This window comes from Malania oleifera, chromosome 7 (genome assembly GCF_029873635.1).
Source record: "Malania oleifera isolate guangnan ecotype guangnan chromosome 7, ASM2987363v1, whole genome shotgun sequence".
Classification (NCBI taxonomy): domain Eukaryota; kingdom Viridiplantae; phylum Streptophyta; class Magnoliopsida; order Santalales; family Ximeniaceae; genus Malania; species Malania oleifera.
Genome location: NC_080423.1, coordinates 104,962,924 through 105,023,871, shown reverse-complemented (window position 1 = coordinate 105,023,871; position 60,948 = coordinate 104,962,924). Strand labels below are relative to the sequence as shown.

General features: G+C 34.8%; 3 protein-coding genes across 14 annotated transcripts; all 3 read right to left on the bottom strand.

Annotated features, from left to right (window-relative positions):
- Positions 1-9,900: 9,900 nt before the first annotated feature.
- On the bottom strand, positions 9,901-17,113 carry LOC131160517 (pentatricopeptide repeat-containing protein At5g50280, chloroplastic). 6 transcript variants are annotated; one of them, XR_009138077.1, is made up of 7 exons: positions 16,209-17,113; positions 11,935-13,551; positions 11,463-11,559; positions 11,240-11,283; positions 10,914-11,024; positions 10,708-10,765; positions 9,901-10,595 (listed from the first exon to the last, which is right to left on the bottom strand). XR_009138077.1 is itself a non-coding variant. In XM_058116290.1 (2 exons), the coding sequence occupies exons 1-2, from the start codon at positions 17,027-17,029 to the stop codon at positions 12,237-12,239; spliced, it is 2,136 nt and encodes a 711-aa protein (XP_057972273.1). In that variant the 5' UTR covers positions 17,030-17,084; the 3' UTR covers positions 10,292-12,236. The 6 variants fall into 6 exon arrangements, 1 of the variants encoding a protein (XP_057972273.1); XR_009138076.1 differs by having other exon boundaries at positions 10,914-10,983; positions 11,240-11,559; XR_009138074.1 differs by having other exon boundaries at positions 10,351-10,595; positions 10,914-11,283; positions 16,209-17,084.
- Positions 17,114-19,265: 2,152 nt separating this feature from the next.
- On the bottom strand, positions 19,266-31,778 carry LOC131160290 (probable Ufm1-specific protease). Of its 2 annotated transcripts, XM_058115774.1 has the most exons (13): positions 31,497-31,778; positions 31,036-31,392; positions 30,316-30,584; positions 30,060-30,144; positions 29,728-29,903; positions 25,346-25,436; positions 21,732-21,857; positions 21,572-21,619; positions 21,390-21,466; positions 20,469-20,557; positions 20,090-20,201; positions 19,853-19,955; positions 19,266-19,688 (listed from the first exon to the last, which is right to left on the bottom strand). In XM_058115774.1, exons 1-13 carry the CDS (start codon positions 31,738-31,740, stop codon positions 19,459-19,461), a joined length of 2,007 nt encoding a protein of 668 aa, XP_057971757.1. In that variant the 5' UTR covers positions 31,741-31,778; the 3' UTR covers positions 19,266-19,458. The 2 variants fall into 2 exon arrangements, with proteins under 2 accessions (XP_057971757.1, XP_057971758.1); XM_058115775.1 differs by lacking the exons at positions 20,090-20,201; positions 20,469-20,557 and having other exon boundaries at positions 31,497-31,770.
- A 17,032-nt stretch (positions 31,779-48,810) lies between these two features.
- On the bottom strand, positions 48,811-58,876 carry LOC131160475 (protein STICHEL-like 2). Of its 6 annotated transcripts, none has more exons than XM_058116189.1 (9): positions 58,437-58,816; positions 58,169-58,260; positions 55,986-57,703; positions 55,680-55,899; positions 55,240-55,425; positions 54,892-55,107; positions 52,041-52,794; positions 50,649-50,706; positions 48,811-49,076 (listed from the first exon to the last, which is right to left on the bottom strand). In XM_058116189.1, the coding sequence occupies exons 3-9, from the start codon at positions 57,609-57,611 to the stop codon at positions 49,002-49,004; spliced, it is 3,135 nt and encodes a 1,044-aa protein (XP_057972172.1). In that variant the 5' UTR covers positions 57,612-57,703; positions 58,169-58,260; positions 58,437-58,816; the 3' UTR covers positions 48,811-49,001. The 6 variants fall into 6 exon arrangements, with proteins under 6 accessions (XP_057972172.1, XP_057972175.1, XP_057972174.1 ...); XM_058116192.1 differs by having other exon boundaries at positions 55,240-55,416; XM_058116191.1 differs by having other exon boundaries at positions 58,169-58,205.
- Positions 58,877-60,948: the final 2,072 nt, after the last annotated feature.

Sequence of the window (60,948 nt, the reverse complement as noted above, 5' to 3'; positions counted from 1 at the left end):
GTTTAAAATCTCAGTTATGCATCTATCAAATTTCCTAAACACCTTTCGGTATTTGGGGCATAACTTTTGCTAAAAAGTCCAAAAAGGACTATCTTGGTGTCCCTGAAAAGTTAGGAAAAAATCTCACAACTTTCATGTTGATTACTTTTTCTAGTTTAGGGCACTCATCGAGACAATAGGGCATTCGTCGACTAGTGACTAGTTGAAACTAGTCGACGAGCCTAACAGGAAGAATGACGCTATGCGATACCCCATGGAATAAAGGTTTAAAAAGATTATATGTTACTACCCATATCAATAAGGTGCAACTTTCTTTTCGGGAGCCTTCCCGTAAGAACTCCACGGTTAAGCGTGCTTGGCTTGGAGTAATCTTGGGATGAGTAACTTTCTGGGAAGTTTTCTCACGAAGTGTGTGAGTGAGGACGAAACATTCTGAAGGATATGTGTTGGTCTATGGGGCCAATCATTAGTCTAATAAGGCGCCCACCTCTTGTTGTCTAGTCCAGGTGGAGGAGGAAAGACGCAGTGCTCCCTAACAGACCTAGGTTGGGGCGTTACACACTAACAAGCAAAAATGGCTAGTTTTGTTTGGGAATTGCTCCCAACAGTCCAATAGCGACTATTTGGGTATTTTGGCTATAAATACAAGCTATTAGGCTTGTTTAGACATGATTTTGATGATTTATACAAGCTTATAGTGAAAAATATCCTTGATTCCAAAACCTAGCACATTGCATCTTAATTCATATTCACAAGTGCTCATCTCTCTTGTTCTCCAATCTTGTTTGATACAATTCTTGAGAGAGAAGTGTGAGGTTTGTTTCGTATTTAATATTTGCTCATTCAAGGAGCATTCTCATTGTAATCATCTACTTTGTGTAAAGTTCTTTGTGAACCATTGCGAGGGTTCTTGGTGAGCCGCTTGGTAAAGGCTCTTTGTGAGCAAGTAGGGATTTGTTCCCAAGTGTAGGGTTATATACCCGAGTTGTAAGGCTTGCTCCGCCGGGGAAGGAGCGTTGATAGTGGATTGTGGAATCCTTGACTTGGTGCTAAGGCGTGGATGTAGGCTTGGAGCTGAGCCACGTAAAAATCCCAGTGTTGATTTTCTCTCCTTACTCATTATTTTATTGTCTTTTGCATGATTTATATTTTGAATATTGTGATATAATTGCTTGTCATTTTGCTAAGATATTTTATTTTGTAGAGAAATTTAATATACGCAAAAAGAGTCAATCACCCCCCTCTGACTCTACATTGTATATCCGCTGTGGGGCACACATAGGGTTGTGTACCCGAGTTGCAAGGCTTGTTCTTCCGAGGAAGGAGCATTGATAGTGGATAGTGGAATCCTTTGCTTGGTGCTAAGGCATGGACGTAGGCTTGGAGTCGAACTACGTAAAAATACCGGTGTTGATTTTCTCTCCCTACTCTTTATTTTATTATCTTGTGCATGATTTATATTTTGTATATTGTGATATAACTGCTTGCCATCTTGCTAATATATTTTATTTTGTAGAAAAAATTTAATATACGTAAAAAGAGTCAATCACCCCCCTCTGACTCTACATTGTATATCCATTGCGGGACACACATATATACTCCCAGGCTACAATAATTAACAGAAGCAAAAGTATATCCAACAACGTGGTACGTTTTATATTATAAGGAGAATGAGCAAGTTGATATGAGTTTGTGAGTTTAGCAATCATCTTGTGCGATATTGAAAATTTGAATCCTTAAATAGGAGAAAATGGGGGTTGGACTTTGGACAAATACACATCTATCTCTATGAGAATCATCGTATAAAATGTGTTCGAATATGTATTTGAGAGAGAGAAAAAGAGTTTAAAAAAAAAAGTAAACTACAACTGTAATGACCCCAATTTCTACTATATTATTATTATTATTATTATTATTATTATTATTCCAACATACAGTTAATACTCTGATATCATAAAATGTAGTCAAAGTCAATCCGGACCCATAGGTACTAGGAATTTACCAGTTTATACATACATGTCATTTAAATAGCAGAACTATAACATACCTAACTTATATATAATACCAGAGTTTCACTGTTTCTACATATACACATATACACCCCAAAAATCCATCTTGTTTCCGACTCGACTACTTACCCTGTAACTGAGGTAATACCAACGAACTCCTCTATCACGAAGCTCACTCCACTCGTCTGTCGGGGTTTCCTGAAATATTTGTAATGCTAGGGTGAGACACCTTTCAGTAAGAGAAATAGACTAATATCATTATGTGACAACATGACTTCAATCGTGTTATAAACATATATTGCAAATTGTATATATATTTATTTATCTTAAGTTGTAATTGATAACATATGAAAATTTGTACTTATATACATAATCTTCCTATATCATAATGAATTTTCGTATCACTTAAATTGTCTGTTAAATCTGTATATTACTGAAATGATACCCTAGATGTATAACTGCATATCATGAATTAACCTCGCATGATTTGAGTTGTGCGGCTCGTAGGTTGGACTTAACGCTGGCTGGCTTACCAGGTTAGGTCAAACATGGCATATCTACGCACGATTGCCCACCCATCTTGGCATGCCCATCCTACTCTCCGTCAAACCTCTAACGGGTCAGTACATAGAGGGTATCCTACTCATCGCCTACACTGCGGGGCTAATTGGTCTCCAACCCACACTTCCTGAATAGTGTGGTTGCATTGTCAGCTATACACCAATCTGGTCCGCCCATCTTACTCTTCGTCAACCTTTAACGGGTCGACACACATTGGGTATCCTACTCTCCGATCTGACTAGCTAGCAACGGTATCGTGCTCATAACATACGTAACCATCCGGGTTCTGTTACTATATAATACATTTCACATAATATATTTCTGTTCGTAAATAACATTTTCATATTTCTAAAATAAAATATGACTTTTACATATTTCTAAATAGAAGCCGTCATTTCATAATTTCTAAATAAATTTTCATATTAAAACTGATCACGGCATCTAAGCTAACTGTCATATCACAACATCTGCGCCGGCTATCATTACACTGCATCTACGCTGGCTGTCATTACACAATATACTGCATATATCTTAGTTTCTGTACTGTTTATGATCTTTCTGAAAATTACTGTAAAATCATACTTATTTTATGAAATAATAACATATTTTGACATGTTGTTATAACATTAAACTTATACTCATGCCACATGAGTGAGTTCTACTCTGTATTATACTATTACATGTTATAAAATCTATTTTCTCTGTTCAACACCGGTATTCCTAAAAACTAAATTAATTCATAAATAAATTTTTGAAACATATGCTGCAAATAATAAACATTATTTTTTTTTTAAAATCCTGACTTAATTTATTCCCTTACCTGTTTTTTGAGAAGCTTGTAGAAAACCCTAAGTCAAGCTTGCGGCGTTCAGAACTCCAAACCCTGAAATCCCATTAACCCTAGTTCAAACAACTCAAACCCCAGTATATTACCATCTAACACCTTTCCTGGGTTCACATATACTAAATAATCACATAAACCATAAAATAACTTACTTACCCTGATTTTGGGATAGTACCCAAGCACCCCAAAGCAGCAATCCGATATGGCCAAGTTGTAGAAAATCTCCTCGAGATCATCGTGGTAACTTCCGATCGTCAAAACGGGGAAAAACGGAACTGGATCTAAAGAGAAAAGGAGGGAGAGCCAAAGTAGAGAAAGAGAGAAAGAGAGAGAGAGAGAGAGGGAAGAAAGAAATGAAATGTTTGCTGAAAATCTTATTCTTAACATATATATAGACTGTTGCCACATGACTTCGTCGACGAGACACGTGTACTCGTCAACGAGTCAAAGAAGGGTGTTCGTCAATGAAAATGATGAGTTCATCGACGAAACCTTAATGGCCTGAATTTCCTGCTCTCAGTATCTTCTCGTCAACGAGACACGTGTACTTTGTCTACGGGATCTAGAAGGATGTTCGTCGACGAGAACCTTGGGTTTGTCGACAAATTCTTGCTGATACTCCTTAATATAATTCCTTTTCCTTCTTTTCTTTTTCTTATTTCTTTTATTTTATTATTATTATTATTTTTTCCAGGTCTATACAACAATGCTCTAGGGTCCATTTGGATCAAGGATTTTGGTTAAGGAAAGAAATCGAAAGAAAAATAAGGAAAAAACTTATTTTCTATTATATTTTCTCACTATACCAAATTTTATTCATTGATTTGATGTAATTTTTATTTTCTTTCTTACTTTCTTTCATAACTAAATAATGGGAAAAAAAAATTCTTACTTTCCTTATCCCGTCCCAAGTCAGATAAAGGAGCAAAATTGTGTTAGCTAACTTATAACCAACGTAAAATTTTGTCAAATTTTATAAATCTAATAAAAGAAAACACTTTTGATAGGGTGAAGTGACACAAAAGGATTCATATAACCGACCTCACCTACTGAAACTTAAGATTTGTTGTTGTTATTGTAAATTTCTTCATATTTTTTCTTTCTCAACAAAATGTAATAAATATTCTCTTTTCTAAGGGGCATTGATGATATGGATGAGTGCAAGCATGGCAAGGCACATCAAATGGGCAACATCCTTGTTATTGCTTTTGCTAATTAAATATCAAAATAAATTGTTCATTGTATGAGACAAAAAAAAAATTACATTCAAAAGGAAACACTCTATTTTCTTGTTGCCTTTTTCTTGTAGGTGAATTAATAGGGTTGAATTTATTATTACTCTGTTAATGCTAGGTCAAATCTACCTTGAAAAAACACATCAAATGACCTCCTTTCAACAATTTCTATCATCAATGATTTTTAATTCGTCGGTTACCGTATTTAATCTATTTTAAAAAATAAAGGTAGAAAAAGAAGACGAGAGTTTATTACAGATATAAAACTAATATTTCCTTTTTTATGTTTTGAACATCAATATAAAAATTTTGAAAAAAATTATCAAAAATATTTTTAATTTTTATGTAAATTTCAAAATATTAAAAATACGTGACAATTTTCATAATTTTTTAAGAAATTGTTCACAACTAATTTTCTCTTTAACATAATATGCACATGACACTCTAAATGCATTTTTTTTTTTTGTTGACTACTTAATTTTCCAAATTATGCAATAATTTCTAATATTCAAAATTTGACGCATCATGTGTCAATGTCACCCCTAATAAATGCAATCACAATAATAAAATTACTCTCTACAATAATTTTAAGGAAATAAAGAGGCCCAAATCATGTTACCTCTATTTCATCATCTATGTAACAAAATGAAATAAAAACAAAATTAAATAAAATCAATTTGAAAACTAAAATGTCAAATTTTATTTTATTTTATTTTTAGATGATAAATACTAGACAACATATTTGACTTGCAGAATGAAATAAAATGAAAACAAAAATATATTAAAAAATCAAATGATAAATTCAATTTCATTTTGCCGAATCACATTTCCTTATATACCAAAACATAAAGTAAGCATCGACAATCCTAGCCACTCGTGTTGAAGGGGTAGGATTGTTTGAAGGCAACATTGAATGGAAATAGAAATAGAAGTAGAAATGGAAATGGAAGGGAGATGGAAGTGGGAGGGATGGGGTTTCAATAAATAATAATGATAAATCAGTAAGACTAATAATTTATGTGGAGGCAGTGGCACCGACCAACATTATCTCATCTCACTTCAATTTGTCAATACATCTATATGAAATCATGAAGAAGAAATGGAATGACTAATTGAAGATGAAGACCTTTAATTAGTCCATAGAAACTTGCACCCAATTCAATCATAGCATAAAGAATTTTTTTATATTTATATTTATATCGGACTAACCGATCCAAGCGAATTCAATCAAAACTAGTCACTTGACAGGTGCACTTTATAAAGTGCACCTGTCAAGTGATGTGTGTGTGTATGTATGCATAAATGACTTTTGTATTGAAACAAGTTTTACGTTCTCTATTTTTTGTCTTATTATTATATTTGAAGAGTATTTTATTGTAATCATGTTACTGGTCTAACCATTGATTTTATAAAGCAAACTGCAGTTTTCCAGCCAACCATCGATGGTTTCTATATACCCTTCAACAGTTACTTTAACTGTTTCAGACAGAAAGATATTCAGGAGAAAATCGTCAACGGTTTCATCGGTTTTACCAAACCATTGACGATTCTATCGGTTGCTAAATTGTCGAAAACCTGTGCAACTGAAAATTGATTGATATCTGATAACCGTGATAACCTGAGATTTTTCAGTTGTATTACTTGAATATTTGTTTGCATATGATAGTTTAGGATCTTTTGATTTGGTATTTAAAATACTTTTGAATTTGTAACAATTATACTTTATGAAGCATTTTGCATTTTCTATAAGACATCTTCACTCATCAATGGGTCATCACTTTACGAAACTAGTCACACATCCAAATTTCAAAATCATGACCACATCACATTTTCATTTGTAAACAAATGTTATTTACTTAACCTTAAATAATTGATTCTAAAATATTATGTTCGTTAACGATAAATACAACACATATTTTGCATATTTTTAACATTTATTTAGCAAAACTAGTTGTAAATCAATTCGAGAAGCCTGAATTTTCATCGACTTTGAATGATTCTTTAGCAAGTCGATTTTTTTGAGTTTGGATTCAACCAAACAAGAGGCTGGTTTAGTTTTTCATTCGACCGATCTGACTAATCCAATGCCATTTCAAAATAAATAAATAAAAAGCGACCGACTAAACACAAAGAAGAGGCCAGAGGGAAAAGGTACCAAAGAGGATAATGAAAAATATGGAAGCTGTCAACATCCCTGCATAATCCAAGAGAAGAAACAGAGGAATAAAACAACATTAAGGATAAGAATAACAACATAACCACTCAAAATCATGACAAAATTACAAAGCCAAAGTGAGTTTTAGATAATAGAACTGACCCAAGTTGTTTTGTTCCTCATTGCATTGATGCCCAAAGAAATTTTCTTCACCGATTTGATGTGATTAATTATTGGTTTTGTCTCACACCCAAGAAGAAAAACAGAGTGGAATCTTCCGATGCATGTACATGTAAACTACGATTGAGAGAGTAAACGTCACGTATTAAATTTGAACTTTGTGTAAATATAAATAAAACTTTATACCATTTTGTTTTACACTTACCCAAATTTGAACTCCAAATGTTGAAACACAAATCACGAAAGCTTGTGTTGAGATGCATGAGGTATATTCTATAACATGGTTGCCAACTTTATAGAACTAAAAAATATTTGAAAACCAATCCGGTCCAAAATTTTGATAAGAATTGACCGGCAACTTGGGTTAATTGATTTGCCCTGCTCTATTTCCATGTCCTTTTTTACCTGTCTTATGTTCATGAACCAATGAACCGATATTTATATTTATTTACAACAACAAACAACAACAAAACCAAGTCTTAGTCCCACTAGATAGAATCAGCTATATAAATCATTTTCCGCCAATTTATGCAACCATGGACCATTTCTTTTGATAGATTTAAAAATATTAAATCCTTACTCACTATCTCCTTTCAAGTTATTTTAAATCTACCCTTACCCCTTCTATTGCCCCTCACAGTAACTAAGTCACTCTTTCTCACAGGTACACTATGTGACTTACGTTGCAAGCGTCTATACCATCTAAGTCGTCCCTACCTTATCTTATCTTCTATAGCATCTGTATTTATTTATAATATGTATTATTATATTATATATTATTATATAATAATATATAATATATCTTAAAGTTACAAAATAGTATCTACAAATATTTTTTTAATAAATTAATTTATATAAATAAAGTGTAAATGCACACACTAAATTAAAATCTAAATAAAATATTTTATTTTATTTTTAAAAAAAAATTATAATGGTTTGAAAATCAGTTCGAATCAAATAACCAAATTGTACCGCTTGTTAACTGGTCCATCGGTTAACTGAAAAATTCATATCAATTTTGGTTCACAAACACACTAAAGTGAAACCTTTAGTTCGTTCGGTTTCAAGAGGCTCGAATCCACCTAATTAAAAGAGATTAAAAGAGAATAAACAATGAAATCTCATTTGCTCAATAAAAATTAACAAAATACTTTCAAGAAAAGCTAGCAAACAAACAATTTGGTAAGCCAAAAATATATTTTGAAGCTATCAACATCTGAAATATTTCTACAAAATAAAAGCACAAATCAAGTTTTTTTTTTTTTTAAACACACGAAAATAAAAATATAAGTTCTTTTCCTAAAATGGCAGCACATTAAAAGCAATTCTTTGGAAAAATATAGAATATGCATATTATGGATAGAACAGATTTTTACTATAAAAATAAGAGAATGTACAGAATTGTGTTCACCAATACACACTAGCAGCTAAAAGATAATTGTGTTGAGCAACAATATAGGGGGGCCCGTTTGGTTGTGGAAAACATCTTCCATTATTATAATAATTTAAGCTTAGTTTTTAGTTTTTCAAAATTTACATTAAAAAGTAAAAAATAAAGAGTATTTAAATGTGCAAAATAATTTCGTATTTTTTATTTCTGGATTTCAAAGCAATTAAAAAAAACAACTTTTCTAACTTTTTTTATATAAATTTAAAAAATTAGAAAACAAAGTGACATTTTTTGTAATTATTTGAAAAATCAGAATAAAAGAGAACTATTTTCACAAGCAAAGAGTGCCAAAACATTTTACTGTTCAATTATTTCATACAAATATTATATAAACGAAAAATTAACTATTTTCTTTTATAAATAATTTTCTGAATACTAAAATGAGAAATAAAAACTATTTTTCACATCAAAAAGGGCCACAATTGCTACCTGCATATTCTCTAATAAAGGAAAGATACATACTAGAGAAACATTCAAAACCAACAACTAATTTAAGATGCACAATGCATGAAGTTTTAAGGGGAGTTCACTGATTTTCCTTCCAACACAAACCAGTTGAGGTGCTAAATAATGAACAAAATAGTATCCCTAAGTCGCACAAACCGTATTAAAGCTTCATTCAATGAAAAAACAAGCAAGCAAGCAACAAATAATACCAGTGACAAACAGTTAAAAATGCATCCTGTCATGAAGAGATCATCTGCACAGCATGTCAGGCACACAAAAGAATATATCATAAGTTCTGTTGAATTAAAAGTCTCACATCATTACAGGATTGAATGGCAGCATAGATATAGGTTTTATTGGCTTTTTTGATCAGTGAATAACAGTTATATTTTGTTCCACAGATTCGTAAATGTATAATAACAACTACATAGATCACAGCGAGTGCTGCTCAATAGTGTTTCTCTCGAATTTATCTGCCAATTAATCTGGCAAGACCAAATAAAAAGTCAAAAGTGGGATAGTCATAAGCAGCTGCAAGTATCGGATCTATATGAATATTCCAGTAGTCCTTGCCACAGAGGCTAGAAGCTAATTAGCTAATACAAAAGCATATAAACAACTGCAGGTTATCAATAGCATCACTAATATTATGAAATTAATTATATGCCATGCTTGCAAAACCAATTAGACAAGAATTCTCAAGAGTAATAACAGGCAGAAGAAAGCCATTTAGTAGTAGCCAAAAGGCGCTATACTGCAGTGCCTCTTAACCTACTTATTAGATATAGGCAGTGAAGATGGAATGAGATATGGTCAATTATTAGCAGCAAAAAAGAAAGGTGCTAAAATGCTACTTACAAATTTGCAACCAAGAGAAGAAATGGCAACCAAATTGAAGATTGTGCAACTTGCATCAGTGTTTTCAGTTATGTCTTTGCATTGAAAACAACATTATGAATGAATACACAGACCAAGCATGCTTAATATGAAGTAAACCTTCCAAATTTTCACTGTTGAGCTGCCAAATTTTCACTATTAATATTTCTAACATTGCTGTTATTTCCCGTATAATCCAAAACAAAAATTTGCAAGCAACCCAAAACAACCACGAGACATATCACAGTAGTATATTCAACCAGTAGGCAGGACATTTACAACTCCACCCCCCACCCCCTTAAAAAAAAAATACATGTCTCGTTCTCTACAAAAAATTCACAGGTGCATATTCAAGAACCATACACACATGTTTGTTTAAGGATAACATGATATCACATGAATTCTTTGCTTCTGAAATCAGAGAAACGTGTATGAAAATACTTAAAACTTGAAGCTCCATGTAGGTAAATGGCTCTGTAATGATGCCATCAGCCACTTAATGCCCAGCCATGAATAAAAATGCATGCCAGATTGAAGTGTTTCAGATTTTGGATTTCAAACGGGCGTCCTTAGATGAGTTGTCTTTCAACAGATGGATGAAATTAACTAAATTAATAATGGCAAAATGAGTCTGCTCATGAATAAAGACACATACAAGTAAATCCCTGATGTGCTGGGCTAGTAAACCTCTGAAATGCTGGATCAGTATATCCCTAGAAAAGCCCTAAAATAAACATTAAAAACTGCCGTAGAAAGTCCAGAGAGAGAGAGAGAGAGACTACTGGCAGTTGCTTTCCAGCCGCTAGCTCAGTCAGTTGCTTGATCTGGTACACCTAGACTGATATTTTTTGTCCATAATAGGAAGGGAAACGAGGACGGGGAGACAACGATGAGAATCCAGCAAAAAATTTAAAATTCGAAAAAATAAAAACAGATAATGAAGGAAAAACCTCAGAACCACCGCTTGGATGACAAGGGTCAACCACTATCAGCTCTGTCGGCAAGCACCTGTGAACCCAACAGAACAGTTCAGTGGAAGATGAGAGAGAGAGAGAGATGTGGAAAGAATGAGACAGAGAATCAACTGATAACAAGCAGGAGTGATAAAATAGAATGCATGAAGCCAGAACGGGGCATGAACATGCCCCCCTCTCACCACTTCAATCAATGTGTCGCAACACTGACATCAGGAACATTGATGGAGAACATCAACTGCATGAGGGCTTCTTTTGAGAGGGAAAGCATCACATTTGAGTGAGGGAAAGAGCTGTACGGTGTCTCAGAGATGTTTGAGGGAGGGAAAATACACAAACACATTGCTCAATGAAAACAGGGTATGTACGAACATTTTCTCTTTTACGTAAACATACTTCTCCACAATCAACATATGATTTTCCTTTTACAAATATACAATTTGATAATATTAGAGCAATAAAAAAAAATTGAAGAAACATATCAAACCACTCTGAATGGCAAGGATACAGACAATAATATTTATTGTCCCACAATCAGCCAAGCCATGAAGCCTGAACAGAAAACAATCAACGTGTTGCCATCAGTCCATTCATTGTACCTCCAAAGGATGCATCCAAGTTAACCCTCCAAAAACAGGCAACTGTCTTCCAAATTGTAATGGAAAGCAGTTCACAAAGGCCATCTATGCAATAGGGGGGACTACTTTTTAACCATCAAGTTCCTGACTGACCTTTTTCAAATTGAAAAGAAGCTCAAGCACAGTTTTCTATGAGTGAACCAGCTTCCCAAACTTAGCTATATGCTTGGCTTACTCTTGCAAAGAAATCCTGCCAAACAGAATGAATGCATTTAATTAAAAAAAGAAGGAAAAGGAGAGGGAGATAGGGATTTCAAAACATTTATACTAATGCTATTTATGAAATGACAGATCAAAAAAGGCCAAAAAATGAAAAATTAAATTAAATATCTCATGGCTATATCTTTTCCAGCTAGACTAGTGAGAATGCAGTTTTGCATTAACCACTGGCAAGGATTGGCTTTTCATATTTATGAGGTGGCAGGTAAATTTAGAATTACAATTTTAAGGAAAAAAAAAGGCTAAATCAGAATTAAATATAAAAGACAGCAGTGCGTTCTATGCAAGGAAGCGAAGGAGCAAAAGAATTTTCCACATAAATCTTAGTATGAAGTGGGATCATCACCTGGCAGTATCATGAGGTCACTGCAACCATTACATTGCTAATCAAAGCATGACAAATGTTTTCTGAAGGTTTTTCAAGATACAACTTCTGTATGGCTCCATTCCTCCTCCTTTCAAAGCTAATATGGGGCCTTAATATGGCAGCCATCCCGTACAAAATCCACAACATTTCAAGGATAAACCATTATATCTCAAACTGAAGATAGACTATTTGTGCAGGTGAGCCAACTGAACCCACCCATCAATCTTACATAACTTTCCTTGATGTAACATTAGGATTCAAAATTTCTAATAGTACCATCATCAATGATTGACATGAGTGAAGTTATTAGTTCTCAATCGCCGCTTCTTGTTCTTCCAAAATTCATCTTTTGTCCCTTTCTTCTTCTGTTTCGAGAAACCCCTGCTGCTCTTTATTATGCCAAGCATGGCACGCTTATCTTTCCGGTTCTTTATTGCAGCTTTTACATCCAAAATTGCCCTAAGTTTCTCATAAGATTGGGCATCTGGTACTTGACCACTTTTCAACATCTTTTTATGATAAATAAATGCCATCTTAAAATCACGAACACGAAGAAAGGCATAAATTATGGTGGAAAAAGTAACAGAATCAGGTTTTAGATTGAGAGTAGCCATCTCCCTCAACAGTTGTGGTACCCTTGAATGTTGCCCACCTCGTGCATATGCATTTATCAGCATATTATATGTCATCAAGGTTGGCTGCAAGCCAAGCTTCCCGAATTCAGATATTACATCTCTTGCTTCAATATAGCGACCTTGTTTAGCAAATCCATCAAGAAGAATGTTGAAGGTCACTTTTGTCCCCTCAATCTTTTCACTGATCATTAATTTCCAAATTTTCATCAGCATTTCGGTATCACCAGCACGCCTAGATGCATCAAGTAGAGCGGTATAGGTTTCTATAGAAGGCTTTATTCCTTCTCTTTGCATGTTTTCAAATGCTGAATAAGCTTTCTCATGCCAGCCACTGACCGAATATGCATGGATAAGAGCTGTATATGAATGTGAAGTTGGTTTTATACCAACTTTCTTCATCCTTAAGAACGCATCTGCAGCCTTTTCACTCATCTTCCTCTGCCTCCCATAAGCACTAATCAGGCATGTATATGATTTTACATTAGGCTCCAAACCCATACCCTCCATTTCTAGTAGCAGTTTCTCAATGATCTCTGGCTGCATTCTTCTGCTGTATGCATCCATCAGGATGTTAAAGGATGCTGTGGTGGGCGTGATCCCTTTTGCCTTCATCTCAACAAAGAGGCCCTCGGCTTCTTCAACTCGATTGGACTTACCATACGCGTCCATCAAAGTGTTATATACAATTGCATTCGGTAATATACCTTTCTTCTCCATTTCTGTCTGGATAATAAGAGCCTCCTTTTTCAGCCCCTCATTACAGAATGATTTCAATAGAGAACCCAGAACTTCCAAACTCCATCCGACTCCTTTCCTATTCATTCTTTCAAAGAATTCCCACACATCTTTGGCACTCTGGCCATTTTTCCTCATGACCGTTATCACAATAGAACATGTGACATGATCTGCTTGGATATTTTTAGTTTCCATTTCCTCATATACTTTCAGAGCATCTTCATACCTAAATTCAGTATAACAACTCATTAAAAATGAATGATTAGGAGTTGTTCAGAATCAGAAGAAGACTAGTTTGGTACTATTATTATTACAAACATGTAAAGAATGAACATGATAATGTCTTAGTTAAAGAAGAAGACATAAAAGAGAGATGGAGAAGCTACTCTAAAAAGTTGTTTAATGAAAGCCAAATTGAAACCTTAAACTTAAAAGTGACAGAAGAGGAAAGACTAAAAATCTGACATTTATTCACAAAATTAGAGTCACTGAAATTAAGTTGCCTACAAAAAAGATGAAAAATGAAAAAACTATAGGATTAGATAATATCCCAATTGAAGTTTGGAAATGTCTAGGAGATAATGGAAGTATATGGTTAACTAATCTATTCAACACTATTATAAAGCCCAAGAAAGTGCTAGATGAATGGAGGAAAAACATGTTAATACCTATACACAAAAACAAAATTGATATTCAAAATTTTAATAACCATCATAGAATTAAACTTATGAATCATATTATGAAATTGTTGGAACACTTAGTTGAATGAAAAATAAGATTGGCAACGAGGTTTCAAAGAATCAATATGGTTTTATGCCTAGGAGATCAACAATAGAAGTTATTTATCTTTTGAGAAGATAAAAGGAAAAGTTTAGGAAAAAGAAGGGAGACTTGCATATGACTTTTATTGACCAAGAGAAAGCTTATAATAAAATACCAAGAGAAGTTCTACAGTGGATTTTAGAAAAGAAAGGAGTATGCAATAGGTATACTGATGTCATTATGCATGATAAAGTAATGACTAGCGTTAGGACCACTGGGGGAGAGTCTAGACAATTTCCAATTATAATAGGTTTACGTCAAGGTTCTATTCTAAGCCTTTATCTTTTTAACTCTAGTGCTTGGTGAACTCACAAAGAGTATCAAAAATGAGATCCCCTGGTGTATGTAAATTGCAAATGATATTGTTTTGATTGATAAAAAAAGAGTAGGTTTGAATCTAAATTAGGACTATGGAGAGCAACTTTAGAGTTCAAAAGTTTTAGGATAAGTAGAAATAAGACAAAATATATATAACATGTAATTTCAGACATGCAAGGAGGAATATTTTCGAATAGTTTAAACTTGATGGTCAAGAAATTAATAACACAAGTAGATTTTGATACCTTGGATTTATCATGGAAGCAAAAGGAAAAATCGAAGAGGATATATTTACAGAGTTAAAATAGGTTAGGTAAAATGAAGGAGTGTTTCAAGCATTCTATTGATCATAGAGTACCCTTAAAATTAAAAGGAAACTTCTATACAATAGTTATCAGACCAGCCATGCTTTATGGATTAGAATATTAGGCAACTAAGAAGCAACAAATCCAAAAAGTAAAAGTTACTAAAATGCCAGTACTAAAGTGGATGAATGGTATAACATTAAAGATAAAGTTAGGAATGAATATATTCTCAATAAGCTAGGCATAGCACCGGTAGAAGATAAGAGAGGGGCAGCTTAGATGGTTTGGATATTTAAAATGCAAGCAAAATAGTGCATTAGTTAGTAGGAGTGAGCTAGTTACTACTACTAGAAAGGGTACAGGTACACCTAAAATAACATGAAATGAGATAGTGAGGTAATATTTAATAGCTCTTAAGTTGTCCAAGGAAATGCCCTCGATTGTGAGAATTAGTGAAAAAGGATTCATGTACTCGACTCTACTTAGTGGGACTTGAGGCTCATTGTTGTTGTTTTTGTTGGTTGTTGTTATTATTGTAATAATAACAACAACAACAATAGTAACCACATAACAACTAATAATAATAATAATAATAAAACATCTCAATTGGAGCTAAAATGTTGAGGCACCAATCAAAAGTAAATACACAATGATACACACAAGGAAATGAAATGTGAAAACAAATCTCAGCAAAGGTTGCAAAGTAAGCATCATGTACGTCATTTGCATGCAACCAATAAAAAAAATCAGAATAAAATCTGGCCACTGAAAATATTAGCATCAAAACTTTTTATTTATTCTGACTAATAAACAAAAAACCCACAAGCCAAAATTGCAAAATAATACCACAAAATCACAGAGCAAAAGCAACAGACTTTAATTACAGTACCATACAAAAGCATCAGGTACTTGAGACCACCCACAGCACAAGAGGCCTGAAATTGAAGCATTGTAAATATCAAAACTTCTTAACCCTTCTTATCAATAAACAAGCAAACTCACAACCCAAAATTGCAAAATAGCACCACGATTCACAAAGCAAAAGTGATCGGAGAGGCCTTTTTGCTTGAATCGGGAATGGCGGGATTGATTGACCTATGTCATTTCTTTGCATCAACAGGAAAGTGTTAACAACCCAAAAGGCTAATTGATGCAACCTGCCCCGACACCCTAGTTTCGACTCGAGCAACAATCATTCCCTCAACTGTCCCATAAAAGGAATCCTTTTCTGGAGCTACACAAGCATTAAGAATGCAATACTTTGGCAGCAGAAAACTCTGAAGTTGCAGCAGTGCAAATATCAAAACTTTTCAATTTTTTCCACCAATAATAATAATAATAATAAAAAGAACCCACGAGCCAAAAGTGCAAAGCACCACAGAATCACAAAGCAAAAGCAACAAACTCGAATTACACACAAGCATCAGGAATTCGATACCTTCCACTGCAGAAAAGGCCCGAAATTGCAGCATTGTAAAAATGAACATTCCTGAACTGCTCCCCCAAATTCCTGAACAAAACCATCAACTCCTCCCCCATTCGCGCTCTCCCCAACACCGGAAACAAAACCGAGCACGCCCGAGGCGTAACAAGCGGCGGCTCCTGCAATCTCATCCACTCAAAAAATTGCAAACAACCCATCACCAGACCCTCCCGACCCATCAACTCCAACGTGTTCGCACACTCTCCTTCCCCAATTCTCCCTTCGTAAGACCTCAAAACCTCCCCCAACGTCGAATTCTCCGGTAAGTTCCTCGCAATTTGCAGAATTTCCCCCGGAATGCCCTCAATTGATATGTTTGAACTCGAACAAAAAGAAGCCATTTCTTCTTCTTCTTCTTCTTTGAACCCGTTTTCGGTTTCTTCTGCGGGATTAAAGGATAGGTGCCAGGAAGAGCGGCGGTTCTTTTGGAGGGAGACTTTGCCTTCGGGTTGGGGGTCTGGGGTTGAATCGGTTGATGACTGAGTTTTGAAGAATCTGAGAATTGGGTCGTCTGAGTCTTCTTCTTGCTTTTGCTGCGTCTGTTTAGCTTTGCGATATTCTTCTTGTTCTCGTTCTTCTTGTTTTTGGAGAAGAGGGAGGAAAATGGGGGTAGAAGAAGAAGCGGAAGGAGGTGTGGCGGAGAGAGAGAAGCGTTTTGGGGTTTTGGGGCAGCAGGCAAAGCGGGGAGGCTTATTGGGAGAAGAGTGGGGATTTGAGTTGGGAGTGCAGAAGAGGGGGGAGGAAGAAGGAAAGCAGCACTGGTGCCGGAGTGCCATCTTCTTCTTCTTCTTCTTGGGATGATGCTATCCCTACTCACTGTACTGAAGTTAGTCCAACACCTCTGGAAGACTACAACGGACAAACGCCTACGGCCACTGGGACTCGGTAGTGAAATAGTTAAAGTGACGTCGTTTTCTGATCCATGGGCAAAAATTTGGATTACAAATTTTGTTTTGTGCAGGACACGCTGCCTTTCCTATAATTTAGTGGAAATGATAAAATTTTTTTTTTTTTTTGTTATAAAAAATAGATTATGGAAAATGTGAATGTCACCCCATTTTCCACCACTTTAATTTTTCATTTTAATAAATGTCATGTTTTCTATATTGTCCTATAAAAGGGCACCCTACCCCTCACATTTGAAAGACACATCCTTACATGCTTGTATATACATTGCATGTTTGTATACTCACTTGCATGCTTGAAAAAAGTAGGGTATATAGAAAGAAGATAAGAGATAAAGAGAAGAGAGACATCTTGTACAATGTCAGTTCCAATATTTTGTACAAAATCGGTTCCAAATTATTTTATAATTCCGCCTATGATATTAAAGTTTTGATCCCATCTGCTCGAGAATAGGCATAGTCGAACCACATAAAATTTCGATCTCGTTTTTATTTATTTTTCTGCTCATCTCTATTTACTTTATTATTAATTTTTACATCATTTTATAATATTTATAATATTTTAAAAAAATTGGAAATATTATCTAAATTTTTTTAAAAATTTGAAACTCCTAAAATTTTCCAAAAAGATACAAATCTCTTTTTAACAAACTTAAGATTCGGAGAAGTCAATCAAAATTTTAAAATTTCAGGGAAATTTTCTAAATTTTAAAATTTCTACCTTTTTATTAGATCTGAAGAAAGGTGAGTATTTTTTTTAATTTCATTTGGTGGGCAATAGTAAAATGGTAGTAGCTTTGGATCTATAATTTTGTTTAAGTAAAGGTGAAGAAAATAAAAAGAAATTTTAGTTTTTATTGTATTTTTTATATCTATAATATTAAAAATAAAATTTTTTCTAATATATTTAAATATTTTAAAAATAAATGTTAATGATGTATAAAATTATAATTTTTTGCCTATTGATGACATGTTTTTATTTTTCACTTTTCAATAACAAGATATCATAAAATGAATTATTTTACATTTTTATTTTATTTATTATTTTCCTAGATAGACCGAAACATTTAAAAATGAAAAATTCTTTCATCTTTAGCAGTGACAATTGCAATGGTAATGCGTCAATGAGATTTTTTCTCTTTTTTTTGTTTTTTTTTGAAGAAAACCAAAACTTTATTTTTAATAATGAATCACAATTACAAGTCACAATAATAATCCTCAGTCTCTCATTAGATGCCCAACAAAATAAAATAAAAAAAAATATTTTTTAAAAAATATTGTTAAATCATGTTTGGTTTATAGAAGAAAATAAAAATTAAATGATAAACTTAAAAAAATGTTGATGTCCAATTACCAAATGTAGTTTTTAGTAGATTCTTGGTTTGCTACACGGAAAAAAATAAAAACACTATATAAATTTGCCCTCAAAAAGCCAGCAAAATCGTTCAATAGGAGTATGAATGAGTTAACCCTACTTGATTCGCTTTTTAACTTGATTCAAAATGATTTTACTCAAATTCAAACTATTCGAGTATCTTACAAATCATCGCAAACCTAATCAAACTTTTTAACTTTATTATTTTTATATTATATAAGTCATGCTGTATATATTTTATTGATATATTTAATACTATATATACATTATTCACGTATTTAGAAAAATTCATTGATTTGGATTTGTGTAAGTTTGGCCAAATATAATTTAAAATTGTGTTGAATGTTATCAAATCCAATAAATTTAAATCTAAATCTTAAAATTCATACTCCCAAGTTTAATATTTTTGAATTGAGCCGAGTATTCCATTATGTCGACTCGACTCATATTGAAGACAAGGTGGCATGCTTCCGTTTCCATTACCATTTTTCTGTAGCTGCACTGCGAAAAAACACGGTTTGAAACATGCTTGAAAACTGTTCTACTTCCCAAACATGTTCTTTGGTAGTGTTTTTAAGAAAATATTTATTAATAGCAGTGCTTTTCAAAGCATATATGATGGTGGAAACACCCAAACAAAATGAAACCCAAAACATTAAAGAAACAGAAACCATACAATTATAATAATGACCAGTGAATAAAATGACCAACCCATTTACCTTGTGTGTAAAAGTAAAAGTAAAAACCAACTAAAAGAGGTCCTTCCATTTAAAAGAGCGGTTAACAGTTGTTGCGTCAACTCTTTCCAATATCCACAAAAACCAATCTCTCCTTGGACATAAATCACTGCGAAAGTCATCCACTATATCCGTATAGGCATGTAACTTTCTCACAATTGAATCCTGGAAAAAAAACAAACCCTAAACTAAACCATGTTGGGCCTCTGGGGTAGTAAAAGATTATAGAATTTGTCCTGCAGGAAGAAATTCCTTCCTTTACTATCAACTGCCTTTTTCCAACCGCACCAGCAGCCATTTATGATCTTCTTGTGCTCATCAGCACCGGTGTAGTGTGGATCCAATATGAGAAATGCACAATCTCCACTTACATCGTTGTAGTCAACTCCCAAGAGGGTATACGCAAGAACACCACCACCTGCACGTATGAACCAAATAAGAAACTAGGACACAGCGGCACCTAACAAAGTTCTTTCATTTTATATTTTGAATGGCAAAACGCGATCCTTGTGGTATGTTTGTCTTGAGCAAGTAATTGTGAAGACAGCAGAAGATGACATGGTTCATCCTATTCCTACTTACCAATCATTATGGGTGTTCCCTGGTTCTCAAAATGCAGGGCCAGCTCTCGACATTTCTCGGGAAGCTCCGCTCCAGATCTGACATTTATCACTTTGCAACTGACCTGCTCGGGATGCCAGACTATAATGTCAAATTGGCATGCATATTGCACAAACATGATAATGTAATAACCCTACGCAATTTTGGGGAAGTCAAGGTTCACACAAGACACAACCATCAGATAACTAGCACGCTTACCCCAAGGAGTTTGTCTAATACAAAGCTTAGTTCAATGGCACCAATCCATTCACGTGATCCAATAAAAGAAGGTTCTTTATCACCAATCTCTACAAGCGTATGTTGTATTTCCCTGAGAGAAGCATTTTGGCTTCAAATCAAATTTCATGACGCTACAATTTTAAGGAATATGAAGTATTTGTTCCAGTGGTATCAAAGAAGTAATGGAACAAATGTTAAACTACATATAACTAAATGAATAAACAGCCAACAACTTTGGTACAGAAAATTAGTTTTTTAGAAGAAAAAAAACAAAAAAAACAAAAAAACAAAAAGTCCAATATTGGTGTCATCTAAACAACAAAGCTCCATCACATTCTAAGTAGTTACGATTTTATACCTATGTGAAGGAACATCAATGGACGTGTAATGCTGGAGTTTGAACCATGAAACAATAGTTTGTAGAGAGCGATAAGCACAACCCCAGCCCTAGCAAACAAAATATGAATGATTGATTCAGCATAGAATTTCAAGGAAACAATGTGACAACAATATAAAATGGCAATAACAACTTTCTCTAAGGTGTTCTATGCTACATATCATACAGTAAATGAAGTACTTTCTATCTATAGCATGACTCACAAACAACTGAAATTTGCACTCTAGTTTTCTTAAATCATATCCCCATCTCAAATGAGAGCAAACTAGCACGGTTAAAAATACAAAATAAATAAATAAAAATAAAATTAATCCCTAACTTTATTAAAGAGGCACATAGCAATTTCCCACTTCAACCAATTAAATTCATATAAATAAATAAACAAATAACAATTCCATGATTTAGGCAATCAATTAGAAATCCTGCACTGGTTCAAAAAACAATTCAAAAGTAAAGGTAGCAAGTGAGGATTATAATGATGGGTAAAGAAAGAGCAGATAAAACACCCCCACCTCACAAAGAAAACACATTTCAAGAAGAATAATAAGGCATTAAAGAACAGTGACAATCAGCTTCAGAGCAGTTAAAAACTTAACAAGATATTTCCAGATATAAGCGCATTCATTCTTCAGATACTACATTTCTTTAGCACTTTTGTGATATAATAATATTTGGGGTGGGGGTTGTTTTACAACAACCAAGGCAACTGTATAAATCATGAATTGAAAACACCAAAGAAATGAACTTGCAGACAGTCAAAAAATTCTGAGACCATCAAGATTTTCATTCACTGAATATAAATTATATAATTGTCACAATTAAACATACATTTTTTTACAAGAAATCATTAAATTTAAGTGCTGCAAGTAAGAACTCCCTTACTGAGTCATCAAATCCATCTTGAAGGTAATGATAATATTCATAGGAACCTTGAATCAATGATGTAAGTCCTCCAGAAACTACATCCACAAAAATTGACTTAATTAAAGTTTGCAAAAAGATAACATGCACACCCCAAAAAAATAATAATAATAATAAGAACAAAATATACAGAAACTGCTGACCTCCACTGCTTGGAATTCCAGTATGTACATCTCGAAGCAAAATAGAACCTGAAATTACCACAGAAATGTGTCAACAAAGTTCATACAAACAAAACACCAATGCCCAAAACCCCAAAATGATAGAGAAAGAGAGAAAAGGTAATGGCTGACGAGAACTTACCCTTTCTTGTTGAGTTGTTCCCCATACTCTCGTTGTTTACAGAAAAATTTAAGGCATTAACAATTCGTAGAAGAGGGCGATCTAGAGGTAATCCCAACCTCAAATGTAGGGATCGTCTAACTTCAACTGCAGAAAACATGGTTGAATAAAGTTTTGAGAAGATTTAGAATCTTGAGGGTACACTGAGCAATGAAGAATAGATAGAACAATTTGATAAATTACAGTCTCTGACAACTGCAACAACTCTTCCAATATCCTTCCTCATAAAAGTAACTATAAAAAGTAAATCTACAACTGCAACAACTCTTTTCTCTTTATTGAAACCTAGAAACTCAATTTTAAGTTGGTTAATTATAGTTAGTAATTTTTTTTAAAAAAATTTCACTTTTGGGTTTATTTTCTTTGACATTTAGTATGTATTTGTTTTAATAACTAGCATACAAAACTTTTTCAATCATTAAAATGACAATTCTCATATTCCAAGTTCTTTCTTTTTCATTCTCCTTACACCTAATCTGGAGACAAAAATACATTCTATTGCTACACATTCCTTGTTTAATTAATGAAAATTCTGTTTTTTATTTTTTTAGATAACAAAAATTCTTTAAAATGACATCTTCTCGTATTCCAAGTTCTTTCTTTTTCATTCTCCTTACACCCAATCTGGAGAGAAAAATTCGTTCCATTGCTACACATTCCTTGTTTAATAAATGAAAATTCTATATTTTATCTATATTTTATTTTTTCAGTGAACGAAAATTCCATAGAAGACCAAAAAAGTCCAAAAGATGGCATTCTACATTTTATATTTCTTTATATTTATGATTTCTTGATTTAAACTTCACTAATAAATAAAGTAGAGAAAATCAGCAAATGCATGATGCTTCTTGCCAATAGCAACTAAAGCGACCAAGATGACATCCAATACGTGCAGTATATGTTATATTTAAATTGATTAAAATTTACTAAAATCATTTAAGGCTTAGTATGTAGGATTCATCAAAACATGTGAATCTATATGCTCTTAACAAGTTTGCTAATGCAAAAAATGAATTCATGGATGCAATGTCGTTACCCATTACGTAACATCCTTGATGGCTGATATTGAAACACCACAGCAGTTAGCATTACATGGACCATTGTCATTTTTTCAAAACCATAGTCCAGAATCTCCATTTACCAAGCATATAAATATAATCATACTTAAAATTGCACTTATTTTTTCTTTTCTCGTTATTCATGTGCATTTTCTTGGGATTTTAACTTTCATAGGAGATCGATAAGCTTTCCTCTCTTAGGCTTGCTGGATTCTTTTAGTAATCTCATGCAGGGGATAATAGAGTTTGGTGCTTGGATAGTTCTAGTGTTTTATCTTGTAAATCATATTTCTATCATCTGATTCAATTTTCCCATCTTTCTCCTATTGCCAATTGTCTATTCACTCATGGAGAACTAAAATTCCAACAAAGGTAAAGATTTTTGTGTGGACTGCCATTCTTAATGGAGTTCAACACCAACATTATGCTGCACCTTTGATGACCATAAATGGCCGTCTCCCCTTAAATGTGCATTATTCTTTCTACTAATAGAGAGGATCATGCTATCTATTCGCTGCTCTGGGGCTCCATGCTTGTTGGAAGAGTTTTGGGTTTGTCCAAAATCTCAAGAGGATTTCTTGTTCATTGATTTTGTTGGCTTTGAGAGGCAAAAGAACGGGAAAATTTTTGGTTGTGCACACTCTTTGCAGTTAATTTGGTTGGAGAGGAATGCTCAGATCTTTCAGTATCATGCTTCGCTGCTACATCATTTGATAAGATTTGAAAGAGGATTGTTTTTTGGCCTCTTTGTGGGTGTTCCCTGCTCCATGAATTGGTAGTATGACCTTCTCTGATATTCAGCACGACTGGTTGGTCCTTTTAGTTTAGTTTCTTGTTTTGGTTTTTGGTAATTGCAAGCCTTTGTTTTCATTTCCTTTTGTTTTTTAAAGATGTCTCATCCTCTTTGTAATTCCTTCTTAATGAATTTCTTCTTTTTCTATAATAATAATACTTAAAACTGCAGTTAAGCCTAATATATTTATGTTTAATTGCTTATAACTCCATTCCTTTTTTTAAAAAAAACATTTTTTTGTCGTTTAGGTTTTTATTTAAAACCAGTTTGCTATGTCTTAACAAAACCAACCATTGACTTACCTAGTCTACAGCAATTTCAACAATAAACAGAACCTAACGACACATAATAAATAGGGAGTAAGCCTCTTAAAGTTCAACCACTCAGCCCTAGCAAGCCCAAGAACAACACATTCAGTAATGAATGATAATTATCATAAAAATATAGCAAGCTTGAAAATGTTGTGGGATTATTTGATTTCAATTGTTATTACAAGCATACACACTTTGTTTGGGGATGGGGGGAGGGCAAGGATATATGGAAGTATTCATTGAAGGAGATTCCAAATTTGAAGGCCACCCATGTACACAAGGCGTATACAAGTTCAAAGTCTCCCGAATAAAGAAAAAAAAATACAGAACCACAACCAGACAGACCAGTCAACCAAAAATGTAATGTAAAAAGCCACTCCAAGCCATTTTATTTTCACATAAATGTTCTAAAATTTCTCTCCCCAGACAATGCATAAAAGTGCTAAGCAAATGCTTAGCACACTGCCTTGTTCTTGCCTTTACGACAAAAGCTCTTTCAAGCCCAAAGCTCCCTTTCCAGGATATCTGAGATAATCCAACAAATGTCAAAAGTAGCATAAAAGCAAAATCCAAAGCGTTCTCACTCAACTGCAAAGAAGTGATTAACCAACTCCTCATCACTCCTACACAAAAACCATCTACAAACTAAATGCTAGTTAAAGTATCCATCTATTAGATTGTCAATGATAAAAAGTTTCTTTCCAATGTGCAGTCCTAGGGAAAAACAGGCAAATTAGAGAGACTTCTAATCTTCCAAATAGCATTCAGTGCGAAATAATTCCTCCCAAACCATTCAGCCAATTCGATCCTATCAATATAGCGTTAAAAAAATTCACACTATACCTTCATTCCTTGTTAACTCCAAATCTAATGTTGTTCCTATTCCAACACAAGCAAAAAGCTTACATAAATGCTGCATCACTCCAATGTCCCACATATAAGGGAGATAATTTCCTTGAAAGAGCATTTAACACAAAAGCATACTAAAATCATGCAAAGCTTGTGATCAACAATTTAGTTTCTATCTGAAATCTTCAACTTCACCAAAGACATTGCATCATTACATAGTTAGCCATTGATGAACTTCCCTTTCTTTTTTTTTTGTGGCAGGGGGGGGGGGGGGTGGATTCTAGCAGCAGAAGGTTCTAATAGTTAAATAAATAATCCCGGCCAAGAACTATTTTGGTTTGTTCATCCAAAATGCAAAAACATATCAACCTCAGTTCATACATTGCAGTTACTAGGATTCTAGAATGCTCGACCTGAAAAAAAAAAAAAGAGGGAAAAAAAGCTATTGAACTACATTCATGGAGATCTGCAGTGCTCAAAATAAGACCAATCCCATTTAATGATCCCAGCCATAAGAAGTACATCATTTAAACAAAAGTTTACATCAATTTCGCCTGTATGTACCTTGCTTCATTTCAGTCTCCCCATAACTGAGTTCATAGATAACTGTTATTGGATGCAAAATCCCAGGTGGGCTAAAGTGATACGGGCGTAACTGCAGGCAACATACACGTATTAGCTGGTCCTAAAAATGAAAAAGCATACATTCAAAATAATAACAGTCAATGACATTTTTTCAGTAAATGCAACACAAATATTTTTAAAAATATTTTAGTCACTCACACACAAAAATAAAAAGTGTAAATATCCAAAATACCAAATTTTTTTTCTTCATGAGAATATTTATAGCATTAATAGATGAAGATACAGTATGACTTTGGAGGACAGAAGAATTATATCTCTATCGTGGCACCATATTTATCCATGAAAATGAAGGACAAAGTAGCACTAAACTTTCAAGCAAGAAGTAGAAGCATAGGAAACAGATGTAGAAAAGGCAGTAAGAAACATTGGTCCATGGTCCCCCTTAATTCCTCCAAACTCTGGGCAACATGTGGGCATTATAACCAGGCCAACAACAGGGGTTGTCTATCCCTCAGTTACAAGAACCTCATTTTCTTTTTTAATCAGCAAAGAGAAAATTCAAAAAAGGACTCCAGTGAGGTGCTGTGCTATTACAAACAAAAAGAGACCGACAGAACAAGGAAAATAAAAAGAAAATACAAATTATTGTATGTGACAGAGTATCCAAAACATAAAGAATTGTATGGATATCCAAATTATAAAATCAAATAAATCAGCTAGCAAGTGAGAGAAGTCATTGATGTACGACAGGAACAGAGAGAGAGAGGTTCAAGGGAGAGGAGAAGAAGACGAAGAAGAAGAAGAAGAAGAAAGAATAAGCGCAAAGAAAAGGGAGGCTGCAGCAGAGTAGGGCAAAAATTAGAGAAAGAAGTTACAGAACTGAAGATAGATCTGCCAAAACAGGAAATAGGATCAGAAACTGGGCAAAGAGTGAACAGAAGGAGAGGAAAGAAAGAGAGGAAAGGAAGGGCTGCATGAGAGAGGGAAATTGAACTACAATTACAACAATAACAACAACAACAACCACAAGAAGCTTTAAGTCTCATTAGGTGGGATAGGCTACATGAATATTTTTCCGTCAATTCACCCGATCAAGTGCATTTTCCTCTACTAGATTAAGAGCTATTAAATCTTTCCTCACTATTTCATTACAAGTTATTTTAAGCCTACCTCTATCCATTTCATGCTAGAAACAATAACTAACTCACTCCTCACATGTGTGCTACTAGACCTCCGTTTCAAATGCCCAAACCATCTAAGCTGCCCCTCCCTTATCTTGTTTTCAACTGGTGTTAGGCCTAGTTTATTGCATATATGCTCGTTCATTAATTTATCTTTTAATGTTATATCACTCATCCACCTTAACATTCGCATTTCGGTAACTTTTGACTTTTTCTAAATATTGTTTCTTAGTTGCCCAACATTCTGAACCATAAAGCACAGCTGGCCTTATAGTTGTCTTATAGAACTTTCCTTTAAATTTTAAGGGTATTTTATTATCACACAACACACCTAACACACTCCTTCATTTTACCCAACTTGCTTTAATTTTAAGTATTACATCCTCTTAGATTCCACTCCACTCCTACTTTTATCAATCAAGACAATATCATCTACAAATAACATACACCAAGGGATTTGGATATTCCTAGAGAGTACATCAATTGCTAAAGTAAAAAAGATTGAATCAAGAGAAGGATATGATTTTTGGAGGCAAATGGTGCAGGATAAGTTTGGAGAGGGTTGTAACTGGTGGTGCCCTAAAGGGGAGTAGGATGCCTTGTGAAGCATGGTAGCGGAAACATATACATATTTAAAGTGGATGGGAGGTACTTAAACACCCAAAGGGGAGTAGGAAATTGAACTGTACTTGTAGAAGTCAATCTGATGCTAATACATTACAGAGAAGGAACTTATACACCCAACATTACAAGCAAAATAAATATTTAACAAATAACCCCAAGTAAAACAATTACAAAATAACTCTAAAAATTGACCAAACTTCTTAATTATCTAGATTTAATAACTTAAAACAAAATACCTAATTTTTAAATCTTCAAATGAAATATGATCACCTAGAATTATCTGCAAGCAATCCTTCATCAGTCATCTATCTTTAAGAGTTGTAAAAAGGCTCTTTGCACGCAAACATCCTTACTATGAGACAGCATGACCAGACTATCTCAGAAACTTGATTCATCAGTTTTTTAGGCACAGAATCTAAAATAGATCCTTGCCAATTATAACGCAACCTTGCTTCCGTCATTACAAATCTTAAATATTTTTAGTCGGCCATAAGCCCAATAATTTATTATGCATTGTTTAGTGGGAAGAAACTAAAATGTAATTTTGCAACTTCATTGGCATTGATATGTGAAAATATTAACTTTATATGATTATACTAATTTGTAATTTTATACATTGGAGTTAGACATTTATTCAAAAATACTAAATGCTAGTTGTATTTTATAGTTGGTACATAATTTTGCCCATTTTATGCATAATTTACATCAATGCTTCCTAGATGCGTCTAACATTCAACTCGTTTACATCTCCCCACTTCCCTGCTCCCACCCCAACTCCTACCCCCATTGTCGCCCCTGCCCTCACCCCTACCTAGGGCTGCAAACAAGCTGAGCCAAGCTTCAACATGTTCAGGCTAGACTGGGAAAAGTGGAAGCTCACCTCTATTCAAGCTCATAAAGTTGGGCTCGAGCTCAGCTTAGGATTAAAATTACTGGCTCAGGATCGGGCTAGGGCTGAGACTCAGGCTCGAGCTCAAATTATAAATGGCCTTCGGGGCTGGGCCAAAAGGAACCCTACAATCTGTCTTGGGCCCTTTGCAATCCTCATTTTGAAAGAAAAATCACCCTCATGCTGCAAAAAAAAAAGAATTTAAGCATTTAGCGAGCCTGGATCGAGCTTATTAATAACCTCATCATTGAGCCCTTTAACAAGCCTAGTAAATGAGCCCATTCAAGCATGTAATCAAGCAACTCACGAGTCCAAACAAGCCGAACCCACCTGAGTTCAGCCTCAGCTCATTTATTAACCCAGCCTAAAAATTGAATTTGGGAATCACTCATTTAGATGATAAATGAGCCCTTACCATGCTGAGCTCCTGAGCTGCTTGTGAGCGGCTTAGTTAGCTTGCAGCCCTACCCCTAGCCCAGCCCCTACCCCACTTTGTGTAACTAGAGTACATCCGCTAGCCTATGGGTAGCCAAGGGGATACTTGTTGGCTTTAATTTACTTGAATGTCAATTTCTGAACACCAAGATCTTATGCTTCATTTTGAGTTCATAGTCGCATGCAGTATAAGAATAGTCTGAAATTTTCTCATGAAGCTGCCATGTTCATATGTTTGCTAGTATCCATGCAAAGATAGCTACGAAGTTTCCATTCCTTGCAGGTTTATCTACATCAAGAAATAAATAAGTATTTCCTTTGCCAGGGCGCTGGTAGAGATTGATGTTGCTAAAGAACAAAAGCGTAGTGTGAGAGTCCGTATGCCTAATGGTCAATCTTTTAGTCAGGAGGTGTCTTATGAGAATGTGCCTAAATTCTGCAAGTTCTGTAACATGCTTAGTCATGTAGAGGTGAACTGCAAAAATATGAAAGAACAAGATCAGAAAAAAGGTAAAAAGAAGGTCGGTCCTGCCACCAATGAGGGGTCATTGAATGTTTGCTTGGACTCTTGTAAGACCAATGACATCCATGTGAAGATGGTGGTAAGATTAAAAGCTCTTGTGGTGGTTCAAACGCTGCAGGGTCCAAAGAAACCATAAAGACTAATGCTACCTCAGCCATACAAGGGGTGAGTGAATTTGGAAAGAGTAAGGATAAAGATAAAGTTCTCTCTTGCTGATACGGAAATTTCCCCTCTCTTTGCATGGTAAGGATGTAGCTGAAAAGAGTAAGGATAAAGGAAAAGCTCCCCTTGTGACTATGGTTAGTGGCAAAAATCAAGAGGATGATATGCTGCAAGGATGGTGTGTTCATCCTGTGAAAAGTAAGAATAGGAATACGGGGTCTAGGCCTCCTTGAGGTCTATTGATCTTGCGTTCCCCTTGTTCTCTGGGCATGCCCAGATTTGATTGTACCTGTTACTAGGTTTTCCTAGTTTTGATGCTGCTTGTTTAAGCCTTTGTGCCCTGGGTATGCCCAAGTTTTGATTGTACTTGTTCTAGGTTTTTTTGCTAGTTTTGATGATGTTTGTTTTGATTGGAGCTTTGGCCTCCTTGCTCGGGGTATGCCCGGAGTTACTATGTACATATCCCTTTGATCAATATAATTTACCATTTACTGATAAAAAAAAAAAGAAATAAATATAATAGACCAGTTTAAAGAAGTTATCTCACTTGAGGATGTTGTGTTAAGAGGTTGGGCAACACCGCCTTCTTCATTAAATATAACTGGTCAACCAGCGCTGGGATGATTAACTTGGAAACTGCACAAGTCAGTGGGAGATCTTTGGCGGCATAACAAAGCACTTCTAGTTCATAACCTACAACCAAAAAATGGACTGCATCCGAAGCTGAAAGCACAGGTGTTAAATCTTGTTAAAATTAGTAATATGATAATGTCCTTGACTATGATACTGCAAATACAATTATTAATTTATTAATAACATGTACTTAATGAATACAAGGACAAGACAACTTCTTCTTTTTTTTCATATCAAGGCCAATACCTGGAATATATTCCGCAACAGGTGCAGCAGATCTTGAATTTTTTGATCTATTGTGAAGGATGCTAACTTGGATTATGTCTGCATTCTAAGAAAGCAAACTTTTAAAAGAAATTTTCTTATTGTCATTACAACAGTTAAATAAATAATGAACAAACATGTGAGATTTTCAACTAATAGAACATGCAATGAACTAATGAAACCCAACAAACTCTTATGTGAAAAATGATGTTAAAAAGGCATCTTAGAGTTTATTTACCTCCACTGAAGGAAAAGATGAAATAGGGTTACTTTTTGAACAAAATTGAGCGCATACTAAAGACTTTGTCTTGATGTCTCCAGCACTTTTGTTGGGATGCTTGACATTTGAGAGATCAGCATGGAAATCCAAATCCTCACCATGAAGAATGACAGGCTGTGGACCTTCTGCTGAGGATTCATTTAATATTTCCACCAAGTATGCAACATGTGGGTCTTTGAACTTATCAGCAGCTGCTTTAATCGATTGGGAATACATCTCATCTGCACCTGAGAATCACTAATAGTATTCAAGTAATTAAATACTCATCACCAAGAGAAAGGGGGAAAAAATCAAATGTAGAAACAGATAAGCTTCTGAGAATATTTTACCAATGGCATGGAATTTCCAACATGAGCTATACCAGTTCAAAAGTAACACAAACCATAAAACACATAAGCAACGTGGACAGATTCTTACTTTTGCAATTCAACCAATCAACAGGGGCATAGAACTAATACCTTCACATTAGCCCCTCATTCACTGAAACTCCATAAATGCAAATATCTTAATTTCAAAAATCAGTTTTCTAGCACTCACAATCAAGCGTAGTGACTGGCACAACTTGGAAACAGAAAAGTACAGCAATATAATGACGGCAAATTACATTATTCATTAAAATGCAAACAAAATGGAAGATTTCGATGAAATAAAATGTACGTGAAGTACACGAAAACTCACCCGACTGACGATTTCCAGGAAAATAAAACGGCAGCTTAATCGGCAGTTTGCACCGGAGTAAACACCCCCTGTCCCACACTTGCCTCTCCGGATGATCTTGATTCTCATACGCAACAGAGTTGACAGACTCGAGACCAGACAAATTTCCCGTTCTCGAGACGAAAAAATGAACTTTGCCGGAGTCTAATTCGGCAACCCCCCCGAGAACATCTCGAATTTCATAATCTTCACCGAGAAGAAGGTTTCTCATGCTGCGCGCGGCATCGGCAGCTTCACCGGCAAATTTTTCGTCCGCTTCCCCGACAACAAGCGCTCCAACTATGTCCAAGCCTCTCGGCATCAGCATCCTAAGGTCTTCTGCTCGTATAGAATTGAAAATCAGTATGTGTGTGTGTGTGTGTGTGTGTGTGAGAGAGAGAGAGAGAGAGAGAGAGAGAGAGAGAGAGATTGAAGGAAGGTACCTGATTCCTTGGGGAAGTCGGGAGAGAAGGGGGATGAGGGGTGGGTGTGGATGCATCGGAAGGTGGAGAGAACGGTGAGAGGAGGGAAGGAAGGGGATCCGATCAGCCATTGAAGCCCTGGTTCGTTGCTTCGGATGAGGAGGTTAGGGCACAGAATTCGTACGCTCGTGTTGCTCTCGCGTTGGGTCTCCCCCATGGATGGATGGATGGATGGATGGATTTGAATCTTCTCAGCCTGCCTCATTAAAACGAACAAAGGCTTTACTTGTTTTTATTTTTCACTCACAGCTTGCCCGTCTCGTCGCGGATCTGAGCACAGTGATGAACGGAGGAGGTGACGTAAAACGCCGTCGTTTTTACGCAAAGATCTCTAAAAGTGCTATACCTTTTTTAAGGGGGCTTTTCACTTTTGGTATCTAAAATTAGTAAAAATTAAAATCAAAAATATAAATTAAAAATTAAAAATTAACAACTTAATGTTTATAAAATGAAAATAAATTAAAATTTTAATTAAAAGATGCTTAGTTTTGCTTTTACATCACATAATATTATAAAAAATATCATTAAAATGATAAAATTGAAAAATCATACACAATAAAAATACTACAACAAAAATAAATTTATTATAATTATTTTACTTAATTGTTGTACTTTAAAATTTTACTTTACAATAATAATTCTATTAGACATGACAATTGACAAATAGTAAAAATATTTTGAAATTATATTTTTTAATATTTTTTAAAAATTTATATATATTAAAATATTTTGAAATTATATGTTTTAATATTTTTTTAAAATTTATATATATTTTTTATTTTTATTATATTTAAATTTATGTGATCATTCTATTTTTAATTTAATTTTAAAATATATAAAATAAATTATTTAATCCAAAATAATTATTTTTGGACATTAAGATTTCTGATAATAAGTTGTCAAAATAATATAAAATCATAGAATTTGATTTTCAATTAGTTTTGCAAACAACAGAAAATCGATAACAAAAATAGAAAACTAACAACATAAGCAAACATCTTAAACATCCCAGTCGAGAGTATATAGAGTCAGAGGGGGGGTGAATGCACTCTTTTCGTGTATTTCGATTTTCTCTACAAAATAAAATATTTGGCAAGGTTCAAGCAATTATATCACAATATAGGTAAAGTAAATCAAGCACAAGACAAATAATAAAGAGTATGGAGAGAGAAGCTTAACACTGGTATTTTAATGTGATTCGGCACCAAGCCTACGTCCACGTCTTAGCACAGAGCCAAGGATTCCACAATCCACTAAGGATACTCTTTTACCGGCGGAGAAGCCTTACAACTCGGAAACAAATTCCTACACTCGGGAACAAATCCCTATCGCGCTCACCAAGCCTTCACTTTAGTTCACACAGAACTTTTACCATACGGATCACAAATAACCTTACAACAAATGGAAGATTTCAATAAAATGCTCCTTATTTAGCTGATTGCAAGTACAAAACAAACCTCATACCAATCTCTCAAAGAATGATTCACACAAGATTAGAGAGTAAGAGAGTATGAGCACTTATGAGTGATAAACAAAGATGCAAAGTACCTAGGTTTTTTATTCAAATATATTTTTCACTATGAACTTGTATAAATCATCAAAATCATACTAAACAAGTTTATGAACTTGTATTTATAGCCAAAAACCCTTACTAGCCATTATTGGACCGTTGGGAGCAATTCCCAAAAGAAACTAACCGTTTTCTAGCCGTTATTGCGCTATTCACAATGCGTCTTGTCGACTAGTGACCCCCACTCGTCAACTAATGGCACTTTGCTAGTAATCGTAAACATTCTACTTGGACTCGTCGACTAGTGGCTCCCACTCGTCAATAAGTGCCCCAAATCAAAAAAAAGTCATCAACATGAAAGTTGTGGAATTTTTTCTTAACTTTATAAAGACACCAAGATCGTCTTTTTTTGTGTAGTGACCTGAAGAATAATAACATTTTTAAATAATAAGAGGGAGAGAAAATAGAAACAGAAACAGAAACAGAAGGAGGTCGTAGACTTTGTCCGCGTTCGTCAACGACATTGCATTTTAAAGATAATATTAAATAAAAATAATTTCAAGGAAATTGCTCAACTTCGTCGATGAGAAAATATCGAGAGACGGTTCGAGCTACTATGAATTTCGTCGACGAACACAGGGCCTCGTCGACGAATTTTGTAAAGGGCTCGTCGATGAAGTGATGTGTCTCGTCAACGAACCTGGCTCTATAAATAGTGGAAATCCGGGATAATCTTCATTTCTCTTGCCGCTCTCTCTCTCCTCTCTCTCTCTCTCTCTCCTACGACTCCCTCTCCCTTCTCTCTTCATTTCCAGCCCCACCAGTCGCCGGATCGACGATTCGAAGCTACTACAACGCTCCTGGCGAAGTTCTCCACTCATCTACTGGAGCAGATTGTCGAGAAATCGGAGTTGGAAATCATCTCAAATTCAGGGTAAGGCCTTTTAGTCTCCTTTTGGCTTTGTGGTAGTCATAGGAAATGATACAGGCAGAAAAATATTGATGTTTAGTTCTGGCATATGTTGGTTTCAGGATGTTTTTGTAGAAGGCCATGCGAGTGTTAGGCTTGTATTCCCTAGGGACTTTTCAAAGTTAAGGTAAGGGAAATATGCTATGCTAGGAAATTTCTAAATATTATACAGTGTATTTATTTACGAAAATTATGTATTAATTATGGTGTGACTTGTGAATATGTATGTAGTACGGGGATATGTTTTACGAGTTGTTGTTTCATGATTTTTTTTTATGAATTTCAGTACCATGATTTTACGGATTTAAGTACCATGATTTTATGAATCTCAGTACCATGATTATACAAATTCCAATATTACGAATATGTAGTTCCATGTTATGATTATTCAGATTTCAGTACGTTATGCAACATCATGATTATTTCAGTACTTTAGAATCATGGTAAATCAGTTAGTTATATATAGAAATATATTATATGATATCAGACCCTGTTGGACTTACAGCTACAAAGTACGATACCATTGCTACAGATACTATGTTACTTTATGAGTGCAACCACCTATTCAGATAATACGTGGTACGGTCGACCACCTAAGCCCTTGAAGAGGTTAGGCTCCCCATCTAGATATGGGTTGAGGTGGGCAGGTCGATTGACGGAGTTCAGTGATTTATTCCTGGTTGGCCAGCCAGGATAAATCCAGCCTATGGGCCGCACAACCTCGTCATGAGAGGCATGTCATGACACAGATAGCCATAGGGAATAGTTTCAGTTATTATTACTTACGTATTGATTTACAGAAACGGGGATCCTACTATATACACTAGAAGTATTTTGAATTATAACCATAATACTGATATGTCAAGCAATAGGGAAAAGGGATGGTGTACTTTATTATTTGTGATGTACTTTTGTACTCAGTTATTTATGTTTATATGGAACAGATTTCATGATATACAGTAGCTCATTTGCCACACACTAGTAATAGCATATTTCTTCTTACTGAGTGTTGGCTCATCCCAGTGTTGAAATATTTTTCAGGTGATCCAGGTAGGCGAACAGATCAGACTCGCAAATAAAGGGGCGTCTGTAGTGCCCTGTCAGAGAGTGAGTATCATTTTTGGGAGCGTTTTTGTATATCCCAGTACAGTTGAGGGAATTTTTGAAAAACAGGTATATGTGTATATTTTGGGAAACACAGTAGTACTCTGGTATTGATTTTGTATTGTATATAATGGTTATATTTGTATGATTTCCGCTTCCTGCTGCTTAGGTTAATACGATGGTATCAGAGTATGTTATTTGCAATTATAGAAAAAAAAAAATCAATTTACTAAGCAGGTCGTTACATTTGGACTTTTCTAGCAAAAGTTATGCCCCAAATACCGAAAGGTGTTCAGGAAATTTGATAGGTGCATAACTGAGGTTTTAAACCCAACCAGGACCAAATTTGTAAAAAATTATAGCACTAATATAATTTAAAAATTATCCTTATGAAATTTCTTTTGAATGTAAGATATCTTATTTATGAAAACACATTTGAAAGCTCGTTTTGATATCTTATATGTTTAGTATGTCTTTTATAAAAATATGCTTGACTTTCTTAAGGCTTTAGGACATTAAACTCGTTTTAACAAAACCAGGACTAAGTGTGTAGAAGTTTATAAAGCTAAGATGTTAAAAACTTGTCCCTTTGGAAAGCATATTTGAGTTTACGATTCGTGTTGGCTTTTTAAGTCTGATCCCTGTTTTGATACTGACAAACCATATATATCTTATATGTGCATTTAGTGTGTGAACAGGTCTACATGTTAGCACGGACATAAGATACAGGAGAAATGGGAATCAAGATAGAACTTAAAGCCCACATAACAGCTTGGCGTATTCCATGAAGAGAAGAGCAAAAAGAAGAAGAAGACGTTTATTCTTTATTGTAATTGCATTTAAATTTGTATTATCTTATCTATAATAATGCATGCATCTGCATAATATGATTAAAATGCTCAAAATGACCGTAGATAGACCCTAGGAACCAACACATTTCACAAAAAAACCTTTTTATAAAAAGACTAAAATCATACAAAGTTTTTGGAATAGTGTTAGGGTTAAAATCGGGGCAAAAACAAAGCCAATGCCAGATTTTTTAGGCAAAATATTCATTGTTAATGCCCTCAATCGACCGAACCAAACTAGTAATAACTAACTTGGTCGACCGAACCACTGTTTGCACAGGAGTCAAAAGTTTGACTTGCTCGATCGACCAAACTTGTGGCATTATAATTGCCACAGTCGACCGAACCGTTCAAAAGTCAATATCTTGACTTTGGACGATCGATCGTTCAGGTTTTGAACATATTGTTCCTAATCGACCGAACCAACATGTGTCTAACACTCAACTACTTGGTCGATCGAATCTTGTAATTCACTTTGGTCACAGTCGACCGAACCTAGAGAAATGGTCAACCAAACCTTTCCTTGGCCGACCGAATCCATATGAATGGTTAACCGACCTTGTCTTGGTCTACCGAACCTACGAAGGGGTTCAAAATTGCCCTAACATGGTCAACCGAACTTGTAGCTCAAATTATCCTCAGTCGACCGAACTTAGTGATATAGTCGACCAAACCTTTAATATGGTCAACAAAATCTCTTGAGTTGAAAATTTTTTAAGAGCTAAAATATCATTAATTTTTAAATTAAATTTTTTCAAAATACCGAACATGTCCCCAACGGTCATATTTTTTTAGAAAAACTATAATAACTCTTTCATTTGTTTAATTAGCAACTTTGATTAGCCCAAATTTTCTCTCTAATCCAATGTTAATCAAAGTTCCCCAAAAACGTTTTTATTGTTAAAATCATTCTTTTGGGGCAAAATCTTTTATATAAATCTCTCAAACTCTCTTTCATACTTTTATTTCAAAATCAATTATGAGGAGAGTATTTTATTTAGGGCATTTTATTTGCATATACTCTCACTTAACACTTAATCTTTGAAAAACATTTTTGAGAGTATTGCTTAAGTTTTCTCCTAGTTAGTTATTTAATTAATATTTTTGGGAGAAAATTATTTATAGCACAAATATTTTCTTGAGCTTAAATTCTTAAATTCTCCAAATATTCTTTATTTGCGAAAATATTTATAGGAGAACATAATACTCATTTTTCATATATATTTTATTTGTGCAAATTTATTTAATAACACCCTTACTCTGCCCTGGGTATGCCCTCAACGTACCAATTCAGTCGACCAAAGCATGTTCGGTTAACAAAATTTAGAGGTTCGGTCGACCAAGTCAAATTTGAACTAAGATTTCGGTTGACTGGGGCATTGGGAGTTCCCCACGTGTCAATTTGGTCAACTGAGAAGTTCAAGTTCATTTCAAAAATGGTCAACCGAATAGTCAACCTGTTAACCTTGGTATGTTCGGTCGACCGAGGCTTCTATGTAGGTTTGGGTTCGGTCGACCGAACACACTTAAAGTGTTCATTTTAGTCTTGATTTTTATCAGAAGTCACCCCTATTCATATGAGTATAACTTTTAAGTTATGGGATACATTTCATATGATGTTTAGGGACCTACGATCAATCTATAATCATTGAGCTAATCCAAAAAATCCGGCATCGGTCGACCGAAGGGTGATCCCTAAGGTCCTATAGTTCCCTATGGTCTATTTATGGTCATTACTGAGCTTTTATACATACCATGCATGTCATGCATTATTACAGACCAAATACAAAACAAAATACATTACAATAAGAACAAATGTCTTCTCGTCCTTTTGCTCTTCCGTCTTCCATGGAGTGCGCCAGCAATATGTGCTTGAAGTCTTTTTTGGCCTCCATCAATCCTCTCTCATGTGTGTGTTCGGAATTAATGACATGTTCAAGTACTAGGCACATACATTAGTTCCATGTGCTTTGTCAGCATCAAAATATGGATCGGACTCAAAAAGTCAACAAAAAGGAAAAGGTAGGAATTCAAACAAACAAAAATTCTATTCAAACTATTTCTAACGTTCTCTTTGTTCTAGATTTGAGAACAAATTTACTCAGTGTTGGTCAGCTACAAGAAAAGGGATATGAAATCTCTATAAAAAAAAAAATGGAGTCTGCAGAATTGAAGATAAGAAGTTGGGCTTGATAGCTCAAGTCAACATGATAGCCAACAGAATGTTTCCATTGTATCTCCATGACACTGCTCACTCATGTCTTTCTACAATATTGGGAGAGAAAGAATGGCTATGGCATTTTCGCTATGGGCATCTTAGCATTGGCGGGTTGAAAACTTTACAGCAGAAGAATATGGTGACAGATCTTCCTCAAATTACAGCTCCTTTTGAAGTTTGTGAAGAATGTGTTGTTAGCAAACAACATCGTAATCAATTCCCACAAGGGAAATCATGGAGGGTGAAGGCTGCACTGGAGCTTGTTCATTCCAACATTTGCGGGCCAATAACTCCATGCTCTAATGGTGGTAAGAGATATATACTTTCCTTTATTGATGATTTAGTCGTAAAAGCTGGGTTTATTTTTTGCAAAAGAAGTCTAAAGCCTTTTTAGCCTTTAAAAGCTATAAAGTGCTAGTTGAGAAAGAATTTGACAATCCCATAAAAATTCTTCGCACGGATCGTGGTGGAGAATATAACTCACATCACTTTGCAATTTTCTGTGAGACTCATGGAATCAAGAAGCAGCTTACAACAACTTATAGGCCCCAACAAAATGGTGTTTGAAAAAGGAAGAATCGCACTATTCTAAATATGGTGCAAAGTCTTTTAATAAGGAGCTGTATTCTAAAGAGCTTCGGGCCTGAAGCCATTAACTAGAGCATTCATATATTGAATAGAAGTCTCACACTTGTTGTTTAAAATAAGACACCAAAGGAAGCATGGAGTGGATGAAAATCAACTATTGATCACGTCAAAATTTTTAGGCGTGTTGCATATGCCATATTTCATATCAGAAGAGGAAGAAGCTGGATGACAAGGGAGAGAAATGTATGTTGACTTTTTGAGTCCGATCCCTGTTTTGATTATAACAAACCATAGTATCTCATATGGGTGCTAAGTGTATGAACATGTTCATTTTTCTAAGCACAGATGATAGATGAGAAATGGAAGCTGAGAAGCACTTAAATGCGCACACCATTTGGCGCAATCCATGAAATTGCAAAGGAGCAGAGCATGAAGATTTTTGTTCTTTCAAGTTGTATTGTAATGCATTTATTATTTGAATCTGTAATAATTATGGTTTGTAATATTTGCATCTCATGCATGATTAGGATCTTATGCTTAAAAGGTCATAGCTTGACCATTAGGACCCAAAACCCTTATAGCAAAATGCTATAACTTATTCACACATGGTTGAATAAGTTCAAAGGACAAAATTAGGATTGACCGACGTTGGATTTTTTGGGTCAAATTAAAGGCACAATAGTATCTTTATAATGCTCTCGGTTGACCGACCTTGCATGCTCAAAGTGCCTTGGCCGACCGTCCCTTTAGGCTCTATGTGCCTCGGTCGCCCGAACCCAAATTGGCCTAGTTATTTTAGACTCGAAAGACTGGCCATTCATGCTTTAATTTGCCTCAGCCAACCGAACTTGGCCTCTCAGCAAACCAGCCTTCACCCACGGTCAACCGAACCTACAAAGGTTTGGGAAATTGCCATGGTCAGCCAACTGACCATCTTCCATGGCCAACCGGACCCGAAATTCTATTCAAAAATCTGTGTCTGTTCGGCCGACTGGCCTTATCCCTCGGTCGACCGAACCTCTTGGGTTCGCGTATTTTTACCGCGTTAAACAAGGGTTAATTTTAATTAAACTTTCCCAAAATTCCTTCTGTGTCCCCAACGGTTCAAAAATTAGGGAATTCTATATATACCCCTTTATTTGTCATTATTTGCAAGGAAATTAGAAAAATAATTAGCAATTTTTCACTGAAAATATTTGTGCTCCTATTGCTCATCATACTCTTGCAAATTTTTCAAGCATATCACTCATTCTTCTTATACTCCTATTTGCAATTTATTTTTAAGGAGATTCATTCATATATCTTTTTCTTTAAGCTTAAACTCTCTCTCATACTTATATTGTTGATATCGATTTTTGAGAGTTAGTTAAAGTTTTTCCCATTGTATTTCACTTATAAATATTATTTGGGAAAAACGTATCAGTGCTTGTGAATCTTTGCATCCTTATTGCAAGATTCAAAAGCTTACATATTGTTTTTGTTTGACAAATAATTTTTGGCAAGCTTGAAAACCCTAATATCTATTGTGCTAAATGTTTTGAAAATATTTGTTGAGATACTTGCTTGGGGTTTCTTAAAGTTCCTTTGATTATTCATTTATTGAATATACTATATTGAATCAAAGGTTTCACTCTCTCTCTCTCTCTCTCTCTCTCTCTCTCTCTCTCTCTCTCTCTCTCTCTCTCTCTCTCTCTCTCACACACACACACACACACATATATATATATACACACATATTCTTGAGAGTTATCATATAGCTTGAAAAGGTCTCACTTGAGCATAAATCTTTATCATTTGTGAGTGGATTGATCATATTGTGGTACATATCTACTTGTATAAAAAGAAAATTTATTTGTACGCAAATTATTTTATATGTTGTATTCCCGACATGTAATCGTCGGAAAAGGATTACACTGGCCTATAACATGCACTGGATTGCTTAGACCCAGTTAAAAAGCACCGGATAGTTTAGACCCGGTTAGGAGAACCAGACCCACCTTTCTAAGGTGTGGTTGTAAAGGTTGGGGTCAGCCTTGTGAATCTGACTTGGGGTATTCCCTTACCCAGTAAGGAGAGGTTAATTGTAATTAGTGACGCTCTACTTGTTGGAATTGGTGTATTCCCAAGAGTGGGGTGAATTTGATATTTAAAAATTTCTTTCTAGGTTCAACAAAACCAGCAGCAGTATATCACACAACCTAGGGTCTTTCTAAAGTACATACCAATTCAACAGATAAACTACTAAGAGGATATGTAAGCAATTAAATCAATCTCAGTATGTCAAACATCCAAAGCAATAAATATTAATATACAAGTGTAGAAAGCAAATTGCAGAAGATAAAACTGACACCAAATATATTATCAAGGTTCGGCCAATTCTTGCCTACGTCTCCACCTCAAGCTGACAAGTAAGAGGATTCCACTAATGCTCACTTAACGGGTGGAGCGACATCGGTTACAATTAGGTCAAATTACTAGGGCTAACCTCAATCTTTACACACTCTCCTTACGGGGCGGAGCATTCCCACGTCAAGCCACACCTAGGATACAACAATGAATACAAACTTTGTGTACAAATAAAATACTTCTAATACACGCTAATTTGTACCGATACGCACAAGCAATAACCAATGCACTTCAATAGGATAGGAAGTATAAGTTCAGTGAAGATATGTGAAACTACTCTTAATGTTATGTCAATGTGCAATCAATGTATGAGAGTGTGCTAGCAAAGTTTCTTTGAAACAATCTACATCAATATATCAACCACAAATAATGTTTCAAAGATTTCCAAGAGTATAATGAAACATCTCAAAATGATTTTCAAAAGATTAAGCACAAGAGATATTTGCAAAGCAAGCTTGTAAAAAAATTGTTCTTCAAAAAACACAAGCAAGCTCAAGAGTCTTACAATAAAGTGCAAAGACTCACAAGCTTAACAAGTTTCCTCACAAAACGAACGTATAGATTAAATCTATGGGAGAACTTTTGAGTTTAACTCTCCTAAAATCAACAATCAATATGAGAGTATAAGCTTGTAGATAATCTCAAAAATACTCTCACCAAATTGGTTTTAACAAAGGAATGAAAAAGGGTGGGGTATATGGGCTTGTATGTGGAAGTGAAGCTCTAAAAATTTTAGAGAAAATTTTGTAATCAAAAGCCCTAATCTCTACTTAATCTTTGCAAATGAAGGCATATATATAGCCTTTACTACAAATATGACAGTTAGGACTTGAAGGGTATTATTAAATTTTTTTAATGAATTTTAAAACCAATTTACCCTTAATTAACCCGAGTTACCACGGTTAGAAATTAAGCAACCCAAGAGTTTCGATTGCCCAGATCTTTGGTTCGATCACCCGAATAGACACATACAGAAAAATTGAATTTCAATTTCGCGGTACCCGATGAATGGTACAGGTGGCTAAGTCTAAGACGATTTCCAAACTGCTTGAGGTTCGATCACCTGATAAATAGTTCGGTCTGCCGAACTTAAGGATTCAGTCGCCTGGAGTAAAAATGAACTTAAAGTTTGGGCTCCCGAGGAAGGTGAAAAATTCAATTCTATACGTTCGGTCGACCGAGGACACCTAGTTCATTTTGGTTCGGTCGCCCAACAAAGTCAACCTTTTTGACTTTTCAACCATTCGGTTGACCGAGGTGTTTTCAATGCACATGGTTCGATCGCCCGAAGCCCTTTGAAACTTTGGATTTTGGTCCTTTTTGAGTTAAAATTTAAGTATAGGGACCTAGGGTCTATCTAAGGTCTAGGCTTTTTAATTTGACCTAAAAAACCTGGTGTCTCTATGGTCATTGATTTCCCTACGATCTGTCTATGACATTACTGAGCTTACAGTCCCACCATGCATACAGTGCATTAGTTATTACTGACCGATATAACTTATTATAGACCCAAATGATAAATATAAAAATACAACTTAAAATAAACAAAGGCTTCATGCTTTGCTCTTTGGCAACCATGGAATGCGCCAAATGATGTACTCGTTTAAGTGCTTCTCGACTTCCATTTCTTATCTGTCATCCATGCTTAGAAAAGTAAACATGTTCATGCACTTAGCACACAGATGAGATACTGTGGTTTGTCATAATCAAAATAGGAGACGAACTCAAAAAGTCAACACCACCCTTAAGTGAGCAAAGTTTAGTGGAATCCTTTTACTTGTTAGCTTGAGGAGGGGACGTAGGTAAGTTTGGCCGAACCCCAATAACATTTCTTGTGCTTGATTTTAATTTCTGTAATTTAATTTTTGCACTTGAATGTTTATGTTTTATTATTGTGAATGATTGGGAAATACTGAGATTGTTTTAATTGCCATAATATATGCTCAGTTATTTAATTGTGGTATTTTTGTTTGATTAGAAAGACCCTGGGTTTTGGGTTACAGATTGTTGATTTAAATTGAACCTAGGCAATAATTTTTAAATACCCAATTCACCCCCTTTTTGGGAATACACCAATTCCAACAATGTATTTTTCTTGGTGTTAGTGATCAGTCAAAAGCTTATAAGCTTTACAATCCTAACACTAAGAAAATACTTATCAGTCAAGACGTTGTTTTTTATGAAGATCAAACCTAGGAATGGAGCAAAAATGTAGTTGGAGAGCCAATTCCAATTAGTTTTGATGGAGAAGATGGTGATGAAGCAAACCAGCCGCAGCAACACCTTGCTCCAGCAACTGATGCATTTGAGAATCCTCAAAATGAAACTTCTGTAGCCTCTGAAGTCACTCCAAAAACACCAGAAGCTGCAGCTGAATCACGTTCTCATCGTGTTTGAAGGAGGCCAACATGGATGTCAGATTATGAGGTAACTGGAATTGATCAATCTGAAGACCCACTAACTCATTTTGCTCTATTTTTAGATTGTGATCCTACAGTGTTTGAAGATGCTGTCAAAGAATCAAAATGGCGAAAGGCTGTAGATGCTAAAATTGCAACCATAAAAAAGAATGACACTAGGGAGTTATCTGATCTTCCAAAAGGGAACAAAACAATTGGTGTGAAGTGGGTCTACAAGACAAAGCTGAAGGAGAATGGTGAAGTCGACAAGTACAAGGCACACTTGGTGGCCAAGGGCTATAAGCAAGAGTGTGGTGTTGATTATAAAGAAGTCTTTGCTCCAATTGCAAGGCATGACACAATCAGATTGGTGATTACATTAGCAGCTTAGAACTCATGGCCTATCTTCCAGTTGGATGTGAAGTTGGCGTTCCTCCATGGAGATTTGAAGGAACGGGTATTTATCAATCAACCTCCCGGTTATGCGAAATTTGGAAATGAGCATAAAGTGTATAGATTAAAGAAGGCTCTATATGGATTAAAACAAGAGCCCCACAGGCTTGGTATAATCATATAGAAACTTATTTTTTGAGGGAAGGATTTCAAAAATGTCTTTATGAACATACACTTGTCATAAAAGTTGAGGATGGAGGGAAAATGCTCATTGTTTGCTTATATGTAGATGATCTAATCTATACTGGAAGTAATACAGTCATGTTTGAAAGCTTTAAGAAATCCATGATGGCTAAATTTGAAATGTCTGATCTTGGCATGATGTATTACTTTCTTGGCATAGAAGTGTTGCAGTCTTCTACTGGCATTCTTATTTCTTAAAAGAAATATGTGGGAGAAATCTTGGACAGATTTCAGATGAAGAATTGTAATCTTGTGAATACACTGTCTGAGTTTGATTTGAAGCAAAACAAGGATGATGGAGGAAAGAAGGTTAACAGTTCTCTTAACAAGCAGATTGTGGGGAGCTTAATGTATCTGACTGCAATAAGGCCTAATATAATGCATGTTGTAAGTGTCATTAGTAGATACATGGAGTGTCCAACAGAGATTCATCTTTTGGCTGCAAAAAGAAAGCCTCTCAAATTTCCAGCATTTCAGAAGCTCAAGGAGTTAATTGGTGTTTACAGTTTAAAGGACTTTATCTGAGGGATGTCGCTTCAAAGTTTGAGTCTTATTAAACTGATGAACATCAGTTTAAGGGAGGGTTTGTTGAATAAATTAGTAGCAGCACATTAGAATGTGTTTTGTTTGTTGCCTAATTTGTAGGAGTTGGTTAGCATGATGTTAGTGGTGCCAAGTTCGTAGGAGTTGGTTAGCATGATACTAGTGGTGCCTAAGAGTTGTTTAACATGATGTTAGTAGTGCCTATTTTTGTACTTGTAACTGTTTGTTTTTTAGCCTATATAATGGCCATTTTCTTATCAATGAAGTGTGGAGTTTTCAGTCCAACTTTGTTTCCCCTTATTTTTAAATTTATCGTTTTCTTCTTCCATTTTACATAGGACTACTAAACACAAAAAAGTAAAATGCAGAAAATTCCACCATGTAGGCAATTAGAAGTCTGAAGGAAAAAGGATACCAAAGAATAACATGACTCTACAATGACAACTGCATGGAAAATAGTAACCTCAATATAAATGGAATGGTAAGAAACATTTGCAAGGAAGTACTAACCCTCTTTTTAGAAACAAACAATAAGAAAAAAATAAAATTATACAAAATCCAATACAAAAAGTAATTAAACACATCAAGTAATTGATGTAATTACTGATAGCCTCAATTAAGAAGAACATTTGGCTCAGCACTTGAGTACTGGTAAACCATTAAGAAGCCATTCAAATGCATCATAATTCATAAGATGTCAAAGGAATCCAACTCTCCTTCTAGAGATCTATGAAGCACACAGAAAATTAATATTACAACTTACTTTCTAGGATACCAGTACATAGAGTAAAAAAAAAAAAAGGCATAGCATACATGCAAATTTTCAATTTGAAAGTATTGCATTGAGGCATAGCATCTATGGAAAGCACCAATGTAATACCAAGTTTGGTCTATTTTGTTCCCAGCTCCCAGCTCTCACTGTTATAGCTCCTCTCAAAAAATTTGGTGTATTTTGTTCTCCAGCTTGTTTGAACTGTTCCAAGTTTGAACTTTGAACCGAGCTCTTTAAAAAAAAGAACAAGAAAAAACAATCAAGATTCTTTGGACACTCAACTAATCTATCGGAATAATAGGTCTAGCTCTCTCTCAATCCTTTTCCACTTAAATATCAAGATATTATCTCAAATAAAAAGCCGATAACTCCTAAAACTCGAATATTGACATTTTAACTAGGGAAGCCTTGAATTTACTATCTGAGCCACCCTTGAGGGGCTTGAAATAGATCTTTTTGAAATTTTCAAACACATAAATACGGTTGAAAATTGAAATCCAAACCTACTAAAGTCCCAAGTTGGGATTAGGCAATAAAGTTAAAAGGAATGGAATCAAAATTTATTTTCACGTTTCTTTCCTTTTAAGTTTTTCACTTCAAGAACATGTTCAAAATGACTTTTTGCTAAGAGCGTAAGAAAATAAGCTTCAAAAAATAGGGAAACATGAAAATTGTGGGCGTTGTCGCACTTATGGGACTATTAATGATAGACACAATCGATACAGGAAATAAAAAAAAATTACAACTGGGTAAGGTCTAAATTAGACCTAAACTGAGCCAAGTCAATTTACTTACAAGCTTAACTTAGGCATGATTTTCAATATCTAAATTGGACAAGGGTGCTCAATATAAGTCATTATAAATTACTTATAGCAAAAATTTGTTTCAAAGATGACTAATATATGTGTAGAGCATTTGATTCATTAGATTCGTTTGAAATTCGAAATATATTAGAAAAATGAAAAGAAAATATCAATTGATCCATGTTTTCATGTTTGCTTATCGAGGAAAGAAAGAAAGAAAATAAAAAATATACCAAATTCATGAACAAAATTTTGATTTTACATATTATTAATATTTAATTTTTTTTAATCTTTAATTGTATAAAAACAAACTTTTATTTTTACTAGAATTTAATATATAAATAAAATATAATAGAAAATAAATTTTCTCTTTATTTTTCTTTTCTTTCCTTTTCTCAAATAAAATTCTTATCTAAATGAACCCTTAGAAATAATAGAATTTTGCTTGGTTAGAATAGAAGAGCACACAATTGGAGTTAGACCCAATTTCTTGTGACATTAATAATGAGGCAAAATAAGTAATACAAGTGTATAGAAGATATTACACTTCAGCGGTTTCTATGTTTTGTTATATGTGAATAGATATAAAATGTAAGATGAATTATTTTTTCATCATGTAACCTAGGCTTGATATAGTCCTCCCTCACAAAAAAGATAGTAATAGAATATTTTTTTGAAGAGAAAGTACTTGAAGACTTTGTAGAGTAGTTGGTGCGCATGGAGTAGGGGTGTACTTTATCGAAAAATCGAAAATCAGATTGAAATCGGATCGAAATCACAAGCGATTCAGTTTTTCAGTATTAGGTTTCGGTCTTAGAAAAAGTAAATTTTTTGTTTCGATTTTGGTTTAGATTTCCATAATATAACCGAACCAAAAAATCGAAAAATCGATTTAAATTTAAATAATATATATAAATTAATATAATTACTTAATTAGTATGTTAATACATGATTGACCCATTTAATATTTAAAAATCAAAATGTCTAATAGATTCTCAACAACCCTTGTGAAAAGCAATTATTGAATATTTAGAAAATCGATTAAAAATAAAAAAAAAATGTAACTGAACTGCCGAATGTTCGATTCTCCAGGGGATAATAAATTTGATTCAATTTCGATTTCGATTTAGAAATACTAAAAACTGCAAGGTTTGGTTCAGTTTTTGGTTTGGCCCATAACTGAACCGTAATAAACCAATTACACCCCTAGCATGGAATGTCGAAAGTTTGAGGCTAATGAAGAATTTTTTAAATTCTATTTTGGGTGAAAATGTGTGAAAGATGAATATTTTTTATTTTTATTTTTTGTGAATATTTGAGAAAAAATATGTACGTTGAATTTGATTTAATGAAGAGTAAGGGTTATTATGTTATTAACTAAGCGAATTGCTTGGTCCTTATATTATTACCTAAAATCTATTTAAATTCATGTACTTTTAACTGGTACAATGAAGTGTTTGTACTTACTAATTTTATTTTTAAAAATTTACCATTTAACTAATTTAATGATTATGAGTTGGAGAGTAGAAATTAATGAAAGGCTACAAGAGAAAGTATGCATTATTTTTAGATTGTTTTATACTACTTATGCAATCACTTCCTGAACAAAACTTCTTGAGATTTTTTTTACAACTTGGCCAATAACAAATAAATAGTGATATTTTTATACAAGTAAAGCAAATTTACTAATATTTTTTTATTTTAATTAAAATGATAAAAAATAATTATATAAAATCAATAAGCAAATTTACTAATATTTCTCTTATCTGTTATAATTACTCTTATTAACTTGCGACATTTTAACCTTTTTTTCTTTTTTAATCCCCTGAAGATTAATAAGACTTGAGCTATGCAAAGGGAGGTAATAACTAGCTCCCCTCCCATGTTCTTCTCAAAATTTAAATTTGATACTTTTTTTTTCAACACCCAATCGCCAATCATCCACGACCCTAAATTTGTACAAAACATATACAAATGCCTAAAGACCAACTATTACAAGAGAACTTGAACCCTAAAGTTGGAACCCTCTCAACATAGAAGTCTCAAAATCTAACTTGATATGTTCAAGGGCCCCTTTTTTGGGTGATGCCCTCACAAATGCACATGGATCCACACCAATATGCACAATATAACCCAAAACACATTTCCAGTTTGGGTATAGCTTATGTCTTATGATAGACTGACAAGTAAACTTTGCCTCCTAAATTTTCTGCCCTGCCAAACAAACAAGAGAAAAAATATTTCCACTTACCCATTCCATTCCTCTCTCCTACTATTTTAAACAAAGGGCAAGTAAATTTGATCATCAAATGGAGCTCTTGTCAACAACATGTGTTGTACAGACTTTTCCTCTATGTTAACATATTTGTTATGAAATTATCTCATTACTTTTTTCTCAATGAGCAAGACCCTTTCCACTAGTGCATTTGAAAGCATGTTTTACAAAATCAAATGAAGCTCGACACAAAAGAGATTCAATGGTTCAAAAAACTATGTATACATTAAATTGCTGTGTTTTTGGCATAGAAGTATTACAAAAATATTTTGAAGATACAAAAAACATGAAGTTTAGTATAAAATGACACTTACAAAAAATATGTACAGCATAAATTTATCCAAGGTTCCCATTCAGCCCCCTCAGATAACTGCAATCTCAGCAACATTATAAACTATTTCGCAGCTGCACAGGGCAGAACCCACGCCACCAAATGTGATCTTTGCCCTGGATGGTTCGACTGCCGCACCTGCAAAATCGATACATTGTCTCACTAGTCTAACCACAATTTAAATTTCAAGTAGGGAAGTAAAGCCTGCAGCTTGACTCTCACCTGAAGAGGTGGATTTTCTCAGGGGAAGGGGGAGCAAGGTGGGTGCAGGACAGGGTGCAGTGTATTTGCCCGCTTGCCCTACCCAAAACTGGATAATAAGTTTAATATTTTTGTACTTTTTTGTACTGTAGATCAATATCATCGACACTATTTTGAACTATAGAATTTGAGACAACTTGAATTTGTGTAAATTTGGACAAAATTGTAACAACCCAGTGCCATTGAGCCAAAAGAAAGTTCACTGCTCCAAAAGGCTATTGCTACAGAAAACAGTTGGTAAATTTCTAAGATAACAAATAGACTGAGAGAAGGTACACGAAGCTTATAAACAGCAGGGGCCAGTCTATTAAGCATTTTTTATCCAGGTTTCTAGATTGTTGCTAGAGTAATTAACATGATTGGATTCTAAACAAGCAACGTCTAACAATTTCATTTCATGTCTAAACTTCAATAACAAGGTCATTTAGAAGAGGAATGCAGTACTAAGCTCTTAGCACTAAATAAATAAAAGAGTGCAGAACCCAGATATAGGAAGACTTGTAAGGAAGGATTCCTCCACGTAGGTTTTGGTACTTGTCAATCACAAGATACCATACGAACATTTGGACCATAGTTATGAAAAAATGCTAACACCCTAGTGAACCAAGTATTGGTACAAACATCCGAAATGTGGTACATTTTCATTCCGGAATGCTAAATCTATCAACCCAAAGTTCTTATTCAATTTCTTCCATATAACATAATTTTTTGTAAGTGGGGTCTGGGGAATCATGACATATTAAGTCTATTTTAACTCATTATTAATCTATTCCACAATAGAAAATCTCTTCTGCATTTAGAAACACCTCGACATCCTCTCCAAAATATACATGTGACATTGCATTTTTTTCACCAATATATCTATTTAAGCATACACCTAACATTCCACATTTTTGAGCATGTGCCATATCCGATCCCGTTCCCTCTCCATTTTCAAGGTAATGTTGATTTGGACCCATACAAGAAAGACATATGGTTTAGCATGGGTCTCAACAATGTGGTCCTACATCACTTTAGTGAGCCCCACTACTAATATAACATTTTGTGATCAATGGGTTCTAAATCCTACATGATGAAACTGTTCCTTACAAGTATTCCTCACCCAATTAACCCCATGCACAAGCATTAACAATTTTCTTTATCTAGAGTCTGCATTTTATTATTTGAAGAATAGCAGCTTCTACTTAAACAGAATCAAGAGGAAATTTTCACCCTTAGTTCAATAGGAATAAACTCCAGGAGCAGACAAGTGAAAAGATTAACCTCAGTACTGATGACTATAAGGTTGATTAAAAATAGAAACCACTGTTTTCGTGAAAAGAGAAATATAGGATTAGGGGAAGGGATCATGCAATCAAATCCTACACTTCAAAATGGGGCATGTCATTGGAAATTATTATTGCAGCCACAGATAGTATTCTTTAAAGTTACATCCAGGATATGAGTTACCTTCCGAAGGGGAAATGTGGGAGTACTCCAACAATGCACCTTTGAATCATCCCTTGGTCTGCCAAAAGAAAAATTATTAAAAAGGTGTCAATAATGCATTAAAGTATTTCAAAAGACATGGATGAGCAAATTTCCGTGGTCTTAGAATAGACCTTATATTCCTAAGTAATTTAAAGCATAGCATTAGCATCATAGAATTATTAAAAAGGTGTCAATAATGCATTAAAGTATTTCAAAAGACATTGAAGAGCAAATTTCCGTGGTCTTAGGATAGACCTTATATTCCTAAGTAATTTAAAGCATAAGCATTAGCATCATAGAAGGCACACTGGAGAAGAAAAACTCTCTGATAGCATGTTTTACCTTTAGCTCGGCATTCAATTGCCACAATGTTAAAAGCTGGAAGAGGATCAGGTGACACTGTAACAGTCTTCACAATTTTTTCTTTACAAAAATAAAGAAAATTGCTCGTGCATTTTGATTAACAGACACCATCCACCATATCTTTTCGGGATCAAACAATAAAACATAGACCGTCACAAGCTCACTGCTAATAATCTCCAGATTACTGCATACACAGGCAGTTTCTGGCTTTCTGTACCCTCCAAACATGCAGCAACCCCTTTATAGAACTTATATTTTGTCGCTCCCACAAACTCACCAACAAAAGGAGGTTTTACATATATACAAGTCAAGATGGGCACATTTTTATAAAATCATAGACAAGAAAAATATTACAATATAAGGCAAAAATAAACATCAATTTGGCAACCATTTTGTAGAAATAATAAATGCTAAAACAGATGACCTTCAGTTCATATTCCATGTGTGTACATGCTGGTGTATAGGGTAAATGTATCCCAATTGCCAAATCTGTGAGGCTGAAAATTGAAATCTATTGCCAAGTATAACCTATTGAAAAAACATACTAATGAAATATAAACTGTGTTCCAAGAGTCACCAAATTTATAAGCCTTTTGGGTTGGAGAAGAATCACATACCTTTAGAGACTCATGTTATTTTTTATTATGAGTTCATGTTATTTATGCGGATCATTAATTATAATTTGCAATATAGAACATGCATATTTAGAACAATCTTCAATTGGTTCTCCCTAGGATATTTCTTTTAAGATCTCGGATAGGGAATACTGAGAAGCTTATACATCGAGGTCACAATCAAGGCCCATGTCAATGGAAGATAGCAACCTCTGTCCCCAGTAAGTCAAACAACTGCAATTTTCTTGTATAAATCCTTTTTCTCCCTATGGAAAGGCATAAATCATGTGCTTCAATAAACCACATAGAAGGCCTGCATATGTTTCTAAACAATGGAATTCACATATCAAGCAAAATACAAGCACTGATAGAGAGAGGATATGAAATCACTTACCCATCTTCATCACCAGAGCAGCTGTTGGTGCAGGTATTAGAGCTGCCGCAGAAATTATAGGAATTGTTAGCACAAAAATATGCATCAATAGGTTTCTTCCTAGGGATAGACAGTGCAATCTTGTCTTCTGGTTGGGTCCCCAAACAGACCGTCTTAGAACGTTCAGATGAACATAACCTTTTATGAAATCTCACAGATCTGGAGAAACAATTTGGCTGCCTCTCTGGTTCTTGAACATATAGGATCTGGCCTCCAGAATCACGTCCCACTTCCTTAAAAGAATCAATTTGTGAACTAAGCACCTTCATCATATCATCTCGTGATAATCTAGGAGGAAATACTGCTCCAGTGCTTAGTGCATTTCCTTCACCATCTCTTATGGTCGCTGCCACTTCCCTTCTGTGATAGCAGACATGCAAGATTTGTGACCCACGGTCAGAGGAACAGGTTTCTATCATTTTGTTCTTTATCATGCCTTTTTCAGAGGCCATATCAGAACAATCTGACTGATTAATTCCACATTCAGTCAATGATGATGACTTACGTAGCATTCGGCGGGAACAACCAAAGAAACTGAATGACGACTTCTTTGCTTTCAAAAATTTTCCCACAGATGCACACGGTACAAGATTGATCCTTATCTCCACATTGCAATTCAGTACAGACTGAAGCGAACTTGCAATAAGCTTCCAAGACTTCTCGGCCCTGGACACATAATCAGGTTGCGAGAATTCCAATTCAGCAATTGCCAGACCTGAAATTGGACCATGTCTCAGTCAAAACATGGTGAATGTAGTAAAGCCCATAGAAACATGCAAAGGCCCATCATCTCACAGGAGGAGGTTCTACTTGTGAGTCGATATTTTTAGATTTATTTGTCACTCTATTTTTTACCTGGTGTGGACAGACCAAAATATACACAATTTGAGTCACAGATTAAAGAGAAAGTACTAGCACTCTAGGGCTATAGAATTGTAGACAACTAGAAAATCTTTGCTCGGTAGCGCAGGGGCCAGGGAGGGGTGATGGGATGCCAACAAAGTTGTCAGCATGCTGAAAAGAGTAAATAAACCAGGGAAAAAATAGGGAAGAACTGTGGCAGCAAGAAATCAAAAAGAATAAAAAAAATGAACTTTAGCCATTACTCAATCATATTCTATCCGCAGCATGTTTCTGGGTGGTGGTGGTGGTGGTGGGAAGTTGAGGAAACTGTATAGTTTCTACTTCAGCCTCCAAGATATGCATGCATAAAAATGTCTCCCCTCAAGTAAGGGATAGACATGATGGACGTCTATGATGGAAAAATGCATGTGGCATGAGAATTCAAAGATCTTCACTACAGTCTAATCAAGTACAGGCACCGTGGAATGCTGGGTTGTACTATTTATATTCCTAGACTACCTTTCATAGGCCCTCTTGAAGTTACTCATATAACTTGGATTTTTTTTTAGGAAGCGTAATGATTTGAACAAAGGGTCTAGGTCTCCTACCCAAATATCATTTTGAAAAGCTCAAACTCTTAAAAAAACTGTAAGGGTTCATTTAGTTGTGGAAAACAATTTTCATTTTTCATTTTAATATTTCAAAAAATTTATTAAAAAAAAAAAGTTAGCTAATTTTCATTTTTACAACATTTGTACAAATAAATGAACAGCAAACTGTTTTGGCTCTATTTGCTTGTGAAAATATTTTATTTGTCATTTTTATTTTTTCAAATAATTAAAAAAGTGCCACTTTATTTTCCAATTTTCTAAATTTTTAAACATAAAAGTTGGAAAATATTTTTTAATAATTTTTCTAGATTTCTAACCCTTACTTTGCATATGGGAGCATGGATTTGGATCTTCGACTTTAATTTGTGTGGATTATGCATACAGTTTCTTCTAAATACACAAGAATCCAAATTCACACCTCAAAATTTATGATTCCAAATATTACCTTATATAAAATTTGGAAAATTGGAAAATAAGTTGTCTTTTGTGATTATTTTGAAATTTAAAAATAAAAATTAAATTTTTTTTACACATTTAAACAAACTCTTTATTTTTTATCTTTTCAATATGAATCTCAAAAAATTAAAAAATAAGCTTACATTTTTATAATTCTTTGAAAAACTAAAAATTGGAAAATGGAAAACGTTTTCCACAACTAAATGGGCCCTAATTTTTTTCATTTTATAAAAATTCTTATAAGCATTCACTCACTTCACACTTGCTCTGCATGTCCAGGCATGGGTGTAGTATGCTCATGCATGCAAGGGCAGAAAGCCCCGGCTACAAACAAGAAAAATATGTGCAGCAACAGAAACACCAGAATCACAAATGAGAAAGACCCAAATTAGCGATCATAACAGCAGTGAAACCAAAAGGACACCCCAGGACCTTCGTTTGAAATACAGTCAGGTACACATAATAAGAATGCCAGAAAGTATTCTGCACTCAGCCCATGATGAATAAATAAAAGGACACATTAGGGGCTTCAAAATTCAGCTACAAATATGCGAAAAAATAGCTGAGAACTTTTTCTCTTTTTATTTTTTTTAAAATTTTTTCTATGCAATACCCTTGTCATTCATAATAAGAATGCGAGAATAAATAAAAGGACACATTAGGGGCTTCAAAATTCAGCTATAAATATGCTAAAAAAGAGCTGGGATCTTTTTCTTTTCTTTTCTTTTTTAAAACTTTTCTATGCAATACCCTTGTTTTAAAATTTCAGACTTGACCAACACTGAGACCACTGACAAAGACACATATACAGACCTCTTGACCCTTGCTTATTCACTTTCACATTAGATTTCTCTACAATTTGTTACCGTCTCCTTTGATGTGTAATGAGCAGTTAAACATACCTTGGTTAACACAAACAGATGACAATTTCCCTTGTTTTCTTAGAAAGTTCTTAAGTGAATTGGATTGGCACATCTCTGTGGCCCTTCTCCAAATAGATTCCAGTGTCCCTTTACAATCCTCCTGCATCCCCAATTGATTCAATTTATTTTCATCACACGCACCAGTGAAATGTTCAGAGCTCTTCCCTGTGGATGATGTGCAGCAAAAATCACCATCTACACCCAAACAAATACACAAGTGGCAACTCGTTAACCTTTCTGAACATCATCTAACAAAAAAGCACCAATATGTTATGATCTAATGGATTACCAAAATCATTTGTTAGCAGAAATCTAGAACATCCTCACCTCTCTGGGACACTGTTCCCAGCCACACTCTTGAATCATTCACGTCCAAAAAAGAGCCCTCCACAGAATTCAACTGTAAAAGAGCTACAGTGAGCCAAGTTGTCTGATTCTTGGATGTCCTCAGCTGTTCCTCAGTTTCAGAGAGCACTTTCAATGCATGGCTAAGTTTCTGCAAATCTGCTTCAGCTATTAGATAAGAACACAACAACAATTACAAAAATATTCAAATGAACAAAATTATTTTATCCTGCACATTCTGATGGATATATATAGTGGCCTCCACAAAACCTAGTTTCACAATTCTGTAAAGGTTTTATTTAGTCAGAATCATTGGCATTATTTAGTTCCTTTAGAGTGGATTCATCTATTCCAGTAAAAGAATGTAATGTGAATATAACAAATAATTGATCAAATACAATAACAAATATTTATTTACTTACAAGTACACCTTCCGAAAAACTTCTTTCTGACTTCAGAAGCTCCATCCTGACATTTTCCAGCTAGAATGTCCATTATGAGATTTGCTAGTTGCGAAATTAGTTGCATAGGATCAATCCTTGATCTCATCAACTCCCTGGCTCTTCTAACGGTATTTGTCGTGTCAGATGACATAGCCAGATCAAGCAAATCAAGCAACTCATCATCAGAGACAATTCCAATCTACACAAAAGACAAAGTTCCAAATTTACAGATTAGAAGGGAATGCTCTAACAAATGCAAACCCAATAAAAACTCAAAACACTTACAAGTTCATGCGCCAAGGAAATAGTGATTCTTTTACCAAGCAAACTCAGCTGATCAAGCATCATTTCTGCATCCCGAAGTGAACCATTACATTTAGCAGCAATGAAGTCTAAAGCAACCTGGTCAAAGTCAAGACATTCTTCAACACAGATTTTCCCCAATCGGCTTGCAATGTCAGCATCTTTTATTTTTGGGAAGTGGTACCTCTGGGACCGTGACACTACACTTCTTGGCAGTTTATCCAGATCAGCAGTGATCATTACAAAAACAACGTGTTGAGGAATGCACTCAAGATTACGCAGAACAGTTGCCCATGTTTCCCCTCGCAACAACTGGCACTCATCAATAATGAAGACCTTGTACCGTGAGGATACTGGAGGGGAAGCTGCATTCTTCATGAGAATTCTAACCCTGTCCATCCGATTGATTCTCATGGAATCCACTTCCTTGACATCTCCGCTCCTTCCCGAAAAGAACAAAACACACTGTTGGCATAGACCACATGGCTTATGTTCCTCGAGTGAGAGACAATTCAATGCAGCTGCAAATATCCTTGAGGCCGATGTTTTTCCTGTACCACGAGGACCATGGAAAAGGTAGAAGGAGGTTATCCTTCCTCTTGATACTGCACTCAAAAGAGACCTTGCCACCACACTTTGTCCCACCAGCTCACTGAAAGACCTTGGCATGAATTTTTGACTGAGGGTCCTGGGACTATCTGAACATGGAATAATCTCATTGTTGATGCTTTTACAGCCCCTTCTCTGCCTAGATAGTACAATCTCATCCACTTCCCCTGATAACAATGGGCGATCTTCTGAATCATAAGGAAAATTCAACTGTCGAAATTTTGGGGTTCTTGACCAGCAGCATCTTATCCCACATCCAAGATGACTGTGATCATCATCAACCCGATCATTTGCAATTAATGAGGAGCTATGGCTTGACCTCTCCAACAGAGCATCACTAGCAGATAAGCATGGACTGCCCACGCGACTCAATACATCTCCAACTGCCCATGAAGACTTAATTTGGTTTTTGTATTTTAATTTCCGCTTGGATCGATTATGGTCCATCCTTTCTACGTGAAATGATTCTATGTCACATGAAATCACATCCTCCAACCGATCACTGGAAGGTGTGATGCATGTCAAGTCCCATCCTTTGTCTCTATGATCTGTACAGTATCTTTCACCAAATGATTTGCATCCACACATTTCTCCATTGTTTGATCCACAATATTCTGAACCTTCACCTTGTTTGGTCCTCATCAAAGTAGAGCCAGTGTTTCTTACCCGATCAGAATTCTCCCATGAGATTAGCTTCGGGTCGGCTTTTGACAAATCGTTGAGTTCATAACTACCAACAGTTTCTTCTCTTTCTCCATTGGTATGAATACTTTTAGACCCCAAATGAATGTTGTCATCTGGGCAGCCTTCTTGGCAACCATTTACAAATTTCAGAGAAATTCCATCATTTGAATTTGTTTCCCAATTCAGAGTGTCAGGCGGGGCATAGAATTTGTCCAAAGAGTTGGTGGTAGGGTCCCTTAGTGACCTAACTCTCCTAAGTGCTAACAGGGCTTTTGAGATAGGAATATCAACCGAATGACGCCGCCCATCCGACATGCTGAAAAGATCAAATCGAAAGAAAACTGAAGTTTCTAAATACACTACAAAAGCAACTCTCAGGACCCACTAAAAGGAACTGGAATCCCAACCTGGAAGAGGCAAAACCAATAACAACATCAGCAAAGAGACACCCAGTAAAGCATTCCACTATACAAATGCGCACACAGTCCTTTACTCCTAGCTTTTGTTTTTGACAAAACCGAGATACATAGCATAAAATGGAAAAAAAATAAAATAAAATAAGAAGCCATCACAACAATCAAACATAAAAATCAAAATAGGCAACTTTACTGACATTCTCACTCGCACTTTCAACTGATTAAATCTCATAAACATCAAACCACCAAAAAAGAAAAAAAAATGGAAAATGCATGGATTCTGTTATTTCCTCATCACAAAAACTACAAACATCAAAAATGGAAAATGCCCAGCAGATTTCCATCAACCAAGAAGGTAGAAAACAATGTAGCATATCTTATCAAACTCCAACCACAATCTAGTCATCATCCAGACAAGTATATACAAGGATACAAACATAGGGGAAAAAAACTCACAATGTCTTCTCCTTTCTTCAAACACACCATCACAGAGCTGAAGAGAGAACACAAAGAGCAAAGAGAGACGGACAGGGAGAGAGTAGCCGACTCTTCATTCAAATTTATACACAAAGAAACAGAAAAAGAATAAAGAGAAAAAGAAAACAAAAGAAAAGAGAAAACCATCTATGTGTAAGCGTGTGAGTGCATATTTTATATATATATATAATTGTATATTCGTGTGGACAAAAAAACAGTGCGAAACGACCAAGGTGAAGAGGTGAACCTGCGAAATTGAAGCTTCGATGTCCATGACGACATTTGAAAGAGGAGCGAGAAAGACGGAGAGAGAAACCCTAAACCCTAGCCCTAAACGAGGGGTGACCTCGTGAGGCCGGAGGAAGTAGACCCACGAGAAGAGAGTGGCACCGCCGTAAATGTCATTAATTCCCAGGGGCGTTCTTAAAGGCGCCATTACTCCCCTCCTGACCTCCAGCCCGCAGAAGAGAGAGAGACGAGACAGATGGAGTGAGAGAGAGGAAAATTCAAGAACTTTCTTTGTCGTTCTGGGAATCCAGAGAGGGAGGGAAGGAGGGAACCAGGAGAGAGAGAGAAAATTCAAAAACTTTCTTGTTCATTCTGGAATCTGCAGAGCTTCGCAACAGAGCAGGGGACCTCCGTTGCGGGGGAGAGGGGCATTCTAGTCATTTCACAACTGGCGGTTTCAGAAGTTAGTTTCAGGCAGGGGCAAAAAGCTGCGCCCGTGGTCGGGGAAGAGAGCGGAACCCCACGGTCCCTCTCGCGCGTGCGTACACGGTTGAATCACGTGCGTCGGATTGGCAGTGCCATTCACGCGCTCCATTTGCTCGTGGGTAGTCATTTACTGACGTGGCACTGGGCCACGTGAAGGATCGCCTTGCATTGAATAAATGAATACAAATGTTCCTTAATATTTGTGTCGCCTTGTTTTAATTAGTCTCTCCCTAATCAAGATGATAATTTTGACTTGGAGTGAGTGAAGTTTTCTTTATTATTATATTAAGCATTTTAAACTATTTTTTCCCACAAATAATTGCACTAATCAAGTCATTAATCTTTGGAAGTCTTGGTTCGACTCTAAACATGTTTTTCGTTTCAACACTCCTTTTCTCGAGATTCTTTCTCACTTTGAAAATAAGAACAACTGGTACGGTAAGTTATTAGAAAATATTAATTATGGTTGAATTTAATTATAGTATAAAAATGATAGGTGAATTTTTTTAAAAAGTTCTAATTTTAAATTTTTAGTATCGAACATTTTTAAAGTTAGATTCTTTTCAATTTTTCAATATCACGCCGAAATATTTGAATATTCAAACTTTAGTTCGTGAATTGAATTATTTTACTTTTTATTAAAAAAAAACATTAAAGCATATTTTCATTGTATTTTTATACTTCATATTGAATAGAATCAGCCATAGAGTATTTGAAATTAAATTTCAAGACATAATTTTCATTATTCTAATCATATTTTAAATTTACTTCTAGTGTTTAATTTATCTAAGTTTAATACTTGATGAATATTTTATGGAAATTAAGGGATATATAGTGTCATAGTCAATTGCTAGGATAAAATATAACTTACATTTTCAATTAGGTTTTGAATTTTCTAACCCTTTTTTTCTTTAATATAATGACGTCAAGTTGATGGCTTTTAATTCTTAATTTTTATTTCTATTTTTTTAATAATTTCTGGTTGTAATACCAAAAATTCATTTGCTTTTTGACTTTTGGAAAAAATGATCTAATTTTTTCTGTTTCAAAGGACAAGCAGCAAATTTGGATAAATTTTTTTATTACAAAATTAAAAGTTTTATTTCTGTCAATGTAATTATCTAATCATCTTAAATGTAATGAGTTCGAATTATGAGTGAGGGTAGTAAGGAATATTATATAGGAGATGAGCTACATTCATTTTTGTAGCTCGAGTTGTTTACGCTCCACTCCCAATATATATATATATATAGCATTGTTGTCTTCGTATTCTAGTCATGAATAAATCGTCCCTAAATTAAGTTATGATTGAATAGATTTATGAAAATAATTAATATTACTTGATTTGTGACTCAAATAACTACTAAGTTTTTTATCCCTAGGGTGTGGTTCAGGTGGTAATGCGGGCTGCGGGAATGTCTCTCATGAGAATAAGTGTTTAAACCCTCCTAAGTTGGTTTTTGCCCCTAGATTCCTGAAATTTACCTCCTTTTGGAGTTGTGGGGTCGGCTTCAAGGGGCGCGGGATTAGTCAACTGGACTGTAAAACGGACACGTGAAAATCTGGTGTGTAATCCAAAAAAAAAAAAAAAAACTACTAAGGTTTTAGTAATAAACTAAATAATATACAATTTATTTGAATTGAAATCAAGATAAATAAAGTTCCTACTACCTCAAGCAAACTAGTTTTGATTTGCTATAGTGTAATAGGGGTGTGAGTAAAATAAAGCAAAATTAATACAATGAATATGTTATATTATAGAAATGAAGTTCATTTTATTCTATTTTATTTTATGTTATTTTTAGGTCCCAAACAACTCATAATTTCCTACCTCGAGATTTTACGAATATCAATAACTTTGTTATAAAAATAATTATTTTGTAACCCACATTTTTTTTATATAAAAAAATATTATCTATAAACTCACAATCCATCAAATTAGCAATAATTTCTTGAAGGGAGGATTGCCCGATTAGCTATAAAAAAAAATACCGTATGTTATTTTATCATGTGTTAAATGACAATATTTATCGTTTGATTTTTAA

Excerpts from the sequence above, each read along its gene's own strand:
- LOC131160517 (XM_058116290.1), bottom strand. The coding sequence starts at position 17,029 with ATGGCACTCCGGCACCAGTGCTGCTTTCCTTCTTCCTCCCCCCTCTTC. Across the intron at positions 13,552-16,208 it reads GGCCTTTTCTGCAGTGGAAG|GTATGAAGATGCTCTGAAAG; the intron begins GTATCGAATTCC and ends TACTGAATTTAG.
- LOC131160290 (XM_058115774.1), bottom strand. The coding sequence starts at position 31,740 with ATGAGGCAGGCTGAGAAGATTCAAATCCATCCATCCATCCATCCATCC. Across the intron at positions 30,585-31,035 it reads TCCTGGAAATCGTCAGTCGG|GTGCAGATGAGATGTATTCC; the intron begins GTGAGTTTTCGT and ends AGTGATTCTCAG. Across the intron at positions 25,437-29,727 it reads TCTTAACACAACATCCTCAA|TTACGCCCGTATCACTTTAG; the intron begins GTGAGATAACTT and ends TGTTGCCTGCAG.
- LOC131160475 (XM_058116187.1), bottom strand. The coding sequence starts at position 58,471 with ATGTCGTCATGGACATCGAAGCTTCAATTTCGCAG. Across the intron at positions 52,795-54,891 it reads ATCTGTTTGTGTTAACCAAG|GTCTGGCAATTGCTGAATTG; the intron begins GTATGTTTAACT and ends GTCCAATTTCAG. Across the intron at positions 49,077-50,648 it reads CCACATTTCCCCTTCGGAAG|GTGCGGCAGTCGAACCATCC; the intron begins GTAACTCATATC and ends TCGATTTTGCAG.